This window comes from Hipposideros armiger, unplaced genomic scaffold (genome assembly GCF_001890085.2).
Source record: "Hipposideros armiger isolate ML-2016 unplaced genomic scaffold, ASM189008v1 scaffold_32, whole genome shotgun sequence".
NCBI lineage: Eukaryota > Metazoa > Chordata > Mammalia > Chiroptera > Hipposideridae > Hipposideros > Hipposideros armiger.
Window position 1 is genome coordinate 3,595,008 of NW_017731382.1, and position 69,485 is coordinate 3,664,492.

At 53.9% G+C, this 69,485-nt stretch overlaps 3 protein-coding genes across 9 annotated transcripts in view; 1 reads left to right on the forward strand and 2 right to left on the reverse strand.

Annotated features, from left to right (window-relative positions):
• The window catches only part of LOC109380071 (guanine nucleotide-binding protein G(s) subunit alpha), a 51,571-nt gene extending 41,711 nt beyond the window's left edge, over positions 1–9,860 (reverse strand). For 5 of the 6 annotated variants that reach the window (XM_019637263.1, XM_019637261.1, XM_019637264.1 and 2 more), the window contains exon 1: positions 8,036–9,860. In XM_019637263.1, the coding sequence (XP_019492808.1) occupies positions 8,036–9,860 (1,825 nt within the window). Of the gene's footprint in view, positions 1–7,694; positions 7,815–8,035 lie in introns of all 6 variants that reach the window. The other variant, XM_019637258.1, reaches the window with a different exon arrangement.
• A 2,380-nt stretch (positions 9,861–12,240) lies between these two features.
• LOC109380073 (uncharacterized) lies at positions 12,241–42,236 on the forward strand. Of its 2 annotated transcripts, XR_002123369.1 has the most exons (5): positions 12,241–12,581; positions 14,117–14,288; positions 20,570–20,661; positions 20,965–21,144; positions 40,179–42,236. XR_002123369.1 is itself a non-coding variant. In XM_019637275.1 (4 exons), exons 1-4 carry the CDS (start codon positions 20,057–20,059, stop codon positions 40,290–40,292), a joined length of 423 nt encoding a protein of 140 aa, XP_019492820.1. In that variant the 5' UTR covers positions 20,039–20,056; the 3' UTR covers positions 40,293–42,236. The 2 variants fall into 2 exon arrangements, 1 of the variants encoding a protein (XP_019492820.1); XM_019637275.1 differs by lacking the exons at positions 12,241–12,581; positions 14,117–14,288 and adding an exon at positions 20,039–20,093.
• LOC109380072 (neuroendocrine secretory protein 55) lies at positions 21,879–23,021 on the reverse strand. Its single transcript, XM_019637273.1, has one exon. It carries the CDS (start codon positions 22,613–22,615, stop codon positions 21,899–21,901), a length of 717 nt encoding a protein of 238 aa, XP_019492818.1. The 5' UTR covers positions 22,616–23,021; the 3' UTR covers positions 21,879–21,898.
• Positions 42,237–69,485: the final 27,249 nt, after the last annotated feature.

A 69,485-nucleotide genomic window follows, 5' to 3' on the forward strand; every position in this document is an offset into this window, starting at 1 on the left:
GTGGTTCTCAACTGGGGATGATTTTGTCCCCTGGGGACACTTGGGAATTAATAGAGACAGTTTTGGTTGTCACACTGTGTGTGTATGTGGTGGGGTGGGTTGCATGCATGTGTGTGTGTGTGTTACTGGCATCTAGTGGGTAGAGGCTGCTAAGTATCTTACAGTGCCCCCATGATAAAATAGCAATGGAGCCACTGTGGAGAACCCTGTTAGACAGAGCCCCCCAAAATGCTCCTAAAAATCCCAGCACGGAGACAGTAGGGAGAAGTCATAGCTTCAAAATAAAAGGCTGGGTTTGACTAAGCTTTAGGGCCTATGAAATCCGGGGTTTCTCCTTAGGGTGGTGATGGGTGAAAGTAAAGTGGAACCCCTCCCTACCTTTGCCGGCTCTCCCCTTCCCCTCTAATCCCTACCACTGATGTGACACCTTTCTTCTGCCTTACGCCGTCTCACCATCTAGTGGCCACCTGAATTATCAACTCACCTTCACCATTTCTGGGCCCTTCTAGAGTCAGTCATTAAAAAAATTCACATTTGGAGGGGCCGTGGGATGAAGGACCTCTGAATGATGCATACGATTTATGAAGAAGTTAATTAAGCATCTTGCAGGCCTAGGACCTACCTGCACAGAGAGTGGCTATCAAGAATTAAGATGGACACTTGCTAAGATTTCAGAAGCCCAGAAAGGCAAAACCTCAAGGTGCTGATGACAAAGAGAGTTGGCATTTTTATTCATGTGGACCCCATAAGGGTTCTGCCGAAGTCCTTTAGAATTACCAGGTACAGCCACAGAGAAGAAAATAGCACCTACTTAAAAAGGGGTATTCAAGGGGTCCCGGCAATTTAAGCACCTCCATGCTTCCTAAGTAATTCTGTCTATTCCTGTCAGGGTAGTTTTCCTCCCTTTCTTTTTCAATTGGACCAATCAGCTGCTTTTCCAGCGAAGGAAACTGAGGCCCAGCAAGCAGCCCTTCTTGACCCTGGGCTATATCTTGATGCCTGACTTGAGTTTTTGAGCATATCATCACATGCCTTATCCCTTCTTTTCAAAAGTCCCACAGCTGCAAACTTACCTGAGTGTAGGGTCCCTGTAAAAAAATTTCACTGTCAATTGCACATGAGCAATCAGCTTTATGAAAGAAAATTGTTCAAAGAGGAAAGAGGAGAGAGGTACTGTGGTCCCTGGACTGGCGGGGAGAACGAACAGAGACGCTCTCTGTTCAAGTTCATTATTCCCTTATGAGCATCGACACTCAGTGGTGATGCTGAGCTTGTGAAAGCTTGACTGTGGCACTCCTTAGAAAGTGGGTACAAGAGATTTCCTTCCCATTATCAACTCATTAAAGGAAGTTTAAGGTACTGACTCTGTCCCACACATGAAATGTGTGTGACAACGTCGGAAACACTGACTCATCATAAATTCGGGATCAGATAACAATCGGTACCTTTTTACCTCTCTCCTCGCCCCAAATTGAATCATTAAGAAACATTTAATAAGAGCTAATGTTCAAGCTGTGGGCAGAGCTCCGCGAGTCAAAATGCTCATGAATTCTCCTGAGGTTTAACAAATTACTCGGCAGTGCAATTTGGGATGTTCCTTCTAAGTGAGTACAACAGAGCCACACTCCCTTAATTTTCATTGCTCTGTCACAGATCAGTTACCTAACATTCTTCCCTCATTACAGCCCCCAGCAGCTGCCTGAGTACAGCTGCTCCAATAATCGTAATTGGAAAGGTGCGCATGTCAGGTGCTCACTGTCTGCCAGAGACCAGGGCACCCCCAGTCTCAACTGAGCACGTGGTGACCAATAATACTTCAAAGTCCCCCATCACTTTTCCGTGTTGTTCCCTACCTCGTTCTGGAGGCGTCTTCGTCTTCATTCATTCCCACGGGCTGGCCTGCTTCACCATCTGGCTGTTGGGAAGGAAACTAAAGACAATCTTTTTTTTCTTTTTTTCTTGCGCATGTGTAATAACCATAGAACGATCTGTGCCCAGGTCCCCCAGGCTCAACCACATTATTGAGTTGATTTATAGAGAGGGGCTAACAAAGGGGTGGGGTGGGGTGGGGGACAAGGGAAAGGTGACACTTTTTCAGAGCAAGTAAAAAAGCTCTCTCCTCATCCTCTCTCGCCATGTCACTCACCTGAGAGTGACTTCACGCAATCATCAATTTGCAAGGTGTCATTTGTCTACTGCTTCGGTTGACCTTTGTCTACAGAGTGTGCAAAAGAGTGTATTCTGAAATGGAGACACAGAAAGAGTGGGTGCCTAGTACTTTTAGCATTTGGGGGATACAGGAAACAGAAACCAAAAACCAAAACCTCACTTGGAGCAAGGACAGAAAAGTCTACGAGGAGAAGTCGACTTTTAACAATCATGGTTACAATTCACCGGGCACTTACATGTGCCAGGTGCTGGGCTGAGAAGACCCTTTGGAGGTTCCTCTCAGTTTCCAGAGGGTGATTTTTACTTTTAGTATCTGGCCTTCTTTTTAGAGAAATTAAGGAAAATGACATCTCTTCCTGATTCTTCTGGAAACGCCTCGCCCCTCCCTTGTTCAGAGGCTCGCTGGTCAGTTTGTAGCTGGGGCCTCTCAATTGCCTTCCTCACTATCATAAGGACCACTTAGGACTCACTGAGTCTTCTGCAGGACAGGACTCCCTTAGAGGGCCAGACTCAGGCCCATTTCTCTCACTCCCTGAAGAGATCAGTATCTTATGCCCAGGTGACCACAGGCCAGAATAGGACTCTGATGGGACCAAGGGCCTTTCAAGCTAATTCAACAAAATCTGTTAAGGTGGATGTTAGCAGGGCCAGGGTCTCAGAGTCCCTGTTACTGGGGGGCCACCAGGGTGAAGAGGGTTAATTAGACTGACCAATGCTTTTAGTTCCCTCCTCGGCTACCACTTTTCATTGGCGGTAGGGACCCTGTCATAGCAATTGGCCCTGCCCTTCCTATTCTGAAAAGTGCTACCCTTCCAGAGAAATCTGATTTTAAAATGGACAACTGGCATGTTAATTTCACATTCCCTTTGGGAAGAAGCCCACCTTTGCCACAGGTGAAAGAAACCAAGAAGCCTGGTGACCAATTTTCATTCCCTGTTTATGTGCCTCCTAAAAGTGACCTTATGTAGAGGCGTTTGAAGAGCCACAGTTAGCTGGGGTGAGAGGTATGCTTTATTTGGTGGGGAAATCGACTCTAAAAAGAAGAGACATGGCTGTTATGAGGAATTTCAAATCTAGTCAATTAGGTTATCTTCTCTGAAAATTTATTTTTGCTTTTGCTTAATTCTGACCTTCCCGCATAGAAGTCAAAGGTGATTTCTAAGATTAGGCACTGACTCTCACTAAGTAGGAATTAGCCCTGACTAAAAGTAAGACATACTTTTAAAAAAAAATATCACTATGAAGAATATTGAGCAAGTTCTTTTACTAGGGTCATTAGACCCAGGGCAGGCTTCTAAACAGTCCATTCCACTCAAACACTAAAAACGTAGGGAAGCTATGCATAAAAGCAACTGCATTTTGAAATGATTACTATTATTTTTAGTGGAAACCCAAGTCAGGAGGAAAGCTTTAGACGTGCTGAAGACAACCAAGGCAGGATTTAAAAAATACTTTAAAGGAAACCTGCATTTAAAAGAAAAAAGAGAAAACCCAACAAACAAGTTAACTGCAGTGTTGGCAGATGAGCTAAAGCAAATGGTGGAAACCAAATATCAGCACAGCAATGGCAGGTATCTCAGAAATGAGGAGGCTCACGTTTCATGTCCACTCAATGGACATTTATAACCGGGGATCTGTCAGGGTTTGGCTATAATTCAGACAGCAGAAGCCTGCTGGACACCTGTCACTGACAAGGGATTTTAAGAGGACACAGCACACTTACAATAATCATGCTTTGCATTTAAATAATGCGTTACAGCTGACTGCCACATTTTGGGATAAGCATGGATTCCTGCACTTACCTTGCAGTCTTTGAGCAAAAGTCCCTGACATTTAATCTCTGAGCTTTTGGTTTATTTGCCTATGAAATAGGGTCCTATCACGTTTTTATTGCCCAAGGCTGCTGTTTCAGAGGACAAATGGGACTCCATGAAAGGTTTTTAAAAATACAGTAAGAACGTGCCATCATTACGTGGCATCATTACTCTCACTGCTCACTAAGAACTCGGAGGAGAGTTCGCACACCCCCTGCTTCCAGGTCAGGAGGGGACATACACCATGGCGGCGAACCCCACTTCTCCTGGCTTGACACCAGTGTTTCATGGTATAGGTGACGTGGGCAAATTATAAAATTTAGCTTGCCTGGATAGAAAATGAGGGTGTTTTGTTTTGTTTTAAGAAATCTATGGGAAATTGGGGTTTATGAAAAGCTGGGAAGAATTTTGGCCTTTGAGAAGCATGAACTAACTACTACTGGGGACAGAGAAGGGAAAATAATAAAAGTCTCTCTTAATTTTAAAAATATTGTGGCCTTATAAGCCATAATCTTTCCACTCCACCAAACAGCTCAGTGGAAGCATTTTGAATCTGGAAAAAATGGCTGTATTGTGGAAAAAAAAAAAAAGGTGCTCCTGCAAGATGGGAGGCGATGCATCACTGTTACACCTGGTGGCATAAATAAATTATCATACAATTAATTGGGATTCACTGTATAAATAAAGTGTCATGGCGGAATGGCCATTATTATATATGGCATTTGCCTGCACAACTTCAATAAATGCAACAGCTACTAAGGAATTCTAACCTAGCAGCCCCAATTCTTAAAAAATGAGAGGGTCGCACCCAAATGAGGTTTACAAAAATAGGTGTAAGCCACAACAATTATTTAAAAGGGTGAGAAAAACATGGAAATAGTCTATTACTGGATAGTGTTGAGCAAGAAAAAAGCTCCCACTCTTTAGATATCCTAGAATTTTTAGTCACATTATTGATTATATCTTTTTCCCTTGTAAGGTTCTCTGAATACAGCATAGGGAATATAGTCCATAGGATCATAATAGCTATGCCTGGTGGAAGGTGGGCACTAGACTTATCGGGGGGATCACTTCTTAAGTGACATAAGTGACTAACCACTCTCTTGTACACCTGAAATTAATATAATATTGTATGTCAACTAGAATTAAAAAAAAATCCCTGTACTGTAGTTAAGCTGTCTGGGCAATAAAAACAGAGAGGGCATAAGCACAAATACACACACACACACGCATTTTTAAAGCAACAGATGAGTCTGCATGTCATAAATTAGGGAGCCACATCACAGGATGGTCGTTTGCTCTGCATTTTCAGTGGTAGGAAGACATGTTGGTTGTTTTATATGTCAGAATGTTAGTAAAGAGCTCTGTCCTAAATCTAAGTCTGCGTCCTCCTCCTCACCCCCTCCCCGGTTAGTAACTCAGCCCCAGATGGGACACCTCTCTTGTCACTCTGGCAAAATGAAACCTGGTCAATTGTAGCCTGGCTGTACACACTGCACTGCCACAGCAGGTGACACTGGCTCTCTGCCTTCAGGTCCATGCTAGACATGGCCCGAGGTTTGGTCTGGACCATGCTGCCTCCAAGCATGCTTGGCCCCCCGCCCTGCCACCCTGGGAGCTTAGCCAAGACAATGGCAGGGTGACCCTAGCAAGTTTCCTTTTGATTAAGGTTAAAACCCTCTCCCCCACAATACAAAACAAGGGAAACTTGTAATATTCTTAAGACTCAGCCTCAGACAGGCAGTTTGCTGCAGGGCTGATGTTTGCGTCATCTGTGGTATAAGCCTCCAGGGCTGATTTAGGTGGACTGTGGTCTCCTCCCCACCCCAAGCCCCAAGAACAGGACTTAAGACATGGAGCAAAGAGATCTGCTGGGAAAGCTACATGCTGCAAAGGAGGCAGCTGAGGCCCCAGCGTGCAAGGAACACCGCCACTGAGGGGCCAAGTGCACTGTCTCTGGCTCTCCTGTCTTCCACCCAGTTATGTCACAGGCTCGCTTCCCAGAGCTACACTTGGAATACTGCAATGGGACCATTATGGCAAAATCAGTTGTCTGCAGGGAAACAGCACGTTGTCATTTGAGGCTCTGTGGCTTTAGTGCACTTGGGACATCCGAAATTTAAAACTACCTTCCTTCTGTATGTGTTTGGGGAAACGATGATGTCATGCTCTCCCTGGGTGGGCATAAATGACCATCATATTTCAAACTGACTTGTGAAAGACGCACGTCACAACAGCATACAGTTATGCCCACAATGTCATTAATTAAAACCATCACACATTATAAAATACTTAACAAACAAATGCAGCAAAGCCTCAGAAATTGTGATCTTCAAATCCCTTGAAAGGTCTTAGAGAATAACATTAAGAAATTAAGATTGTAGAGCCTCACTTTGGAAATTTTCATTGAAGCCACACGTGCAGCCCATTGCTAGCTGCTGTTTTGATTAGCTGTGGCACAGGGGTCAACGCCCCAGATTTGAGCTACAGAGTCTGGGACGGGGGACATTGGGAGGGGCCAGGGAAGGACTTGGAGACAGGGGTGGGGGGAGGAAGGAAGCCCTGGAGAGCGGAGGGGACAAGCAGAGGGCCGCCAAATGTACCCTTCTAATATGATTATGAACATGACACCTTTACATTTTTTTCACCCAAGCCCATTTGCAGAGGATCTTACCTTTTAGCCTCTTTTTCCCCAGCTACAGCTGCTTGAAAAGATTCACATGCAAACATTTACATATTTCACAACTCATAGTCAACAGTGTTACCACATTGTGTCCACACACTTAAAATACACTGGAAGCATTTTTGAAAAAGTTTTATTTTAATTGCATTTCAAACACAAGACAGCAATCCACTCCCAACGCACAACCCCTCTTTTGAAGCAAAGCCCCTCCTACTGTACGAGTGTAAAAGCGTAAATGATTGGCTTACCTCGGGCTCTTCCCTAGGAAAAAAATGATTTCATATTTTCAAAACATAGCCACGCCCACCCCCTCGGCACCAGCCTGGTGTGGTTTGGGATCCAGACTCGCTTTATAGCAGGTTGTTTTCTCCCCCTCATCCCTCCGTCCCTCCCCACCCCCACCAGGTGAGCCGAACGTGTGCAGAATACCGAACTCATGTGTGCAGCCCCGGACGCCCCAGATACCTGAGTGTCTGGTTTTTCAACCGTGTAAAGGCGGGAGAGTTTGGCGAACGAATGAGAAGTGAGGAAACACTTAGCGCAAAGGGAAAAAAGAGAGAAAGACATACAGAAAAAAAGGTTATGGAGGCCAGCGGAAGGCGGCCCCCTCTCCCCCCAGCCAGTGGCCCAACCTATTTACCCAGACGTCCCACCACCTTTTCTCCGCATTTGTCGCGCCGCCCGCTGCAGAGCGCCAGCTCCCAGGAACCATCAGAGTATGCGAACACGGAAAGTTTTTGCCCGCGCCATGGCGCACAACACAAGACAGCCCATTCCCCAGTACAAGTACACAGTCGGCGGGTAATTTGGGGGCGCCAGGAATGGGAACTGGGGGACACTTGAGCATATCATGCACAGGCGAACACAATATAGACACCAACACACACCAACGACAAGCTGTCTGAGTCCAAGCAGCAGTGCCAGGCGAGGCGGGGCGCTCCTTTCCCAACGACCCCAGCCCACCACGGCCCCAACCAGCCTAGCCTGGGGGACCCCCCGAGACCCCACCCCAGCAGTTCCTGGCTCACCTGAAGCCCCCGCCTTCCTTGCCGGCCCCCACCCCAGGACTCGGGGGCGTCTTACGGTCGCTGGCGCTGGCTTGTCCAGCTGGAAACGACCCTCAGTGTTGTACGGCACCACTTTTCTCCCTGAAGGGCACATACTTCGGCCACCCAAGCCCACCCGAGCCCACCCCCCTCCCGGGGCAAAGTGAGGGGCCCCTCACTGGAACTTTCTAGCAGGCTATTCCCGCCTTAGCCCAGACCCCCTCCTCCCGCCGCCAGGCCCCGAGCCCCACCGGGCAGCCCTGCCACCCCCTCCCGGGTTCCCGAGCGGCCCTGCTGCCCGCAGGCAGAGTCCGCCACATTACCTAGAAGCAGCAGGCGGTGCGTACACATGTAACCCATCTTTTCGTCCTGTAGTTGCTTGTCGATGAGCTTGCTGCGTTTCTTCTCTGCGCGCTTCTGAGCGCGCTGCTCCAGGGCTTCCTTGCGCATCTGTCTGCGCTTCTCTGCCAGAGGAATCTTCTTGACCTTGGGGCTGCGCGGGGCTTTGGGCTCGGCGCTCTCAGATCGGCCGAAGCAGCCCCCGAAGGCTTGCATGAGGAAGTTGCGGAGCAAGTTGCGCCGGGGCTTTCGGCGGCGGCGATTTCTCCGGGGCTGCACGCAGCGATGGCATCCGAAGGTCCCATCGTCGGAGTCATCGCTGCTGCGGTCGTCGCTGCTGACCGACCCCTCGTCGTCGTCGCGGCCGCGGCTGCGCTCAGACCTGCCCCGCCAGGCATACGCGCGAGGAGGCTGCGGAGTAGGCGGATCGGCAGCCTGGATCTCGGGGCTGGGGGGTCTAAGGAAACGGAGCTTGGGGCGGGCTCCGGAGGCAGGGGCGGCAGAGGCTGCCCGGGCACCAGGAGCGGCAGGGGCGGCAGGGGCTGCCCCGGCGGCTGGAGCGTCAGGGGCGGCTGGAGCGGCTGGGGCAGCAGGGGCTGCCCCGGCGTCTGGAGCAGCAGGGGCGGCTGGAGCGGTCCCGGCGGCAGGAGCTCCGTCGCCCGGAGAGGGGACTTTGCCTCCTTCCGCGGCAGCAGTGCTTGAGCTTCCTTCCATCTCGGCTGCTTCTCCCTCAACTGGGGGTCTCTCTCCCTCTGCTCGCTCTCTCTTAACTGGGGCTCGGGAGACCTCGATGGGCGGGCCATCAAGCGCGATTGGGGGGCTGTCCATGTTGACGGGAGCGTCGTCGACCCCAACGGGGGCGCTACCAATCTCGAGCGGGGGTCCGGGGATCTCCATCGGGGGGCTGTCGCCAGCGAAGTATGGAGGAAGTCTGACAGCCTCTCGGGATGGGCTGCCGCTGGTGATGGCGCCTGGGACCCGGAGGGGGGGCTCGTTCGTGGCGGCAGCGAGGAGGACCGCACTCGGCACCGCAGCTGGCGTGAGCTGGCTGCTGCTATCACCGTCGATTTGTTGGCTAGCTCGGGGAAGCCCAGGGGCTGGGCTGTCATCCCCAAAGGCTGCTCCATCAAACTCAAATGGCATAGCCTCTTCAGGGGGAGGGCTGCAGCCTCCTCTGAAGCCTGCATTCGCAGGCCTGAGGACTTGGGGCTCCTCAGAAGGGGTGCTGTGGACCCCCGCACCTGGGCCTCCTGGAGCGAGGTCTGAGACCTGCAGGAGAGGTTGGCAGCAATCTCCCTGGGCAGGCTGCTCAATCTCAAAGGGCATGGCTTCTTCGGGTGGAGGGCTGTAGCTTCCCAGGCCTGGCCTGGCCTCACCGAAGGCTCTGGGCTCCACGAGGGCTGAGCTGAAAGCCTGGAGGCCTGCCTGGGCCCCACTGGTGTCTCCAGGCTGCTCCAGGGGAGGCCAGAAGCTTCCCAGGCTGGGCTGCTTGACCTCGAAGGGCATGGCTTCCTCAGGAGGTGGGTTGTAGCCTCCATGGGCTCCCGCTTCCTCGATGGCCTGGCCGAGGCCTTGGAGGTTGGGCCTGGAGACCTCTGGGGGTTCACGGGCCTCTCCTTCAACCTCGATGGAGATGGGCTCGCTGTTAGGCGGTTTGGTCTCCACCTCTTCGGCTGCGCTAGGCCCAGCACTGGGGGCAGCTGCCCCTGAGGCCTCCAAAGATGGTTGCTCGGACTGTTCCCCGAGTTCAAGGGGGATATCGCGTTGTCCTGACATATTATTGCCGTCGAGGCAGTTGCGCACGCCCATAACACGGTGGCGAACTCTTAAAATAAACTTGGGGCCCCGTAAGACGGAGCACCCAACCAAACTAGGGTGAAAAAAATATCTTCAGAAAAAAAAAAATCAAAGTACCAGCTAGAAAGTTCTCCAACCTCACTTTCCAACCCTCGTGAGGTCTGGGGGTTCAGGGCCTCAAACCTTAGACGGTGGCAGAAGCAACTCTATTGTTGCTGGTGGAGCCCTGGCTCCTTCTTGGCCACTTTTTATCCCCTCAGGCTGCCCCTGGCCCCCCTTTGGCCTGCCCTTGTCCCCTCCTCTCTCTCTTTCTCTCTTTGTGTTCCAGGCCAGCCCCGCCTGCTTGGATCCGAGGAGCGTGTCGATTCGGTCCGAAAATCGCTCGTAGTGCTCTCTCTCTGCCACCAGGGGACGCCGGCTCGGTGGCCAGGCGGCTTTGGGAGCCAGTTCCCGGCGCCGGGAGCCCCGGACTTTGGGTAAGGGGGCTGATGAGCTCAGGCCTCGCAGGGATGTTTGGGCTCTTTCCACTGCTCGCCCTGGCTGATTTGGAGTCTTTCTCCTCTCTTCTCCCCTGGCCAGAGAGAGCGCTCTCCTGCGTTGCCGGGACACGTGACGCAAGACGTGGGCCCCAGGCTGCATGAGCGCAGGAGCTGAAATCCTCCCTCCCAGACCCAACTGACTCTCCTTGGGGGGAGGGGGGAACAGCATGATGTTTTCATCACCCCAAATTACCCCTGAGCCCCTGAGCCGCGGCCCCCAGCTCTGGGCAGCCTTTGATCCTGAGCCCCAAGTCCAGAGCGCAAGGCTTCGGGCGCGGGCATGCGCAAGGATGCGACAGGTGGTCGTGAGCCCACTGGCAGAGCGGACTGGGGGCGAGGGGCGAGGTGATGCTAAATGTGCGCACACAATTTGTTTTTTAAATGCCTTAGGGTACTTTCCACCGCTTTTGCAGCTTCTGTTTTCCGGCTTGCCGAGGGTGGCTCCTGTAAAAGCACTTCAATGTCCCCCATCCCCACCACGCTCTGGGGGGGGGGTCTTCGCAGGAGATTTGGGTGGCGCAGGCTGGGTTCTCCCCGTTTACGTAAACGAAGATTCAGGGAAATAAAGGGTCTCGGGCACATACCTCGGAGACCCTCTAATTGGTAGTTACCACGACACCGAACGGGGGTCGCGGGACGTGCATGGGGACCCCACAGAGTGCAGGCCTCAGGGTTCCGGGGCTCCTGCTGCTCTGGGGAAGGGTAAAAGGTGATTTCAGTTGGGTTTTATGGCCGATTTAGGGTGGTCTCAGAGACTGGTCAACCCTTTGCACACTGAACCCAAAGACACACATCGTGCGGTGCAGCGCCGGCAACCGCGGCAGCGGTCCTCTGCTTCCTGACTCGGGCGCCGGCTGCAGGTCGATCAGTTCGTTCCTTCCTTTAGCTCCTCTCCAGCCCCCTTCCAGCCCCTCTTCTCTCGCTATGAGTCTCCTGGGGCAGCCGCTTTACTTTCCAACTGCTATAGCCCGCAGAGGCGGCACTAAGCTCGGCTAGAAACCCAGCGGCCGCCCGGCTGCGCTCCCGTCTCCGTAGCGCGCGGTGGGCTCGGAGCTGGTGGGGGTAAATACCCATACTACCTGGGTGGGCTTGGCGCCTGTGCGCGCACTGCTCTGGCTCTGGGGTCTGCAGCGGGATTTGAGCCCTAGGAAACATTTTCTGCTTGCGGATCACGTAAAACCCGGGACATGGGTATCAGGTCTGTCTCGCCAGCAGGTGACACAGACCTGAGAGCCACCTTTAGGTGCAAGGCAGCCGGGCAGGGGGCAAGCGGACACCTGGCCTGCGGGCGGGGAGGTACGGCGGGATGAGCGTCACAGTGGGTGGGCTGCGGCAAGCGAGGCACACCGCCTGGATCGCTGTATCTACGAGCCGCAGGCGGGTGAACCACGCACGATCCACTCTCATTAAGTCTAACGCATCTCTTCTAGAACGAGACCACATCCACGGCGCAGCACTGCCCCCGCATCTGTCAACCGCGTTGCCGCGCTGCGCAGAGAAAAGCTGATAAAGTCGGACCCGGGTAACGTTTGAGGTCCCTCAAAGGTGTATCACCTCAGCTCTGTGGATCTACACACTTCCAAATGCCAACACTGAACTTTGGTTCAAACTTTGGCCAACTATACCCACGCGCAATGGCTCAACCCTTTGGGCATCCGCTGAATGGGCCAACCGGGTCGCCTCAGTCAATTCACTCCCCTCGGACCCCTGCACTGGGTCAACCATTGGGCTGGGGTCATGCCAATCAAGGCTGCCTGGCGAATGAGCAGGGGGCGTCGAACCGGAAACCGGATACGAGTGGGAGGTCCAATAGGGGGCGCCGAGTTGGAACGCCCTAAGAGGTGGTGCTGCTGGGGTGGTTGGAAGCGGTTGGTGGGCCGGCGTATGGCGGCCAAGCCTGAGACGCCACGAGGCCGGCTGACGCCGTGGGGTCACTCTTCCTGACTCCCAAACTCACAGAGGCTGGAAGGGATGGTCGAGGGCTCTTAGGGGCCAACCCTTGGTCTCACTGATGGCGGTGGGCAAGCCACCCAGTACCGGGGACTGCCGCTGGGGCAAGGAGGACTTCCAGGGCCTGGCGAGAGAGGGCCGGGACCCTGAAGAAAGGGAGGGCTTACTGCTCCGATGCAGACGAGCAGCCCCAGATGGATAAGGAGTTGAGGCCCAGGGATGCTGAGCTCTGCCGAAGTGGAAGGTCAGTAGACGCTGGGGTTGGAGCCCCAGGGAGGCGTGATGGGCGCCAGCCTGGCCACGCGCTTGGCTCGCTTCACTTGGGCTCTTTCGCAAAGCACTCTTCATCCATGAATGGGTACCGGGTCTCTTTGTTTGACATCCTCGTGGGCCTGTGGGACCCCTCTGCCCAACACTGGTATCTTGGTTCTTTGCCAGGAGAACACATGCACTGAGGGGGGTAAAGATTGGGCAGAGAGAGAGCAACCCCCCATTCTCAAAGGGAAGCACCATAGAAATGAAAGGAAAGACCTCCAGTTGGGGGGGGACGACGACCTTGAAAGTCTTGACGGAGAAAATGGGATTTCACGTGGGCCTCCGTGGAGGGACAGTGGGCTTGGCTGTGAATAGAAGGTGTTGGCCTACCACGGAGAGAGGTGCTAGGAAACATGGCGCATCGCTGGGTGAAGAGAACAGGGAACCGCGCGGGGTCTTGGAGGAGCCGTGGGAGAGAAGGCATGAAAAACTGGATAGGATTTCTCCAAGGATACCAAGATGTCTCGGGACAACAGGTTTTGAGGCTACTTAGGTTGGAAATGGAGGTGTTGATGGTTTTTTCAGCAAGTGAGAATTTGAGGCTAGTTTTAGGAGAGTTAAGGCACTATGGAGGATAGTTGGCTGGTCATGACCTTTAAGGGAGGGAGACCCACACATGGTAAAGGAAGCAGGAAGGCTCAAGAGAGGGACTCGAGGGATCCCAAAGAACCCTCTAGCAACTTCTGTGCCAAAATGGCACAACAGATGGAGGAGACAAAATTTGGCACCTGGATGATGGGACACGTGTGGGAGGATCTGGGGAGGAATTGGCACGGTGGTGGCGCCAATTTGGTTTTAGACATGGCAGACGTGCAGGAAGGATGGGCAGTCTGGATGGAGATCTTTACCACCGATTTATTTAGGATGGGTCTGAAGTTTAGAAGAAAGGTTACAATCCCAAATTCAAAGTGACAGCCATCCTCATTAAGGTATGAGAAATCACTGGATGAGAAACACCCTCAAGGGGAGAAATAGATTTGGTGACAGAATCCTGAACACTTGGGAGTACTAGAGAGGACAAAGGGGGACATTACAGGAGGGAGCAGTGAGGCTAGGAAGAGACCCGTGGGCTTAGACCAGAGGGAAGAATTTAAGAACTGGTCAGCATATCTAATCTTGGTGCAGTGTTCTTAGCCTCTGCACTGTTGACATTTGGGGACAGGTAATTGTTTAGTGTGACTGTCCTGTGCATTGTAGGATGTTTAGCAGCATCCCTAGCTTCTACCCACTAGATGCCAGTAGCATCCCCTTAGTTGTAGCAACCAAAAATGTCGCTAGACTTTGTTATATGTCCTCTGGGGGGCAAAATTGCCCCCCAGTTGAAACCACTGCTATAGACTGAGAAAGGACCTTTAGACTTGAGTAGGAATCACCTTAATTTAAAGGTGAGTTAGGACCAGGAAGAAAAAATTCCAATATTTAATTCTGATGTTCCCTCTTTTGTCTACTTTTATTTTTCTGCAGTGACTGGCCACCCGAATCTGAAAATCCCAAATCACTTGGGTGAGTGAAACTCCACTGCAGATCAGCAGCGCAACTCGAGAGACCCCATAAGCGTGGCCAGATATTTGAGGAGCCGACTAACCAGAAAGGCAGCTGGGTGTCCTGGCCACAAGGACCCAAGGAATGTGGCATGGTAAGAGCTGGGGCTGATCAGCTGGTGCCTTGATGGGGGGCCACTCTGATTGGTGGGACTATCTGGTGAGTCCACTCAGGGTTGGTGATCTTGTTGGCTTAAGACAGAACGTGGCCTTGCCTGGGATGGAGATGGCTGGGGATGAGGGGCAGTGGGCAGCCTAGTCTGGGTCTAACCCCACCAGGGGCATCGTTTTTAGGATCTGCCATTGTAATTTTAAAATAGCAAAGTATGTGAAGCATCGATTTCCAATTCTGGGTGGTTTTCTATCGGGGAAAGAGGTAACTATCTGATAGGAATGAGAAGGAACAGGAAGGAAAGTCAGTTAATGGGTTGACGCAGTTCAGGAAGAGGATGGCAAGAAAGGCTAGTCAGGGTGCCTGCGAGGGGGCTGAGCTGGGTGGAGGTCAGGCTGCACGCCGGCGCCTGGGCCCTGGCCCTACACGGGGTGTGAGAGAGGGAAGGGCTGCAGTGAGATGCTGTGGTCATTAGAGAAGGGGACTGGCTGTCAAAATCCAGGTGAGGGTTTGCTGATTTCCAGCTACTGGAAAAGCAGCAGTTTGCTACACTTGATGAATTAAGACTGCAATGGGAAACGCTACCATGTGTCAGCTCAACTCTGCGTGTCTGAGGCAGGCTGCTCAGACCAAATGGCCCAGCTGCCACAGGCAGATCAGCTGGCTTTCTGTAAATAGGTAACCCCAAATGGAAAGAAGGTATTCCTTCACTGCTGACTCTGAACAGCAGCACCCCTGCCACCTGCAGAGATGTGGCCTCCTTCCTTGGTGGCCCCATGTGGCGCCCTGGGCTGCCCACTAATTGACGCCTCCATGCCAGCACACTTAATCAGCAAACAATGGTTAGTATACTTACATTTGGGAATTCTTACTGCCAGACACACAAGGCACATCTAGATTTTAAGTAGCTGCCTGTCAAACTTGTTCCTTAGTTCATCCCTGTATCCAAGAAAGACAAAGCAAAGTAGACTAGAAGAGGGTCCTTTGAGAGGGAGGTGGGGTGGGCAAGAGGGAGGGAGCAGTAACCAGGAAAAGTGAGTTTTGGGGGCGTTTCCTCCTAGCTGTGGCGCTGGGGAGAGGGAGGGTTTGCAGAAAAGCCTTTTCTGCAGCCCACTGGTGACACTAGTTGTCAGTGGGTGAAATGAGGAAAAGGAGAATCTTTTCACCAGTTGTGAGGAAAAGGCAAAAGGAGAGAACATAGGAGAGGCTTCAGATAACTGTCACGTTCCCCAGCCTCCTGGAGACAAATGTTTTCTGAGTGCTGACTGAGTAGCAATGAGACTTTGAAGCTGTGCAATTAATTACTGTTCAGCTGAGACTCGCTGTGCCCATCCTTTTGCCTTCCAGCATCGCCTCTGCCAGCCTTGGCCAGTGGAGGCAGCAGCAGCAGCACACTGCTGCCTGCAGAAGGGTCTGCGTGACCAGGCTGTTTCAGACAAATGCCCCTGAAGGGAAAATGCCTCGAATGGATGAGGGTTAGGAGCAGGTGCAGCGCGGCCATTCAAGAGGGTGGAATCCAGACTTAGGAAAATAGGTGATCTGTTCCAATTCAAAAGCCCCCTGCTGGAGGCCAGGGGCCCCCCACCGTGAATCAGACCCTTCACTGGGCTTGCTAGCTGTACTCAGCCCTCATCCTGGAAGGGCTACCCCCAGTTCTGCTGCAGCCAGGCCCGAGACTGTTATCTGACCACCCGAGCTTGTTTGGTGGGAGCAGACAGTGTCCACAGTCGCCAGAACTGGGCTGTGGAGTCCTTCTCCAGGCTCATTGGTGATGCAGCAGAGAATTTCAAGGGGAGAAGTGGCCATTCCAGAAAAGATGAACAGCTCCACAGGAAGGGGGGGCGACTAAGGGGCAAAAGTGGGGGCTGGGATGTGGGGGGAGGAAATCCGGGAAGATAGATTTGGCTTTAGTGGAAGCTCTGTTTAAAATTTTGGGAATTCACGGTGGAAATGCAGGCACCCTGGGGGCTTCTGAGCAACGCAATTTGCCTTTAAGGGGAATGGTATATTTCACCTTCTCGCACAACCTCAATTACCCAGAGTGAATTTTCCTAATGAAATCTAATTGTGACAGCTACATAAGCCAGGGCACTCAGAAACCGGCTCTTGCCTGAGGGCGGGGTGGGGGGGTCCTGTTTTCTTCAGCTGGCTGGCAATCTTTAGCCTCTACACCTCCGCCTCTCACACCCTGAACCCTAACCCAAGACTCAGGATTTGAACTAGAACACAAGATCGAGGTTTTAAATCTTTCTGTTTGGTTGAAGCAATTGAGGCACCTGTGTGACAATTCCACTGCACCTGTGAAACTGAAATTTCCGGGCCAGCCTGCAAGGGACTCGCAGAGGGAAGCAGTCCCCCACCAGTGGCCTCCCACAGTCAGCCTGGGCCATTAAAAATGCTGATACTGAGCTGACGTTGCCCCTGCCACCACCAGATATTTGAAGACTGCCACAGAGTCCCCCCAAACCCTTTTCTCTCAGAATCTGTATTTCTTCCAACTCCTCTTCATAGCCCTTGTGACTCCCGTCTCCAGCTCCGACCTTCGTTCCGTCCTCGTGTTCTCGTTTCCCTGTATTCTCTAGTTTTTTCTTGTGATGCCCCCAGGACCTTCTTTTCCTTTTATCATCCTCAAATCTTCCCCACATCGCAGCCACTGCCAGCCCTGTCCACACGGCCCAGTCTTCTTTGCCCACCGCTAACTTGTAACGTGTTCGCCCTAAAACACGCCTGTAGAATACAAACAGGCTGTGGCCACATACACAGCCAGGAAGGAGCCTCCTCAGTTCTACCCTGGAATAGGGAGCTGGGGGATGAGTGCGGGGTGCCGTGGCGCCTCTCCCATGCCCTGCTGCTACTGGCTGAGTGCTGTCAACAGGTGACAGTGGCCCTGCACTGTGGACTCTTGGCCGGGGGAGAACTAAGTCACTAGGCTGTTTCCTCTGGCTTTTCTGCCTTGTGAGTTAACTAAGCACTAGTGCCAGCATCCCTACTAGGGGCTGTGGGAAAAACAAACAAACAAACAACTGGGATTTCAAAAAGGGAAAACAATCATCAGTAAAATTCACCTTCTCCATAGCCTTGTGTATGTGGCCGAAAAAACAAGGGTAAATATAAAACAAAAATGAGATGTTAAATCACTTAATTGGACATAAACCAGATTTGTTTGTTTTCTTTTGGTAAACATTTGCTGTGCTAATCCATACATTTACAACAGGAGCACAATTGGTTTGAGGGAGTGCATGAAAATCTCAGACCTGCAGAACAGAAACAGATGATACAGTGGATGTATGTATCTGGTATTCACATTTCAGGGGAGAGGAGCAATTAAGAAAAAAATGTCTGAAAAGCTCCTGGGAGGGAGTGAGAGTGAAAACAAAAGGTGGAGGAAATTAGTTTATCCTAACTAGCTGCAGCTGCTGAGCCATTTTCTCAGGCCTACCCAAGTCAGGACACTTAAACGTATTACCGAATAGCATATTCAACACTTGTGGTGAGTTAACACTTGCTGGCAGCGGGTGGTCAGTGGCTGTCCTCCGGCTGCTGCCTCCCTCCCAGAGCCTCGGCATCTCCAGGCTGCAGACTCAGTGATTGCAATGCTGGCTGCGTGCCACCTGCCCCCACTCTGAAAAGCTGGGTCTCAGACACTCAGATCAGGGACAGCAGGTGGGGGGAGACAAAGCGCACTGAAGAGCAGCACTAAACGCCTGCTTTCAGGGGCGGCCCTGTGTTCTCTTAGGTTAGTAACAGGACACAGTGCAGTTGTGCATTTAACTTGCCTCTTTAAACCATTTGTTGCCACCAATTCAAAACCAGACTTGACAAAATCAAATTAGATCCAACACAAAGTAAGATTTCCCCACAACTGGTGCTTTTGATTTGATCAACCTTTGGAAATTCTTTTGGCTCCATTAGTGTTCAAATTATTGATAGAGTCAAACTGGGCAACGCTGGGCTTCTTAAACCAATCAAACTGCTTGCATTTGGAGCTGAAAGGGACGCTGGGAACATCTCATTCAGCTACAGCTACTTCATTTTCCATGTGAAGAAACTGAGGCAGAGGGGTGCTGTGTCTGATGGAAGGCCGCGACCTGCCTGTCTCTGGGGCATGAAGATTTAGGAAACAGTCATTAACGTCCAAATCTTGCAGAGTAGGACAAGGAATCTCGTTCTGGAACATGGGATTAAGTATGTAATTGGAGAATCGCATCCCCTTTTCCTAAGAGAAAGGGCAGCTCTTGAGCTGGCATGTGATGTCACTGGCCTCTGAAAGCTTCAGTTTATTTCAGTGACTTGTTTTTTGTAATAGATCACTTTTCTGTTAAAAGACATACTTTTCCCAGCACCATGGTTTCTGCTCAGTTTCCTCTTAATAGCGTCCCTTTGCGTGGAGAACAGTCATGATACAGATCAATTAAGTAAAATCCATGGAGATTATTTTAAAAAGGCCTAATTCTTACCAACACTTAAGTTTCAGCTTTCTTCCTCATTAAACCTGTCACAGCTGCTAAAATTGAGGGCTAAAGAGTAAAGGGCTGTAAGCAATTTGGGGGCAGGAAGCTTCTAGTACATTAAAGAAACAGTGTCTTAAAACAATGCCAAACTTTAAAATTCCCAATTCTTGAATTCTGATAAACATAGATTAAAAGTTTGTTAGCCAAAGTTTAGAAGTAAACCTACGCCAGACTGTTGACAGCACACCATATCTGAACATTGCTACATGATTTTCCAACTCAAAAAGTTCAGTAAGAGCACCTTTGTCCAAGAAAAAGCAAATTTCCATTAAGCAAATGATTAATGTAGTAAAGGAAAAAATCCTAAATATTGGAGCATACCATCACGTTCAACTAGCTTTCTCCCCCTCCTCCTCTCTCTCTCCATTTGAAATATTATGACTGGCAGGTAATTCACCCGTGTGGCCAACTACAACAAGGTTTGCTTTTTTGAGAATTTCCTCACCAGACGGACCCCACCTAAGTTGAAAGGACTAGTGAGCCCATTCAAATGCTAACTTCAGCTTAGCAGGGTGAGACAAAGGGCCGGTCGGGAGACCAGTGAGCTGGGAATGCATGGAGAACTTGCCAGAACCGGCTCTGGGAAAGAGAGGCAGCTGAACACCAGTGCCTCAGTTAGAAAGAGGGTTTGAAGCGTCTGTGTAGCAACCCCCCACCCCCCAGGTGGGCTCTGGACACTTTCCCAGGGGTTCGGTGTATCCCCGTTGTTCTGTATGGTCCTAATGGCTTTTCCACCCTGCAGCCAGGATGGAAGGAGGGAAGTTGGGGGAGGGGACCTGAGTGGGGGAGGGGTGGGGTGGGTAACAGGTTTTCACAATCAGTTTATGGAAGAGTCTGGAAGATGACTAACGTTTGTGTGCTTCTAGATGGGAGACCCCCTCCACCCCTGCCAGTAATGAACCTGTGGATTGCTCACAGCTAAGAAAGCCAGCCTCCTCATATGCAGCTTCTGTTTAAAAAGCAGACCAAGACTGGGGTGAGAGGTGTGGGCTAGGCACCGAGGACTTTTTTTCAAACTTGTTTATTCATCCTGCAACAAGGCAACATGCTAATTTCTCTAATAAAGACCCTAGCTCTGCAGGAAAACCGGGGGAAAGCACCCCCCCAAAAAGCCCTGAACCCCCACACTGAAAAGCACGCTCCCAAAAGCCTGGAACCGTGGTGGCTTCACCTGTTCCCAGGAGATGTTTTACTTGGTGAACTCAGGCGACTAAGACGTTGCCAGAGGAAAAACAACACGATGCCAAGGTCCGGGAGAGGACAGCAGCGCCTCTTGGGTAGGAATTTCAGCTTGGGGGCTTTGTTTCTTCCAAGCCAACGGCAGGGCACAAGGGCATCTCTGACCCTCCTGCAAGTCCTCAGCGCCTCCAGACTCCTGACCCTATTACACTGCCCGGGCCAGGCCCTTGCTAACAACCTGCCCATCGGTTTTGACCAGTGGAGACCACAAAGGCATGCAGCAGTCCTGCCCAAGCCAGCGGCGTGTAGCTAAGCTCCGGGGCGCTGCGACGCCTTCCCTGGGGAAGGGACCGTGAGGAAGACAATTTAAAGTGCCTTCCTTCTGGCCCCATCCTTTTCTTAGGAGTCTAAGAACCCGACTGCCTTTTCAAGCCTAGAAACACTTTTTCACCCAAATCATTCTCATCAGAATAGTTCAAACTGGCGCAAAAACGAGACGCACGCGCACTAAGATCAATTTCCAAATCGGAAGAGGTTTTGTAAATACATTTCACTTATCAATCTTTTCCCCCAGGATTGGCGAGAACCGCACACTTTCCGCACCCAACATGCGCTACCGGACTGCGGCCGGTTTTGTGCCCGGACACCAGGCAGTTTCATCTCCAGGTTAGAGATTCCAAACTTAGCTCCACCCGAGCTGAAAATGGCCGGTGCGCGCCACCTTCCCTACCCTCCCCGCCCCGAGGCTGCAGAAGCTGCCGGCCCCTGCCCCCTCTTGACCGACAGCCCAAAGACTTGCGTCGGATCCAAACCCTTTCCCAAGCACGGCGGGGACCGCGCTCTTTGGGGACGCATTGTAGGGTGTCCTGATGCTCAGCGCGGACCCCCTCTCCAGCACACGCCTTGCTCCGCTTTACCTTTCCGCTGGGGCACCTCACCGGCCTCTCAGTCCCTCTCTTCCACTCCCAGGGCCTTGCGCAAACAGCCCGGGACCTTGCCAGCCATGCTGCACCCAGCTCCGTCACCAGACCAGCTGCGCCAAGAGGTTGGCGATACCCCGACGTGACTAAGTCCGTGCTACCAACCGTGGTGGCCCGTAGAGGCGCCCCCGAGACTTTTATACCTCCTCTGCCAGCCCTCCAAGTACAGGTACTCCCGGGGAATTGCCTGCCGCCGCTCCGAGAGGTCGGCTCTAGGGCGCGCGGGCAGGTGCGCACGCTCTTTGCAGCGGTCTCCGGCCCCGCGAGCGCCCGGAACGGGCAGTGGCGGCCAGGGTTGGCACTCAGGATCCCGAGGCTCCAAATTGGCAGCGCCGGGACTTGGACTCCAGGCTCTAAGTGTTTTAAGCGCCCTGCGCGACTTTTCCCGGAGCCAGAGGTCTAGTCTGATTACTTTTCGCACATTGCAACAGTGCCGCTACAGCGCGGCTGCTCTGGCTTTGTGAAAGTTGGCGCGCGCACCTTGGAACCACGTTTCGGGCGCCCGCCAAAGCCCTCTGGTTTGAGACTAGCTTCTCTAAGAGGGGAAAAACCCCCGCAGAAAACAAGTGACTTACCCGTGCCTTTTGAGTGTGCAGCTCGAAACCTGGGGCGCGCCCCGGATTCAGTCGTGCGTCCTGGACACCAGCTCGGAGACCTCAGGCTGTCTCCAGCGGGGCGCGCGCGAGGAGCGCCCCGCCGTCCAACAAGCCTTTGGCCACCGGGGTGCCTCCGGCGCTGTGGGGAGGTTTTGGGAGTCCTTCCCAGCTCACCCTGGCCCCCATTTCGCGGTGGCTGAGCCCGCTCTCTTCCCGCCTTCTCCCTCCCTCCCACCGCTCCCACAACGACCCCAGGCCCCCCAGTTTCCGCTGTGGGCAACCAACCTGAATCAAAGAAAACAAGGAGAATCTGGACGGCGTCCTCCATTAGTGACGCCGGATGGGGATGGGCCCCCTTTTGGAAGGGGACTCCGGGGATGGGTCGCGGCGCGTGGGCTTCTTGGGCTTGCAGCGGCGCTTCTGCTTCTCTTTTGGCTCCTTGGACTCTTCGGGGTCCCTCGGATCCTTGTCCTCGGGCTGCTCCCCCTCTCTGGGGCTCTGGGGCTCCCGAGTGCTGGGTTGCGCGCGACTAGGAGAGGCGTCGGGGCTCCGCAGCCTCAGAGCTTGGAGGCGCTCGGTGAGAGACTGGCCCACGGCGCTGCGCTTGGGCACCACCGGGCCGCGCTCGTCCTCGGGTTCGGTCTCGGGCTCAGTGGTGGGGGCGGTCTCAGGCTCGGTCTCAAAGTCGGTCTCGGACTCGATTTCAGACTCGGTCTCAGATTCGTAGTCGAACTCTTCCTCGTACTCGAGGCACTCGGGGAGGGACAGGTCGAGGTCGGCCTCCTCCTGCTCCTGGTCAGACTCGGGGGGCTCGGGGAACACCTGGGCTGCGGAGCGGTGGTGGGCGTTAAGGAAGCTCCGGCGCTGCTGGGCAGCCGCGCGCTGCTGGGCGCGGGCGTTGGAGGTGGCAAGGGCGCGGAGGAGCGCAATGGAGCAGGAGAGCCAGAGGAGCGCGGTGGCCGCCCGGCGGCCAATGGGTGGGCACAGGTCGTTGTAGTTGTGGCGAGCTCGGCGCCACTGCTGAGCCCGGGACCTGCGATCCATTCTCTTAGGCACACACCGAGAAGTCGACCCGCCCCCTGGCTCTGCAGAGAGCGGCTCCGATGTGCATTGGCTACTAGAGCCGAAAAAGGTGCACCTTACGAGGTGAGAAACTGGGTCCGGAGGTCCCAGCCCCACCCCGGTGTAAGGGCAGAAATGGAAAAACCTACCTTCCTGACCACTCAACTTTCTAAAGCTCCGCGCCTCTGCTTGCCTCTCAGAGCCAAAAAGAAGGGATGGGGAAACGGGGGGGGAAAGTCTCTCTCCTCCCGGGCTCCTCTCTCCAAGCCTCAGACTGCAGCCTAAGACTCGGGAGAGGTGCCTCCGCTGGTCCTCTCGCCTGGGAGAGGAAGAGGAGACTGAGGCTAGGCGAGATGGGGTGGAGAGGTTCTGCAAAGTTGCGCGCCCGGACTTCTGCCGGGCATGTGCAGTACGGAGGCGGGGGCGCCTCCCGGCGAGCTCCGCGGCGGCGCCGAGGCCGTGGCGCAGACCCTAGTGGGCCGGCAGGTGGCAGGAGGGAACCTTGTTTGAAAGGTTTTGGGCGAAGCGAGAGGCGGGGGCCCTGGCGGGTGCCAAGGAGCGAGTGAACGAGCTACAGGTTAGAGGACTCGGGCAGCTGGGCATGGGTTCTCCTTGGGGTCTGTACCCCTCCCTAACTTCTGCAATGTGATCGATAAAATGAACAAAGCCGGAAGCGGCTCAAACCAGAACGAGAAATTGCAGACATTCGGGAAAATGAGGGTCTGTACACGAGTATTAATGATCCAGCCCTGGGCATTTTCCAAGGGCTTAATAATTTGAGGATGGTAACCTTAGGCAGTCATTAATCAGGGAATCACCTTTGGCAGATCTGTTAGAATGACGGTAATTTGAGAAGTTTTTAAAAAAAATACCCCAGCCCCCAGTCTTAATCGGCTAATTACCTCACTGACAAATAAGCTTCTTCCTTAAGACTGTCCCTGGCAGAACGGGTGATGGTTGGCGCGTCTGTAGGCCCATGGGTGAACTGCCAGGAGCTCTAGCCGACAACATGTGCTAGAAGACAGACTTTAATTAGCTGGAACCACCACCTAAGGGCAGTATTTCCTGCACTGATATGCAGTAGGTACAACCAGTTAGCTTTCTGCCCCTGGGGGGTGCTCCGGGTGGCCAGCCAGCAAGGGAACCTCATGGGTACCTCTTAAAGCTCTTTTATAGGTAGGTTTTCAACAAAATTAATTCCTTGAACAAATATTCATTGAGCGCCTAGCACATGCCAAGCTCTGTTCTAGGTGCTGAAGGTAGAGTGAAAAAAAAAAAAAAAAGAAAAAAAATCTATCTTCCAGTGAGGACGGGATGCTTAGGATTAATCTGTGAATCAGAGCGTGGAGCCATTCAGAACCCCGCTACCCACCACCATTGTTTATCCCAGCTTGAATTCTACATGAGAAAACTATTGGATCAACCAGAGCTTTGGGGCTAGGGGACAGCTGGGCACCCCAAGATCATGTTGAACCCCAAAGGCTAAGAAGTTGGAGGGAGACAGCCCTGGAAAATCACAGGGGCTCCATGTCCTCCTGGAGGGCACCCTGGAGTGACCCTTGCTCAGGAAAGCATGGGCCTTTGGACGCTCTGGAGTTCCATCTGTAACCTGCCTGCTGCTTTGGGGCTGTGCCTGCCCGCCCTGCTAAAAATACGGAGTGCCCCATTAGCCACAGTGACAAGTCCAAAGGTGGCATAACTCAAAGCAAAACCATCTTCCTAGAGTCCTTGGAAGAGTCAGCAAGGCCGCTTCACTTGGGACCGTGGTTTTTTTGTCTTTGAGTCACCATGGAGGACACTTGGAGAGGTGCACCTCCTCTATTTCTGTGTTCCCTTTGAGGTGGCCCACCTGGCAGTCCCTCCCAGGATTCCTTCCTGGTGGCTGAAGAGTCACACCCCCACAGCTGGTACCCAGTGTGGTGGGACTGTCCTCATAGCTTAACAGTGTGCCCACATGGAGGCTATCAAACCCAGCGTAAGGCCTCAGTAAGATTCTAGCAACCGCTTTTGAGGCGCGGAGGTTTTGTATCTGCAGCTTGCCCGTGTCTACCTTACGTCTTGCATTCTTCTAGTTTGTTGCATTAAAATACTGATTGGTCTAATAAAGTGGGGTTGGTTTGGCAAACCCCCGAAAAGGACAATGTTTGTATTGTGGCTGTGGCTTCCTCTAATACATTTCAGACAAACTGAAAGGGTTTTATGTTCACAAGTGCCGGGATGGCTCTAGTCCTCACGTGGGGATTATTATGGGACACTGGACAGGGGCGTTTGGAGCTGTGTATCTCAAATCCTGTTCACTCTGTCCGATGGGGGGCGTTGCTAAAGGTTCTGCTCACAGTGACCCACCTGCTTCCTTTCTTTCAATGAGCACAGCCCCATTGGCAGTGTATGGAGCAAAAAGACATCCTTCAGGGGGTTTTCAGGGCACACTGGGAAAAACCCAGGAACCTGTGGGTGCTGGTGAGTGCCCTTTGAATGGAGACAGGTGCCGGCTGTCAGCACGAGGGGGGCTGTGATTCTTCAGGGCACGTAAGGAAGCACTCCGTTTCCCAGGAGAGGTCGATGCCTATAATGGAGGTGGCAGCCCAAAGCCGACCCACTGATACAGATACACTGAGACTGCCTGTGCTATTAAAACTGTGCATGATATAATGCACACTTTTGAACTAGATTTTGCATTAGTAATGCATGTTCTCTGCATTCTAAGCAGATGAACATCTAATAAGACACTGCATTCTCGACCCCAGTCGTGCACACTTGCAGGTACATCCCAGTGTCCCTCTGACTCGGGCACCAGGAGGAGCAGGGGGACAGTGTTCAGGTACTGTTCATCTCGCGCTCAGAGCCGAGGTCGGGCGATGGATCTGTGCAGAAATGCTCTTTAAAATGCATTACGTGCACGAGTTTAAAAAGTGCTTGCTGCAGAGTGAATTTCAAAAAGGAGCAGACGGGTGATGAACGACCGGGTTGTTACCAGGCTGAGAACAAGGGGCTGTGTGTGTGTGTGTGTGTGTGTGTGTCTGCTGCTGCACAGTGTGGACGCAGATCACCTACAGGGCTGGGGGGAGGCTGGGAGGGGGCTGCAACCTGTTGGACAGGAAAGCGCAGATTCCAGTTCATTCCAGGGTCAGCAGTAAGGTTCTCGTTTGGATGGATCTGAAGTGCACTGTCTTTCTTCAGCCCCTCAAGGACTGTCCTGTGGCAGACACACTGAGATGTCCTTTATGTGGCTCCGGGGGGGCCACATCGGAACCTACGGGTGGTAGTTACAAACGGCAGATTTCGGCTCAGCCCAGGGAAGACGATGGTAACAATTAGAGCTCTGAAACGGATGGCTGTCAGGAGGTGGTTGGCTCCCGGTCAGAAGCGGTGTTAAATCAAAGGACAGATGACCACATATTGGAGATGTTTTCCACGGGACTCATGAGCCGGGAGAGTGGGGGTTTGGAACCCGATGCCTGCCAGGGCTCGTTTCAACTCCGATTTCGAACCCAGGGAGGGCGTGAGGAGGCCCTGGGAGAGGCCGGGGCGCTGCTCATGGACGTGTCCTTCCTACTCCGCTGCTATTTTCAAAGCATTTGAAAGTGCAGGTGGCTCGGTGACAGGAAGGAACGTTTGGGTGGCAGTTTCAGGACATGGGCAAGCAGGTGTGTGCGGGAGGGGGCGGCAGCCTGCCGTGGAGCCTTACTGACCGGGGAGGGCTCAGGGGCTCTGCGCTGCAACTCACTTGTTGAGGCAAGGGGATTAGTCAAGTCCATGTGTTCGTCATAGTGTCCTCCTCGCCTCCCCGCCTGGAGCGGTCTCGGAAATTGAAAATGATGTTGGCCATTTAGCAATCGTGCGTTGAGTCACTTCTGTGACCAAGACACTGTTCCGGGCATTGTGGGGAGAAGGAGATAATGGAGAGCGAACCACTCACGCCACCCAACCCCATAACACGCATATCAGTGTGAAATGCCCCCAAATGTCAGAAAGTGGATTGCCAGCAGGTGCCAAATAAGAAATCCTGCACCGGGTACATGAACCTGGGAGGGAAGCTGAGTGATGGTGGTTCCAGTCAGGGGCAGTTCACCTGGTGGTTTTCTGAAAGAGGGGGGTTCTGATCTGGTCTGGCTTGGAGAGTTTCTTTTCTTTTGAAAGCCCATGAGAGGATTGCGTTCAGTCCACCTGTTCCTGTCTTTTCCAACTTTCTGCTGGGTAGAAATGAATTCTGGGAGTCTGAAGTGCTCCCCACTCCTGACTGTGGCTATCAGCCAGAAAGGCCTCACCCCACTGAGCATTTGGCGTTGCCCCTCCTGTCACCCCCCGAAGAGGTCTGGGTGCGGGACGGAAGCATTCGGCTCAGTTCTCTGGGGCGCTGCTTTGCCATATTACTCAGGCTGCGCTGACATCAACGGCTCTTCCCAGTAGAAATGGTGACAACCCCGAGCACCTGGTTTTGTGATCTTTTCAGGAATGCCATCTAGAGCTAAAAGCAAACAATAGGGGGAAAGAATCATCTTTTTAGGCCATTGTTGGGATTACAATACTCTATCTGTGCCCTTCATTTTGAAAGGGAGACAGGATCATAAAGGAGGCGGTTCCTGTGTACAGAGCTGTTAGCATCTGTCTTCCCGGGAGTGGCCCTTCCTTTCCCGTCACTGCCCCATGGAGGCTCTGCCGTGATCCCTCACCTCCCTCCCTCACGCAGGCTGAGCGGAAGCTCGGGCACGCAGACCCTCCTTGGGCATGGGCCTCCTGCTTTCTGCTTTGGCCCCAGAGCTCAGCTTTCGTGTGACCCCTGCTTTACCCTCTGGACTCTGGCTATTGGTGTGGCACTGTCCTGTCCAGAAGTTCTTTCTGTCTGTCTGCCTAGCCCCAACTTACACTTTAGCTCATCTGGTTCATGCCTGGACCAGCTGAGACATCAGTGTCCACAGATGCCCACAGGCCAGTGATTCTAGCCCCAGATGTCCCCCTCTGCCCCACACACTGGCTTCCTCCTGCAGCTGGTGGGCGGCGGGTGAAAACACTGCCGACTGCAGAGGATGACTCAACTCAGGAGTGTCCTCCGGCGCCTGGCTGAGCTTTGTCCCACTCTCCTGGTCACCCCACTTTTTCCTCCAGCTACCAGCATTGACAGCCTCAAAGTTGTTTTTCTCTCATCTGCAGAGGCTCTGACTCACCCCTTCAGACTTGGGGGGGAGCAAGCCGCGAGCCAGGCGAGAGAGAATCTTCCGGGTGTCATGGTTCAGGCACACGCTCATAGAAATCCTTTCAACTCAAGCTCTTCAGGATATGATTAGACCAATTTTACGTGTCTAGTCACTGAGGCTCCGGTGGATTGGGACTATTTCTATATGTGCAAAGTGAAGTGGAGAATTGAGGCAATTATCTCCAGGCGAATGAGTCTGGGCTCTGTCATCAGTCCGTCCTGGTAGCAGCTTCATTTACCAGAGCATCGTTTTGAGTTAAAGGGGGTTCGAAGGTATTTGTTTGTTTTCTGTGCTTGGCTTTGTTTTTCCGAAAAGCTGTAGGGTGGAGATCTGTTCTGCCCACACAGGTGTGAGGGTGTGAGGCTCTGCCAGGTGGCAGGACACTGTCAGCTGGTCAGGGCTGTGGGGATTGAACTGGACCGGGTTCGCATCGGCGGTCCATAGCAGGGTACGTGCCAACCGACAGACCTCTGCTTCCGCTGCGGGCCCGCACTTGGCTTTACCGAGGTCTTTTCTTCCCACTCCTCCTCCCCTCGCCTCTGTGGATCCTGAGATGTTGAGCTGATGACTGACAAGGTCACCTTCAGTGCCAAAACAATACAGGCCCCAGTAGGTCCCACGGCTAGACACGTACCGCGTGTGTTAGGGAAAAACGTCATGAGACGGGGAGAAGAAAGAACAGGTCTCAAAATCAGAAATGAAAACTCATTATAGGCCGGAGATGACTTCTGGACCCTCCCTCCTCCATCCGTTGTTTTGGCTAGAAATCATTGTAAATTGGGAGTTTTCCGTTCGCTGGTCTACAAATTCCCTCGTAAAATAGCCATCCCCTCTCAGATCTTCGCTCGTGAGGGAAGAAGGCAGAGAAGCTTGTTGTTTTTCCAAATCATAATTGCCCTTGAGGACAATTGGGTAGTTAGGGAGCCAAAGGCCGGCCAGAGGTCTGTGAGGGGCCTCCGGGTGCCAGGCAGGCGGGCTGACGACGGAGCTGGGCGGGAGATTTCCGCCTGGCCCCTCACCCCCACACCCCCACACCCCCACACTCACACTGAGAGAATAAGAGGAATCGAATTAATTCTAAATTGTGCTTTTGACTATGAGCACCCTAAGAGTGAATGACGTGCTGGGGCTTGAGATGACCATAGAAAAATATACAGGAGTTACAAAGTTGTTGTTTTTTTCAGACTGTCAAAAAACTTCACCTGTCACTTTGAAATTTTCTGATATTGCTTGATTTGTTTTTATAAGAAGAAATGAAAAACTTCCTGTCCACAATTGAGATAAGAGGGTTTTGAAAAACATCTGTCTGTCCTTAGAATATCGTGGCATAATGTGGGTTAAGTGTGTTTTTATTGATAACTACTTTATTCCGGCTCTCTTTGTTAAATTACATCTTCCCCAGTGTTACCAGGTGGGCTTACAGCCTTGAGGATCATTGCTTTATACTGTATTGTAAGATCTGCTGGGGCAAGTGCCTTCTACGGCATATTATCTCCGAATCCTGATAGTTTTGCCTGTTTATTTTTCTATAGGATTAAAGAACGATTTTTATCAAGTTCTGTAATGACCTTGGCGATTTTGACTGGAACTGTGTTCAGTCTATAAATTAAGTAGGGAAATATTGTCGTTTTTTCTGCATTTAGCCTTAAGCCAGCAGTGTGGTCTCTCTCTTCATTTATTTGAGGTTCTGTTTCTCCCATTAAGGATTTGTGTTTTCTTTATGTAATTCTAATATATTGTGTGGAGTTCGATGTGTGACTATGCATCATAGTTCCCTAGTATTTGGTACTTTTGTTGGTATTGTGAATAGACTCTCTGTTTGCATATTTTCAGACTATTTATTACGTGTTTATAGGGATTGTATTGATTTTTGTGCATTTTTTCTCATATTCTGCCCCTTTTAGAATTGGCTGGTTTATGAGGCAACCAGAGGCCTGCTCAGGCAGACCCCCGTCGGAGGATTTTGTAGAAGATCCTGCAAGAGTGAACGAGTCAGGCTCAGTCAGTGGTTGCCAGAGGCCAGTCCACAGGGAAATGAGAAAAATAGAGGTGCTGTTGTGGGTTGTCCCGTTGGGCTACGTAATCTGTTCAGGAAAGGATTGATGTGGACATGGAGGCTAGGTAAGCTTCCTACCTTTCAGTATTTCAGTGTCATCTATTTTTGAGTGACAGTAAGTAGTAATTTGGGGGGGGGTTTGTTTGTTTGAAGCTTTTAGAGGGTTTTTAAAAGAGTTTTTAAACTTTTTGTTTCTATTACTTTTGTAAATAATTTTGCTTAGTATTAAAAACAAAAAACAACAGTTGGCAAACCCAGGTCAGCATCCCACATTTCTCTTGAAATTTTAGCACTGTCTGAAATTTCAAAATCAGGAACTTTCAACTCGTTTCCTCTTGGATGTCACAGTTTTGTGATATATGGACTTTTTTATTTTAAAATAATTTCTGGCTTCTTCTTTTGTATTCTTCGAGTTAGTCACATCACTTAGTTAGATCGATGTTTTTGTTTCTTCTTTCATCTTTGTCTAGTTTCTTCGCCGTTCCTTCGTGTCCCATCATGTTCTCTGAAAGTACGTGAGAGAAGATGCGATTCCTTTCCTAAACGAAGGGAACGGAACAGGCGCACCCTCACGGTGTTTCTAGTTGGAAGGGATTTCTCGAAATACCTTCTCTCTGACAATGTTTAGGTGGGTTTTAAAAAAAACCAACAGATGGCATCAGGAAGGCTGGGGTGAAAGGTGAGAAGCCAGCTTTGGGACCAGATGGGCCTGGGTCTGCATCTCAGTCCCCTCTGCTTCATAGCTGACCCCTGGCCTTACCTGTCTGGCTTTCAGTCTCCTTGGCTGCAAAGCGAGGTCCTTCGAGGGTCCAGAAAAACCCTGCCTCCAGGGCTGTGCAGATGATCAAACGAGCAAGGAACAGAAAGTGCCAAGCAATGGTCAACAACAAGCAAACACTGCCCTGGCAGCTCGGCTGATGACAGCTGTCACTGGTGGTGGTCCAGGCCAAGGTCAGGAGGCAGGAGCCTGCCGTGAGGATTGGGAGGGACCCAGCTAGGCAGAAAGAGCCTACTGGAAAGGCGGGGAGACCGCAGGTTGGGTTTTGTCCATGTGAATTTCCAGTCTGAGTGGCCTCTTGATGGAAGGTCTTAGAAGTCATAGTTTGATATCTAGAAAAATTCACGGAGTACCCACTATGGGCCCTGCACTGCTAGGCACCAGGAGTGTGCGTGGTGAGCTACATCAGACTCGTGTCTCCATCGCGTGCGTTTAGAGGGCGCTCTGAAGTCAGGCATCATCATGTCAAGTGGGGTCTCGTGACAGCCGACCTCAGGGCACTGGTAAAGAAACATGTTTTTTCAGAGTGGGCAGCGAAGGAAGCTGCCCCAGACGTGGGCACGTCAGGGGATAGGACGTGTGCACACTGTCGCTGGGAGCTGCAGGGTGAGCGGGTGGTGGCACCGTTCCAAGGGCGGGCGGGAACCGTGTGTCCGCAGGCCCTCTTGTGGAAGGGAGCGGATGTGGTAGGGGACCCGGCAGGTCAGCTGAACTGGAGTCGAGTCAGATGAGGCTGCAGGGCTGGCTGCAGGGCTGGCGGGGGCTGCCAGGGGGGGAAAAAACAACAGTCTTGTGTCCTAGACATTCTCAGAACAATAGTAGGCCTGTCCCGAGGGCCGGAGGGGCCATCCTCAAGTTGTCTGCTTCAGCAAATCTCTCTGGCCTCAGGCAAGGGGAGAGAATTTGAGGGGAAGCTAGAGATGATGGTAGCTGGGTCAAGGGAGAGGTTGGTTCTAGAAATACATAGAAATGGTGGTGGGGAGAGTGGCTTTGAGAGCTGTTTGGGAGGTCGACTCTCAAAGCGTGGTGCCGGTGTGGAGATGGGGAAGTGGCTGTGTGAACGATGCTGACGCCCAGCTGGAACTAGATGGAAGTCAGTGCCCTTCACTGAGCTGGAGCAGGGCGGGGAGAGGCCCAGGGATGCGGTGACCTTGAGTTTGCTGCGTTGAACAGGGTGAAAGGCCATGAGTTCTGTCTTTGCCTAGTTAGAAGTGCCTTTGGACCTCATGTGAGGAGGAGTCTGGATCTAGAGCTCAAAGGACGGGCTGTAGGGGAAGCAGAAGGAAATCTGGTGGTAAGGGGGTACAAGAGAGGGACACCCCAAGCCGAGTTTCTAGCCAGAGTCGTCCCAGAGCTGGAAGGGTCCCAGGGGATCAAGTCTTAGCCCCTTCGTTGTCCAAGTAAGGAAACTGAGGCTCAGAGACGGGCGTTCGGACGTGCTAATTAGTGGAATTTTTCGTAGTCCTAGCTCAGTCCCTTGTCACGACACCAAGTGGAGACTTGTTGTGTAGAAGGAACATGAGCCAAGGTCTCAGATGCCAACCCCTTGATATCAGAGCTATTTGTTGTCAGCATCCAAACGGACAGTTCACAGCTTCACATTCTCCTCTTGATCACTTTGGAACTGACATTCTGCCGCCTCCTTATTAGAGTGGAGCAGAGCGGGAGCTAGAGGTGGCCTGGGAGCTAGAAATAGAACGACACCAGGCCCTTAATAGTCAAGCTGGCAAGGCCACACGGCAGCCGGCAAGGACTGGGGCAAGGCTGAAGCGAAGATAATGTGGGGACTCTCTTTCTGCTGGTTATTCAAGAATCCAGTCAACTCCAGAAGCACTAGCCACCACTTAAAACTGGTCCCCCAAGTATGGGATGAGATATAAGAAAGGGAAGTCATATTTCTCAAGTTCCCTTTTCAAGGTGTCTATCTCTGAAACATGCGACCCAGCAGCAGCCTTTCCCAGCCACTACTACTAAAAATGTAACGTTGAATTCTGTGTGGAATAGATGAATTACTTCTAGAGGAAGTTAAAAATGCTAACCAGAGCTCAGACCAACGTCTACTTGAATGACCCTCCAGCAGCCACAGGCTCCATACTCAACCTCTGAAATGCTCCTGAGGTTGCCATCTTCATACAGAGCGACCAGTTTCCATAGGAAATGTCTTTTTACCAAAACACAGGTAGTGGTTCTGTCACTTTGTGGCCTTTTCACTCGGCAGGCATGTCTTGGAGACCCTACTGCACTGGTTCACATAAGACCTGCTCTCTTATTCTTTTGAGTTGTCACCCCATCGTCTGTGGTCTGAATAGAAGCCTGTCGATAGTTCGATAGTCACTTCCTGCTTGGCGCTGGGTCCCTGCCGGAAACGCCCCCGCAGGCCCTGTCCTGGCACATACTTCTGTGTACCCGGGTTTCTCGAGGGTTGATTTCAGGCAGCGGAACTGCTGGGTCACACGTAGACACAGAGCATCCGCTCAGTCGCCCTTCAACACAAAGCCACCAGCCTGTCTCCACCAGCAGTGTGAGTGTCTGTCCCCACCGTCCAACACCAGCCGTTCCTCTGGCCAAGCCAGCAGTAGCATATGAGCGTGCCCAGACCCCCACAAGTTGGGAGCAAGGGCTCGGAGCTGTTTTCCTGTGGGGCTTGGGCTGGAGGGCCATGACATTGGCCTCATCATTCTTGTCTCTCACCAATAAAGGAACAACTTCAATGAGATACGTTTCAGAGATTTGCCACAGAGAGGCAGAGGGTAGCCCCCGCTGGAAGGTGTTGGAGAAGAGAGGCCGAGTGTGCTGAGGTTGGGTCCAGCCTCTTCAGTCCTCCGCGAGGGCGGCCGAGCCCTCTTAGAATCAGTGTACCTCACACCACAGCTGCTCGTGCCCGTTTGAGAACGCTCGGCAGCGCTCCGGGGCAGCGCCCTCCTCATTGGCCATTTTGAACCTGAATGGGGGACCTCTTCTGGTCCCAGATCTAGACAGTTTAAATTGGGAATGGCCACAAGTTAAAGAGTGCTCCCCAGCCCTGGAAGTTGAGGTTCGTGTCCTCCCTGTCTGTTCCCCGCTTTCTCACTGCAGGCACAGACGGGTCAGGCACTGTGCAGAAGGAGGGTTACAGCAGGACTTGTCATCTTATCAGGACATGTTTGAGCATGAAAGGCAGTGCTAAAGGGAGGGGATGCTTGGATGCCGGGGGTAGACCAGGACTTTCCTGGCAAACCGGGTTGGATGGGCACCTCAATTTTTCCTTAATAGTGATACTGATATTCGTAATAATATAGTTGTGACACTATAATTAAATATATACATGAAATCATGTAATTATTATTATTAGCACATTTAAGAGGGAGCGTGTCCCATCTCCAACTAGCTTTAAGACAGATTTGCGTGTGAGGAGACAAGACGCTCCCATGGCGAGCCCCTGTCAGACTGGGTGCACGTCCTCACAGAAGGTGACGTGGCTCGTTTGTGCCGCTTCCAAAGTCCTTGTGGAAACGTAAGGACAGGAGCAAACTCAGGAGAAAGCAGACGGGAACTTTGTCAGAGACCATTGTTGGGGAGGTTCCTGAGCAGAGCGCGAGGTCAGTAGCTATGGTTGGTTGGTGGGGGGATACTGGGCTCCCCTTCTCCCCTGTCACCCATGCCCAGGGCAGCCCCGTCTGGCAGAGCCATCGAAACGCCCCACAGCACGGCTGTGAAAACAGAGGGCTCAGGCCAGGTTGGATATGGAGTGGCCATCGTTAGGCAGAGAATGTAGTCAGAACATTCTGAGGTCCAGAACACCTTAGAAATTGCAAAAGCGTGTTACAGTCCCTTAGAAGTATCAAGATCATTTTTGCTCCAACGTCAGTGATTCCATCCTACCTTCCCAACTTCTTGCCATATTCCCATACTATTACTGCACCTAAAAGTTTTCTTTAAATCAATTTGTTTTCTTTATGTAAATGAGTTTAGTGTTAGAGGAACATCATACCAATATCATTTAGCTTCTAGCTAAATATTTCTAAGTACACATGAGGGTCAGTTGTAGCTCTTCAAACGGACAGGGGTGGCCCTTGTCCCCTCAGAATCGTCATGGGCAGCACTGATCTAGCCTAGCACTCGCTTCTCCCTAGCTCACGATAAGGGGCCTGGGCTGTGCACCCGCCTGGGGACACTTGTCTGGACCCCAGGAGGGATGCGAGGACGGGGTCTCCCTGTACCGTGCAGCAAGTGCCAACAGATATCTACCATCGAAGGGGACACATTCAATTTTGACCCCCGAGTCCAGCATGGCCGCACAAGCTGGGGATTCTGGTCCCACCCAGCCGGAGCCTGCTGAGTCTCAACAGGACGAAATTCCTCGGGGCATATTTTCTTTCCATGACATTTGCCTTCTAATAATAAATCAACAGATGTCGTCGTCTGATCTGCCTTTACCATGACATTTGCCGTCACTTCACATGTTTTTGTTTGCAGGCGTAGCCAAGAAATGGGCTCATCGGTGGGGCTTTAACCCGCGCGCGCCCTTGGCCTCAGTAGAGCTGCGTCCCGGACCACGGGCCAGGGGCTCCGGCACCTTTACTTCCTGTTGGCGACACCCCCTGCCCAGGCCGACACCTTTCCTCTTACTCAGGGATTTGGGGTCATCCCGTTCTCTGTTCTGGCTTGGCTGCTTCAAAAGAGCCTGTGCCCAAAAATGTAACTTCAGATATGTGGAAGGACGCACTTTCCATCAAGTTCAAAAGCAAGCAAAGCTAAACACAGGCACACGCGATGACACTAAAGCGTGCACAACTAGCACGTGGTAGACCTGCGATTCTGTGTTAGCTCTGGTGGGAAAGGTGGGCGAGGGGAGGAGAGAAGGACGTTCTAGAGACAAAGTTCAGCGGCTCTGCTCCTTCCCGGGTCGGCTAGAGGGCTATGGGGCTTGTAGTATTTTTAAATACTGAATTTAAAAAGTAAGTGTTCAGACAGTCTCCATGGGTCAGTGGAATGGACATTTGAAGGAAACCCGCCATTTAGGGAGTGGACCTGTTGTACATGGCCAAAGGAGACCGTTTCAGGCCAGGCCCCCGCTCACTTGCCTCCTTTCGCACAAATCGAGCAGTGCCCAGACGGCTCCCAGCACATACTAGGCCCTCATCAAACGTTTGTTGAGTATTTTTTTCACATGTGTATTTTTAAACTTGTTGTTATGGAAGTTTCCAGGCACACTGAAGTGGAGATGAGGCCCAAGGGCCCCCAGCACAGCTGCGGCAGCCATCAGCCCTGTCACTCCTGTCCCCTCTGTCATCCCTACCTTTTCGCTAGGTGTCTTTCAAAGCAAATCCCAGAAATCACACCGTTTCACCCCCACTCTGAGTTCCTCTGGGGCCTGCCAGAGTTGCCCACTTGCCCCTTCTCTTCCCGCAAGGCCCGAGTCGCTCACAGATCCCGGGGCCCTCGCATGGGGAGAAGACCCTTGCTTCTGTGAACCCAAGGGTTCTGTGAGCCCTTGCTTCTGTGAACGTGCTCCTGGGGACCACCACCCATCTTTTGGGCCCCCTTTTAAAGGCCCCCAAATTGCTCCTTGGAGATTTCCTCAGTTCCCAAAGCAAAGCGGACACATTCTCCGCGACCAGGCAAACATCAGCTGTGCACTTTCTAAAGAACGCACTTTGGGAACAGACAGAGCCCGAGTCAGTGTGATGTCAGCTGTCACCGTCCGTGTGGAAAGATCCTGCCATAGCCAGCTGCTGGCCTCTTGGCGCTGTATTAATAGCAGGGCCATGGGGCCCAGTGGGATCGGAAGCCAGGGAGAGGAGAGGGACAGCTGTGGCGGACATCACACCATGCTCCAGGCATGTGCTCCCGTGTCACGGGCACACAGATGGCCCGCAGCTTGCCCTGATGCTTACAGGCCCGCAGGCCGCGCCTGCCTTCTCCTTGTAGGGTCAGGAATGGGCTCGAGCTGACAGTACACTTGATGAAGGAGCCAAATTAAGGCTGGCGTGATTGGAGTAGAGGGTTCGGGTGGCCCCGCGTTCTGGGTCAGCTTACGTTTTTACTGGAAACCAAGCGTGCGCGGGCCGAATGAGGCAGTGGTATGCCAACAGCTGGGGGGATTGGGTTCTATATGCCAAGTCTGGATAGATAGCTTTAAATGTCATGGGCAAATGGAAGGGCAGGTGGCAGCAGGACAGAGGGGCCCAGGGGCTGGAGGACACGGCCTCGCCGTGGCTCGATCCGGTCCAGGGGCTGGGTGGGATCAGCGCCGGGGAGAAGCCCAGCACGCGGAGTCCCAGGGAGCGGGGGAGGGGTCTGGGCACGTGTCGGGGGCAGGCGTGGATGGACCTGTGTGGACACGCCAAGGCCAGGTCTCGAGTTGAGAGGTCAGCGGGGCCCAGCCCCCAAGCCCAGAGGAACAGGTCAGGGACTAAAGCCTGTGGTTAAGGTCCCTGGTTTTGGTGTCAGACAGAGCTGAGCACCAGCCTCAGCCCTGCACTGTGCCCGCTGGGTAGCTCACCGATCTGCCCAGTTACAGGGAGAGGACCGAGGCAGGCTCCCGGAGGGCTAAGCCAGACAGGCAGGCAGCCTGGCGCTCAGAAAGGAGTCCCGAGATGATGGCCGCTGTCAAGATAGCAAGTGTTCATTTGAGGAAAAGCCGCCATCGTGGAATGGAGTTGGAAACGTCCCTCCAGGCCCGATCACACCCAGAGACACGGTGTTTCAACAGCATAAGATTTTTTAACAAGTCTGAATTATGACGCCGCTGACGTTTAGATATCAGAAGCTTTTACGAAAAGCTTTGGGGGTTTGACTTCTCTGGCCCTTGGGAGCCTCTGGTTGTCTGGGGCCTGCTGTCAGCCTGTCCCCAGGCAGCCATAGCCAAGGGGCGGCCGCCCCCTGTCGGGGAGCCACCAACCTGCCACCGTGCCGGCGGCCACCTGGCCTCGCCACTCATCTCTGAGCGGGGCCTGGACTCTGTAGGCATTTGCACTTCTCTCTCTGCAGTGCAGTCAAGTGGAGCTATTATTATCCCAGCAGGAACGCGGGCCATCAGGTTAGCCACGGAGCTGCTGGCTGGGGCCTCCTTGACTTTGCCGTGACTTTGGTCTGGGAGACTTGGGCTCATGGACGAGCCCTGGGGGCCTGGCCTGGGGAGAAAGGGGGCCACGAGCCTTCACGAGGGCCTGGGCCAGGCCCGTGGAGCTAGCGCAGCTGCCCTTTTCCTCCCTTTGGCCCCTTAGTAACCGGAACAGAAACGTAACAGGGTTCTGGCAATGACTGTGGCGACGCCAGCATCTCTGCGTCTCTGGGCCTCTCAGGCCCTGTTGGATGGGGGCTTAGGAAGGCTCCCCGGAGGCCAGGGTGGTCTGGAACCTGGGCATGACTTCTCAGCACGGGAAGGGAGGCAGGCGAGGGCTGGGGATGAGTGCTCTTGGGGCCCTTGGCTGGTGGCAGGCAGCCCTTGAGTTCCTTCCTATTCCTATGCAGAATGTCCTTGTCCTCTGCAGTTCAGACTTCCGTCTTGCTTGTCCAGGCCCCTGGGAAGAAACCGTGGCAGCAGTGACTGTGGTTGCGCCTCAGGGCCACCTGCACGGAGGCTTAGGCGAGCCCTCCTCTTTAAAGAGCCTGTGGAAAGCACTAGGTTTGGCCGTTGCCACGCAGCCTGACTCCTGCTTTGACATGTCTCGTGGTACCTGCCACGTCCTCAGCATTATGGGGTGCATCCATTCATTTACGCTTCACAGCAGCCTTGCCCAGAAACTGAGGCACAGAGAGCTCAAATAACTTGCCAAGGCCACAGAGGTGAAGAGTGGGAGCGTCTGGATTTGAACTCAGGTGATCAGTGAGGCTCCAGAACCCCCCTTCCCTCAGAAGCCACTGCCCTCGAATGCTGCTTGTGAGATGAGGGGCTGCAGGGAGGGTCCGAGACGGTGCTGGGCCTGAGTCGGGAACCTGCCATGTAGCAAGCTGCAGGAAGGCCCTGCGGTGGGGACGAGCTGGCCTGGGCTCTAGGGACCCCGGGAGGCCAGCCTGGCTGCGGGAAGTGAGGGGCAGAGCGGGAGTGGACGAGGAGGGCCGTGGAAGCACGGAGGCGACAGAGCTACCCTGAATCGTGTTTCCGCAAGTTCTTTCTGCTCTTGTGTGGAGGCGGGGCTGCCAAGCGGGGGAGCAGATGAGGCTGGTGCCCAGGAGCATGTCTGAGACGCGTCAGGAGGCCCTGGCATGTGCAGGGCCGTGTTAGGGGGCTCTGCTCCCGGAGGCAGTGCAGTCGGGGGGCTTTCCTTCGGAGGCCTCCTTCCTGACAGTGTACAAAAGGGTCCCTGGCACTTTTGGATGCGCCCTTGGCCCTTTGGGTCTCAGGTTGGTGCCGCGTGGCCTGAGGGCGAGGCCTCCTGAGCCGACTGGGTGGTGGGAGGGGTCACCGCTGGGACGATGGAGGAGCCTCGGGCAGAGTGGGGACACCAGTGCGTGTGCGGGGACCCCACCTCCAGCCCACTTGGCACTTCTGAGGGAAGCGGCTCGTCTCCATCCTCTAAACAGGAGTTACGGGGTTTTCGGCTTTGATTTCCTGACGGGTTAGGAAAGTGAACTTGAGAGACGTTCATGTCTGAAGCCACTTCTCCAGTCCCCTGATGCAAATGGCAGGCCAGCGGGGTCAGCCAGCTAGTGGGGTGGGTGGCCGGTGCTCGCTGTGGGTACACTGTGAAGGGGTGTCCTGGACGTCCCCAGGCCCTCACTGGAGGCAGCCCCCTCCGTGGTCTTACTCTGGCGGATACTCCTGGGTGCTGGAGCCGTGGCACCAAGTACCCCAACCCCTGACCACTAGATGGCGCAGCTGCGGGAACAACACTGCGGGCCTCCGAGGGCCCCTTTCTCAGGAGAATCCTTGGGGTGGGGGTTCCGAGGCTTCTTGGGCCTCAGACACCCGCTCTTGGACCTGGCCTTGTGGTCACAGGTAAGTGGTGTCATCTGTGTGGGTTTCCCGTCTGTTAGGCCAGTGGGTATGGAGATAACGGGTTTCCACCAGCTCTATCGTTTCATCATGAGCAAGGCCACCAATTCAGCTGGCTCGATTCTTCCTTTGCTCCCCACTTCCTGTCCGCGCTCTACAGGAGCGCCCGAGCTCTGTCGGGCCAACTGGAAGGGTTCCAGGAGGGGCTTCCCTGAGCCTGACTTCTTGCCCTCTGCCCTTGACCCGCTGAGGGCCCTGAAGAAGTGGACTTGGGCAGGTGATCTGCCTAAGATTGTGTAAGGAGGTCTGGAGACTGCGACTCCACCCATCCTATGAGCAACCCACTCCCCTTCATCAGAAAAGGGGCCAAATTTTCAAACCGTGACTGCTTCTCCCTTAAGTCAACAACAGACAACAGTCGAGAGACTGCCTATAAGTAGACTGTGTACTGACGGCTGTTTGGACCATTGAAGAAGCCAGTGGAGAGGCACCTGCATGTGACCTGGTGGGCGGGGGAGGGTGTGCATGTGTGTGTCTCTCGTGTGGTTTATCCTGTTAACTCTTTCCACCCTCCTTTCTTTTTCTCTCTGCCCCAGGTCTTTCTGCTTTCAAGTGTCCTTGGCACCGGCTGCAGCTGTGTCCCCTTTGAGGCTCAGGCACTGCTCTGCGTGGCACCTCTGAGGCCCGTTAACGCAGCCTCTTCCATTTAAAATCTTCATGCTTCAGCCTCTTGTCATTGGGAGCTTAACCTTTGCTCTCTGAAGGAAAGGCTTGCTAAGAAAGGTCTTGGGAGGTTAAGGACTGATTTTCACCGTCCACCAGCACCCACCTGTTCCTGAGGGTCCTCTGTTGCCTTGTCTGTAGATGCGAGCTAGAGCCGAATGGGCCTGGCTTTGAGTAAGGCCAGCGAGGTGGCCTGTTAGAACCACCTTGTCTGAGCTGCGTGCCTGGGCTGCTTGAAGATGGCTGACAGCTTCATAGCGGCCACTGCACCACCAAAGCCACGTGAAATGCGGGTTTACTGTGCCGCTGTACCGCCAGGCCGTGTCAGGTGCTGTGCAGGAAACTCAAGGCATCCCCAGAGCAGACACTTCGTCCTGCTGCCTAACAGATGAGCCCACTGACGGCAGTGACCTGGTGGAGTGAGCTGTGCTCATCCACCCCCTGGCTGTTTGTCCGGGGCCAGAGGCTGCTCAGCTGGGGGCCTTCTACCCCCGAGGAGAGCCCTGGAGGGTGCGCCGCCCGAGCCCTCCACACTTCCTGTCCTGGCCACACGCAGACTTCCTCTCCCGGCCCTGGCCACATTCATGCTGTTCCGTCTTCCCTAAGCCACAGCACACACTCGTGGGCAGAATGTCGAGGCTCACGCTGGGACTTCCATCAGCCTAGCGTCTCTGAAATCAGTGGAGAGGCCTGTCAGGGTTGGAGGGCATGGGGGGCACAGGCCTGTGACAGCGAGGTGGCGCTCCCAGGGGCTTTCTGTGACCATGAGGGACCAGCCTTCTGCTTTGCTTAGGAGTGAGCTGACGGCCCCTTTTTGATTTGCAGCTTTTGTTCCGAATTAGGTAGCAGTTTCCCATCATTGCAACACTTGTGTCTTCCGGCCCACACAGAACTGCGTCATTACATGCTCCTGCCACTCAGGTCAAGGTAGTGACAGGCCCTTCGAGAGAAGGTGGCACATTGAAACCAGCCATCGGTGCTGAGGCCGCGACAGAGCTGGGACAGAGTTCTTTTCCGTGGTGCCCCGAGCCTGCTGCCAAGGCCCCGACAAACGCCTGTTCAAAGGCCGTTGCTTCAGAGTAAACAGTGCTGCCTTTGAGTTGGCTAGGAGGCAGGCAGCTGGGAGGCAGGTTCCAACGTGATGTCTGAATGGGGGTCCTCGAGGAAGCTGCCATATGCATCTTTGGTTTATGATCATGTAAGATCTTGGGGTGCAGATCTTACATAATCTGCCTTTGTCCTGTGACACATGTCCATCTGGGACCACCATAGGGCTGGGAGGGGTAACATGGAGACCCTGCGTTAGACGCAGCCTGTGTGGGACATGACAGTGAAGGACTCTTCCGGAGGCACCCCCATCCTGTTGTGCTTGATTCAGAGGGTTGGGTGGAGGCTCTCCTGAAGGCTCTGAAGAGCACTACGCCCACGGCCTGTGCAGTCAGGAGGCAGGACATGGGATGTTGGACAAGAGCAAGGCCAGCCCCAGCCTGGCCACCGTCATCTGCCTGCTCCCCTGCAGAGGCCCCCTCCCACCCTGTCAGTCCCCCAACACGGCCCTGGGGCACTGAAATGAAAACCTGACCCTGAATTCCTCTGCGCCAAGCCTCCAGTGGTTCCCACGACCTGGAGTGCAACCCACCCCCAGCCTTGGCCTTGAGCACCTGCTTCTGCACGAAGGCCCGATACTCCAGCCCACAGCGGCCTGCGCCTGTGCCTCCCGTCCCGGGGCTTTCTCACTCGACCTGGCCGGCCCTCTCACCTGCGGGAAGCCCCCCGCCCATCCAGCCCTCCCTGGGCACCACAGCCCTGTCATCTTCCTCCTCGTGCCGGATGACTTGTTGGCCACCCTCCTCTAGACTGAGCCCCAAGGCCACGGGCTGGAGCTGCCTCGCCGGCTGTAGCTTCTCCAGCTTCTGTCTCCCTGTGTGGCGCGCAACAGGTGCCTAATAAATTTGTGTAGACATGGCAATGGTGTCTGTCCTTTCTGCATGGAGTCCGGCTCCACGCGTGCACGAGTCCCAGGAGCAAGTGGCTGTAATGCATCGCTGCCCTGGGGTCCTGTGCAAAGCCTGGCGCTCCCGCCTTCACCCCGGATCGAGTCAGGTCCCCACTGTCACTTCTCTCATCACAGCCTGCTCTTTTCCTTCGTGGCACCTATCACAGCACAGAATTATAGGCTGATTTTCGTAATGCCTGTCTTCCCCACCAGACTAACCCCCGAAGGTCAGGGCCTGTCTTTCTCGCACACTTAGTACAGAGTAGGCATTTAGGTAATTGCTGGGTGGATGCGCAGAGCAAAAGGATTTAGACACTGAAGGACATGGAAAAGGCCAGTGCCTGGGAAGTGTCCCAAGGGCACAGTGGCTTCCTGACATTCGTGGGATGCTCTGTGCATGAGCGGGAGAAGCAAGCGTAAGCCACCTTCCCATTAGAGCAAATGGATTTTTCTGAGATGCCGCAAACCTGTCCCATCACAAAACCTCTGTCTCCATTACAAAGTGACATAGAGGCAAAGAATTTGGGGCTGGAGGGTCCCTGGGGCCATTCACACACCCTCCCAGGGACTGGCCCAGCTCCACAGGGAAGGGGAGCCTCTGGTGCCCAGTGCTCTGCGGGAAAGGTGCCCGGTCCGCAGCGCCTTTGTGTGGGGGGCTTGTCACTGGGACACGCTTGGGAGCTGGGCTCTGACAGTTGGGTAGGAAGCCACTGGTTGCTCTACTCCACTGCCTGCCCCACAAGTGACACCAGCCAGGCTTGGGTAGCTCCCCCGCGACGAGGTACTGGGCAGAGGAGGCCAAGGGCGCTGAAAAGCAAGACATCGGAACAAAATGAGGCCCTCGCTACCAGATGACACTCGGAGCAGGAAGGTCTCCGAGCTCTTGGGAGCTGGCTTTGGAAACCAGCAGAGCGGTAACGAGCCTCCTGCTCAGGGGTGCAGCCAAGCGCCTGGCCTGACACCCCCAGCCCTCTCCCCTCGGAGCGCTCCCCAGAGCCCAGGACACGGCACAGAAGGTGACGGGGAGGCAGCTTCTGTGACACTGCCTGCCACCCATTTCTCATGCCCGTAGCTGTTGCTTCTGTCTTGGAAAAACAGTGTGGCCGCCCTTGCCCAGTCACCCTTCCTTCTGGTGGCTTCTGCCCCACTCACGCCTCCCCCTTCTGGCCACCTATTAGCCAACAGGCACACGGGCCCCGTCGCGAGAGGCAGGATCCCTCCTGCGTGGCGTTTCCCTTGGTGGTGGTGGTGGTGGGGGAGCTGTGAATAAGAAATGGGGATTACGGGGCACATTAGAAAGTGATCAACTCTGTGGAAAGGCGACGTGGGGTAGGAGAAACGGGAAAACGGGTTATTTTAAATAGGGCCACTCCCAAATGTTCCCTCCCAATTGTGTCTGTGTGTCCACTCTCCCCCACCCACAAGACACCCCCCCCCAGGTTTTAACAATCAAAACTGTCTCCAGACATTGCCTGATGGGTGTCCTCTGGGGGCAGTTCCCCCCCAGTTGAGAACTGCTGGCACAGCAGCAGCTTACACAGGTTTTCCCTTGACCTGCTCAGCAGGGAAGAGATTCAGCGTGTCACCCGTCACCCTCTCTAAACCTGACCCAGCCTCCACTGGCCCAGGGCAGCTGAGGTGTACAGAGAGTCTGTGCCCTCTGGTGACAGAAGCTGATGGACAGATGGAGAAGTCATTCTAGGTCAGTGTGCACACGAGCTGGGGTACATACTCCCGAGCTTTAGCCGCGGCTCTGAGAAGGCCTACAGCCATGACACCCCAGGAGCCACAGGCACCTCCACACTCACACCGGTCTCCAGTGAAAGGGACCAGGCTCCTTGTGAGACCAGGCATCTGCAGGGTGAGGCAGAAAGTGAGGCAGTGCTCCGAAGAACCAGACGGGCACGGCAGAGGTCACGGGATCCAGGGCTCCCAGTGGGCCAGATGGGAACAACGTGACGAAGTGGTACAGGCTTATCACCCAACGTGTAAAATAAATGTCCGCAAGGCCATCTTGCTGTCAGTCACTGAGTAAGTAGATAAATGGGGACAAGAGACAAGTCTCATACAGGCAGCACCAAGGAATTCATGTAGATGTCCCCTCAAGGAGGGGACACACCTCCCACCCCTTTATCCTGGGGAAAGTGGCATCCCAGTCGGGAACCGGGAGCCATGCCCCAGCCAGGGTCATTAGGCTGATGGTGAGGACCCTGGTTGAGTGCATGACCCTGATGGGACGTGATGAGTCTAACCAGGACACTCCTCAAAATAGCTACAAAAACCACGGAGACTCTGAGAAGCTCACAGCCAAGAGGAGACTAAGGAGACGTGACAGTGGCACGTGGTGTCCTGGATGGGATTCTGGCACAGGAAAGGGGCATTGGGGAAATCCAAACAATGCGTGGTTAGTTAATAATAATGTATCGATCGATACTGGCTCCTTTTGTGCCTGGATTCTCATTGCAGTGTCATGGGAGAAACAGGGCTGGGCACACAGAAGCTGCCACCTGGCAACGTTTCTGTAAATCTAGAACTAGTATAAAATAAAAAGTTTATTTAAAAGGTACGTGTACGTGGGCTGGAGGGGCAGTCGGGTCCGCGGAGGGCAGGTGGGTGGGAGTGAGGGTACCCCCTCAGCTTTCCTGAGAACCAGCTCCCTTCTGGGGAGAGCCCTGGAAAGGCCAGGGAAGAGGAAGAAAAGCAGGGGTGCCCAGCGCCATCCCCAGCTCTCTGGGGCCAGCTACCACCCATCACTCCCTGTGGAAAGTCTGAAAAGGCACCTGTGCATCTCCGATGAGCCAGGCCCTGTTGTGGGTGCCAGGAACTCAGGGGAGGACGAGATGGACATGGGCCTGTCCCCGTGGCGCTTAGAGCCCGGGCCTGAGAGAAACCCCAGCCATGTGACTAGCAAGGGCTTGGCTGGGAGAAGCAAGGGAGGCCTTCCTGGAGGCGGCGGCATGTACGTGGACTGAGAAGGAAGTGGCCAGGCGACTAAACAGAAGGGAATTGTGCCCATGGGGGAGAGGCGGTGCATGGAAAGGCCTTGACCCTGCTGAACACCCCCCACCCCAGCTTAGATTTTACCACGGGGGCAGGGACGAGCCATTGAAGCATTTCATAGACAAGTGACAATCCAGTGTGCATTTGGGACAGTTCCTTCTAGAATGCCATTTGAGGCCAGAGTGGCAGTGAGGAGACAAAAAGGGTGAGGAGGCTGCTGGAGCCTCTCCTCGAGAGGTGACAGCCCTGGGTCAGCCCAGGTGACAGCCCTGGGCCAGAGTAGGTGGCAGAGAGGGGAGAGCAGAGTGCCGGGGGCAGGTAGCCTGGGCACCCCAGTGCCGAGGGCTGTGCAGTGGGGGACACTGAAGACACGGGCTGGTCGGGGCGAGACCTGCCATGAGCTTGGTGTCTCCCGTGGCCTTCGAGGCCCCATTTGTAAAATAAGAGAGCTTGATGGGCCACTGGCCAAGTCCCCTCTGAGCTTGGTAGCCCCAAGATGGTGTGGACATGTGGCTGTGGCCACAGAGAAGGGCTTGGACCCCAACGCCCACCCCATCACCCCAAACTTCAGGAACCACAGCATGCAACGATATATACAGGATGTCAGGCATATGACTCCATCAGCTCAGTGGTTCTCAGTAGGGGCAGTTTTGTACTCCTGGGGGCATTCGGCAATATCTGGGGACATTTTTGGCTGTCACAGCTTAGGGGTGGGGAGATGCTACTGGCATCTAATGGGCAGAGGCCCAGGATGCTGCTAAACAACCTGCGATGCCCAGGACACCCCACCGCAGGCAAGGATCTGGATGGACCTCAGAGGCAATAGTGCGGGGCTGAGAAACCCTGACATGGGTCCACGCGGGAGTCCATGGGCGGAACACCGGGGAGACAAGAGTCAGAAAGTCAGACACGTCTGTTTCTCTCTTGGTGAAAGGATTTGGGTGACTTAAAACATTTTCTTCCTTATCTTTTTCTGTACTGTTTGAACTTTTTAAGGAACAATGTGCATGTATCATTTTTATAATAATAATATAAAAAGCTGTTTTCATTTTGTAAAAATAAAAAAGGGATTCAGGACTTAACGATTCTGATCTAGCTCCCTCTAACTAGCTGTCAGGAACAGCTCTCTGGAAAATGTGTCCGTCTGGAAAGAGAAGAGCAATCCTTCTTGCATTATAGTATAGGAATCGAAACTCACATTGCCCTGGAAAGCTCAGTGAGTCAGAGGAGAAAAATGGCTGACAATGGTGAGACATTGCTTCTGTCATATAGTTCCCCTCTGAGGTAATGCGTACATTTTTGCAGCATAGAAATTCAGGAGATGGGACTCAGTGAGGGTCTTCTACGTGCCAGGTAGGTAGGTCTGGCATGCCCCTGGCCTTAGGGTGGGTGGGCTGGGTGCTCCCACCTTTCAAAGATGGCATTTAGTCCCTAGACCATTTTTATTTTATCTCAAGGCCAGGCTAGGGCTGGTTTTCTCAACCAGGGCACTACTGACATTTTGGGTGGGACAATTCTCTTGGGGGAAGGGCATCCTGTGCGCGGTAGGATGTGTGGCAGCATCTCTGGGCTAATAACCCCTCTCTTCCCCCGAGTCGTGACAACCCGAAAGGTCTCTAGTCAATGCCAAATGCACCCGTGGGGGAGTGCCAAGGTCACGGCCGGCGAAGAGCCCCTGGGCAGGCAAGCTCGGTGTTTTAACAAGAGGGCCTCCTAGGTCAGGGCGCTGATGTGCTACATTGCTGAGTCACTGCCCATGTTTTCCACCTTCGAAAGTCTTCCCTTTGTGGCTACCCCACTCGAGACAGCCCCCCACACCTTTTTCCCTGTGTCCTGTAGACACGTCCCGCTAGGCTCTCCCACCAGTGACGACGCAAGGGCAGGAGCACAGGAGCCCACTGGCACTGAGGGCCGGCCCGGAGAGGGGCCGCTGCAGCCACTGCTCACCAGCCCTAAATCACAATCAGAAGATGAACTTCACATTGAGAAACATAAAGCCAGCCTGGAAATTCAATCTCTCACATCACTTCCCGTCTTGATAAAACAATCCATAATTCATGGATAACCCAGTCAGGGGGCGCAGCTCAAACTGGATTACCCTGTTTTCTAAAGACAAGGCTGGGAGAGGCCTTTTCTTGAAATGCAGAACATAAACAAGCAGCTCTTTAGAGCCCATGTCCCCTGATCCTGACCTCCATCCCATAGGGTCGGGAACATCACAAGCACGTTTGAGACAACGTCCCCCCCCACGTGGTGAGTCACCCAGCCGCTGTCTGCCCGCCATGATGGGCACACAGGGGAGTCACTGCAGAGGGGGCGGCAGGGGCGGCAGACTGGCGACGACATACACACCCGCCACGGAGAACTGGCTCAATAAACCCTATTCCTGCCCCGCAACGGAATTACCATGTGGCGCTAAAAACAGAACCAGGAGGCTCACTGTGACAGGAGAGCGTCATTGCATTGTCGGAGCACGGTGGGGGACAATGTTTATAGTGTGCTGCCATCTGTGTTTATCACAAAAGGAAAAAATATACACGTCTGCACTGGTTTGTATATACCTACCGTATCCCCAGGCTGGCTGCCGCCCAGGACGGGCAGGGGGGCCAGCGGGAGGGGGGGAGGCCACAGGACACCTCTGCATCGCCTTTCATATGTTTTGATTTTTGAACCAGAAATAAGTGCTCAGAAATAAATATATAAAATTAAATTCCCTTACCAAAAAAAAAAAAAACCCAAAACAAAACACCACGCACAGTGCTAATTTATTATGAAGAACACACCACGGGGAAGGGCTGTCCCATGAACTCCTGTGAAACAAACCCAAGTGTGTCGCCTTGGGGCGGGAGATCCAGGGGATCTCGAAATTTTCCATTATGCCTTGCTTTCTAAGGAATCTTTGCTGATACTCTGTGACAATTTGGCATCTGCCAAGTTACAGTGTGGCCCCGACAGCCTCTAGTTGTGGGCCGCAGCTTGCTCCACAGCGTGCGTCCCCCTCCCCCAATGCGCACGGCCCTTCATGAGGGGGTGAGGGTTTGGGTTGGCACACGGGTGGTTATGCTGATAAGCACGGACTTGTTTTCTGGGATATTTCCTATTTGTAGCAAGTGATACAGATTTTCCCACTCTCTATGGAAGCGTAAAAGTTCCTTTTCAAGTCATTTATGTAAGTAATGCAAAAGCAAAACAATGTTAAGTAAATAACAGCACAGCTAAGCCTGCAGACATGCCAAAAGCAGAGCTGGGGCCTGGTGGCTGAAATCTGGGGCACGCAGCTCTGCACAATGTCACCCCCGCGCCCCAGCAAATCTGCTTTACTCTCAGTCAGCTGGCCTCTTGGGCTCCGTGCCTCAACGCGATCAAGGGAAGGGAAACAAATGGGCATCTGTGGTGTGCAGCAGACCCAGGGGTCCTGTAGTTCGGTGGGCGGGGAGGCTTCCCAAAGCACCGTGCTGCTTTGCTGGCTCTGTCCACCTCTGTACGGAGATGATGGCCTTCACTTCCCGTTCCATTTTAGAATGTATTTTCCGTTCTGTTTTACAAGGTATTGTCCCTTCACTGATGTCAGTCGTGCCCTCAGTGCCACAGATCCTTCGCTGATAAGGAAGGCAGAGGAGCTTCAGGGTTTGGCTCGCCGGCGGCCCGTTCTCAGAGACGCTGCAGACAGACAGCGCCAGAGACGGGTCCTGGGGTAACGCACCCCACAGAAGGTCTATGGTCTAAAAATTGGGTAACAGATGAGGTGGCGATATTGCTTTACGGGGCGCTTACATACAGATGAGCCCCAAATGATGCTGTGGAAGCACATGGGAGAGGTTCCAGTGGACAAGGGGAGAGAGAATTCAGGCTGAGGACGACTGTGTGGTCACAGCCACACACACGTGGCACCTCCCAGTTCCAGCTTTCCAGTTTGCCGCCCCAGCACCCAAATGCTGGTGTTGGCTGCAGCCTGCTCTCCGTGCATGGGCTTGTGCACCCCTCCCAGTTCTCAGATATTTCCTTCTAGAAAGCCTAGTTAATCCTTCCGTCCAACTTTGACTTAGCCTTGAGCGTGGGAAAAGCAAGTTCCCGGGGAACCACAGTTTCTGGCTGGGCCGTGGAGATGTTTCTGGAGGGCCTCTTTGAGGTTTTAAGACACTCCTGAAAACGGCGCTGGAGGGTACTGGGCATGAAACGGACATGAGCTGTACTAGGGAGAACAAACAACCCAAACTCATCTGCACGGGCAGGTGCTGACTGTATATATACTACCCCACTGGATGTAGTCAGGAAGTGCTGGGGCCACTTGCCCACGGTGACACAGATGAGAAGGTTGGAGATGGGGCTCAAATCCAGGTCTGACAGAGGCATGCTGAGGGCAAGGGGCCAGACAGACCCTGCTGGGTTCGCCCTGAATGGGCACCCGGGATGGGCCCGGCCAGGCAGCCGTGGGGCTCGGTGCTGGTCTTGTAGGTCAGACAGCCAGATGTTGTTGGCAAGTTCACGTTGTCATCTAATAAGTTCTATGGGGACGGGCTTTCCTTGGTTCCCTGCTGAGCGAAGTCCAGTCACGGGAACAGGGCCTGGCACGAAGCAGGCATCAGGAATGAGTGGACACAGTGGCCAGGCTGAGGCTTGAAACGCTGACCCCCTGGCCGTAGGGAAGAACCTTGCAGACTCAACAGGCACTCTGACCCCCTCCCCCATTTTGAGTGGTCCCTCCCACGCATGCCCCAGGCACAGGCGGAGGCAATTCCTAACCCAGATCAATGCCCGCTAATGGGGGACTTTCAGGCAGCTGAGGAGGAGTTCCAGAGCGGGTGTAAGGCCACCCTCCCCGAGGCTCATGGGGACAGCAGACGTGGGTGGAGGGCTGGGAGGCAGACTCTGGCAGGGCTGTGGACCCAGTTGGCCGTGGGTACTGAGCGATGACCATTTTATACACCAGTGTCTAATGAAGGTTGCAGGTAAATGTGAATGGAAATGAGAAAATAATTGCCTGAGCCGGGAAGTGCCAAGGCTCTGGAGGCGGTGATTTTGGTGCTGATGGAAATGTGGCCAAGGGGAGGGTTGGCTGGAAGAAGCGGCCACTATTGTACTTTCCTGAACGTGAAGTTTCGGGTTCCTGACAGTTTTCAGGTGGGGGAGCTGAGGGGCCGGCCAGGGAAGTCCATTGCAGCCAGTCTCACAGCCAGGCCCCTGTCCTTTACTCCTAAGTGGGGGCAGAGTGGAAAGAAATGAACCTGGGGTCAGTGCTGGAACCTCCTGACTCCGCAGAGCAGGAGGGGCTGTATTCGAGGGGAGAAGGGCCCGGGAGGGATCGGTTTTTTTCACTGATCAAGGACTTGCGGTTCAGGTTAAACAGCCACCGCCCCTCCAGCTCCCCTCCTCTGGCTTTTAAAAAGTCTTGGTCAGGGTGTGTGTGTGTGTGAGTGTGTGTGTGTGTGTGTGTGTGTGTGTGGTGCCCAGGAGAAACAGGCAGAAGGAGGCCACAAAGACTCCAGTGCCATCCCTGAAACAGCCCGAGGGCTGTCAGTCGGGTGGGCTGGTGGCCGTGGCCACAGAGGTGACGTCCAGGCTCGATTGCTGCTGCGTGCTCTCAGGTAAGATGGCCTGCTTGTTTCTGAGAGAGGAAGGGGCATTCCACCACCGACACCTGCTGCCCAGAGCTTTCAACAGCTCCAGCCTTCTTGGCAGTCTCCACCTATTGTTTCTTGCAACCTGACCGTCTATTCTGATAAAGCTGCAAGGGAAGATAAGACTGACCTTGACATACTCTAGCCCTAGCCTGGGAATTCCACCACGAGCGCCCCAGCCCCTCCCCATTTCCTGGAGGCCAGGACAATTGCGGAGCCTAAGCGCTGGGTCCAGTGTGGTTAGGGACCGGTGGAGCAGCACAGACTGCAAACTCAGGCTGTTTACAGCCCCCGCACTTGCTTGAGGATCTAAGTCGCTATGCGTTTGTGCTCTGAGAGGAAAGTCCACCTTCTCACACACTGCTTGCACCAGCCACCTGAGTGGCTCACCTCTGGGCTACATACACATTGCCCTTGTCAAGCAGCACAGAAACCAAATTGCCTAACAGAGCATTTTCTTCTCACTGTGTGTGTGAGTGGGGAGAAGGGCGAGCCTGGCCACTCTGCTACATGGACCTTTACAAATACAGGTTCCCAGGCCCTGCCCACACCTGCTGCTTCTGAGGCTCCAGGAGTGGGATCCAGGGTCTGTGTTCTTCTTAAAGCCTCGCTCCGTCACACCAGCCTTGGAGATGCTGGCCTAAGGATAATGCCAAAATGGATTCTCCATTCAAAAGGATTCAGGCGGGACCTGAGGTTGAGTGGAGAGCAGCGCCCTGACTGGCATGAAGGTGGGAGGGTGAGGGAAGAGAAGTCTCGCTCTGCCTTGAGACTTGCTCTCCAAACAACTTGAGGCTGTGATTATACATGCAAAGTGAAGCTAAAATTTCAGAGAACTATCTGGAGAATTCAAGGCAGAATAAGCACGTTCGTCTGAAATACCTAGATAATTAAAGAAAAAAATATATTCATTGCATGAATTGCTCATTAATTCACTCCTCTGTGGGGGCACACGGCTTAAAAGCAGGCGCTTTGATTAATCCAAGCTCTAGGAAATCCTCAAGAGGCCTTTTCTTTCCCTGTGCCTGGGTCTTCATATTTCCTTCCCCGAAAAAAATCATAAATAAAGTTGTCCCTTTGCAAAAAAATGCGTTTCAGATTTGGCTTGGTAGAATCAAGTTGGGTGTGCTTTTTCTTTTTTAAGTATACATTTTGAAATCAGATGCATTCTTTCCAGTTCACTGGAAATGCTAATTTTTTTTCCATCACATTTCAAAGTTACATTGTGTGTGGCTAAGCGAATAACAGCCGGCACAATAGCACTTCAGAGTGACTGAGAGGGACATGATCCCAATCAGAGGGAAAGTCAGGGAAATGGTTAATTCCAAAGGCAGACCACTGACTGGGGAGAAGAATCTATAAAATTATTTATTTCCTTGGGGGGGAGAAAAACAACAACCCTGAAAATTCAAAATCCACTTGGAAACAACAGGCGTCTAATTCTGATGGGTTGATTTTTCCAGATCCTCCGTAATGACATTTAACACGTGTGTTCCCCCTCATCCTCTTGACTGTCTTCAATCCGATCTTGGGGTGACCTACGGTACTTTAGACCCAGCTTCCCTTTTCTTCTCCTTCAGCTGTCTTATTCAGGTACAATGACTACCTGAGCCTACCTGGCCTACCTGGGGCGTCTGCTCCTGGTTCCGCTCTGCCCCACACCTTCCGCCGGGCTCCACGAGACGTAGGCGGCCCCACGCCTGTAGCCTCTGCCTCTGACAAGTGGCGGGAAGTGAACAAAATCATACACCGAACCTGTAGACTCCACTGTCTAGACTTTTAAAAAACAGCCTTTTTACATCTGTCGGCTCGAGCCAGAGAGCGTGTCCTCAGTGTCTTGCGAGGATCAACAGGAAGTGCTTTGTACCATCTTGTCTGACAGAGATATGGGGGCCCACGAACACCCTGCGCGCGAGTGGGGAGGTGGCTCATAGGAACTATTTTCAGACGCGGAGGGACGCCTCTGTCCCGTTGGCTAACACACTGATGCGGTGGTTCTTCCTACGCGGTCAAGGACCCGACCCCAGGTTTGGGATTTTACAGACCAGTAAAAAAAATAAAAGTAATTAGGGGGCAGATTGCCATTTTTCACTTTATTAGGAAAGGGCAATTAAAAGCAACCACCTTCTAAGGCCGCTTCTCATAAAACGAAGAGCATGTGGGCGCCCGAAGGGCATCCAGAGCAAGGAGGAGCGCGTCTCAGGCGCGACTAAGGGGTCGCCGCTCCCCCAGACTTGGCCGGCGCCTCCTCTGGGCCGGTGGCAGCCCGGGCGCCGCGGCCGCTGCCTGCAGGGGCGGCCCTGGAACGAGCGGAGCAGGGCGCCTCCAGCCTGGGCAAAGCTCGCTCGCCCGCTGGCCCGCGTCCCCGGGGCGGGACCAGCCCCCACGGAGACCTCGCGGGCCCTGTGCGCGCCACGCCTGTGCGCCTCTCACCGGGAAGTCACACGTGCTCTCCAATGGCGATGCCCGCGTGCCACAGGCCCAGCATGGCCCCGCCTGGGCCTGGCATGGCCAGGCCGGACAGAGGATGGCTGGTGAGCTCTAGCAGAAAGCAGACCGGCCCCAAATGGCAAACGGTTCAAGGAGAGGCGAGTGACAGGAAAACAGGCAGAAAAGACGGCATGCTTCTTTTCTCCTCCTAGACACCCCCACGAAAGCCACCCAGTAGGGGACGCACCCCTCGTCACCCACTAGTGCTGAGGGCAAGGCCTAGCATCAGAAGAAGAGGGCCGGTGCCCTCCCACGCGTCGTGGGCCCCTCTTCCAGGAAGCACCAAGCCCTTCCTGCGAGCTGTGTGGGGCACCAGTGTCCCCTTCTTCCTGCTGCCAGGGGTCCTGTGGGTGTGTTTCTCTCCCGGCTGCCCAACGGTAAGGACCACTGTAACTGTCATCTCTGGCAGCTCTGATGCAGGGAGCCCCGAAAATGAGGGCCCACTGTGGGTGAATCATTAGAGAAAGACCACGCTGGTACTAGCCATTATTCCTTCCGTGACAAACGTCTTCTTAAAAAACGCCCACCCGCACCTTCTGAAAAGTTCACACTTCCTTTGGATAGCACACCCTGCCCCCTCCATTCTAAAGGAGGCACCTGGGCTGCTGCCAAAGCCGGAGGGGCAGTGCCTGGGGATCAGGAGGACCAGCTGGGGGTCCTGCTGGGGGCTCCTCTAGACCAGGGTTGGCAAACTACCCCCCGACCTGAGGGCCACATCCAGCCTCCCAGCTAAGAACGGTTTTCACATGTAGAAATGGTTGGATAAAAACATCAAAAGAAGATTTTTCTTGACACACGGAAGTTATTCGTGGGAACCGAATTTGAATTTCTCGTAATGTTTTACTGGCACAAGCCACGCCCATTTGTCTATGTCGTCTGTGGCTGCTTTCGCTGAAGATATTCCCTATCTGGCACTTTGCAGCAGAAGTTTGCTGAGCCCTGGTCTAAACCCGGGGATGGACTTTCAGAGGTCCATGAATTCCCTGCACCTGTTTGCGAAGTAGGGTCTGGGCACTTTTTCAGAAGAGGGCTCACAGTTTTTTTTCATCAAACTCTCAAAGGCCTCAGGTCCCCAAAACACAAGGCTGCCAGAGTTAGCGAATGCAAATACAGGACTCCCAGTTAGGCTGAAACTTCAGATAAACAGCAGAGTTGTACTAAAACATCCTGCACTGTTTATCTGAAATCCCAGCGTCAGTGGGTGTGCTGTATTTTATCTGCAGCCCCACCAGAAGGGTAAGACAGACCAGCTCCTGAGTGTCCCCTCTCATGGCCCACCCTTACTCCTGAGCTGACCCCATGGGGGAGGGGTGATGGACCCTCCCCTGCCCCCTGATTCCACTCAGGCCTCCCTCCCATGATCCCCGAGCCATGTGGTGGTCTAGCAAACATGCAGTTTCATTGATTTCCTCCAGATTGATTTTTATGTCTTTTTATGGCATAAGCCTTTTCCTGACTACAATAGAAATCCACGCTTATTATAAAAAATTAAATTCTGGATGAAATGCATAATAAATGAAGGGGATGTATCGTGATCTGGCCGCTGGATACCTACCACCTGCCTCTCATGGGCTGTTTGGGGCTGGGTCGCCTGTGTTTCCTCCATGCCTATACCAACCCGTGAGGTTGTCACAAGTACATCTGCAGTTACCTCATCTGTGCAGTGATAGATGGTGGACATCTTTCCACATCAGTACATTAGACTGGCCTCATTCTTCTTAAATGCTGCCTACTACTCAATTGATGGCCGCACCATCACTGAAGTCATGACCTACAGATGAACCTGAAGTCATCCACTCCCATATTACTGCATCTCAGAACCTCTTACTCTGATTACATGAATTAAGGAATCTGGTATTGCTCTAACTTTTTCTTTTTAAAGAAGTAATGCATGCACATTATCTACAAGCCAAAGAGCTCTGAATGCTTGTGATGAAAACCTCGGTCCTCTGCCTGCCCCTTGTCCCTGGTCTGGTCCTTCCGCCATTTCTTCCTCTGATACTATGACTCTTTCTGACTTACCCGTCTGAGCTCCTTCACTGGGGACGACACTTGGCGCCTCTTCACCCCAGGGGTTCTGCGCCCTCCTCCTCAGCCGCAGGATGCCTGAGGCTGCCGCCTGCCCCAGCCTCAGGGGCCACTGAGGTCCCTCTCGCCTCTCCCTGCTGGGCACGTCCTTGCCCTGGGCAGTGCCTGACTCTGGCCCAGAACTCCACAGTTCCTGGCCCTGGGTGAGCATCATAAAGGCGTGGATACTCCCCTACCTGCCTACCTGCCAGTGGCGCCAGGGAGAAGTGCGGGCGACAGAAGGAAGGTGGGAGAAGGCAAGTGACAAGAAAGCATATTTTTGTTGACTGTGTAAAAGAATTATAGCTGCTCTCTGATGGAGGCACAGGTCACTGAGCATCACCTTTGCAGACCCTGAGATAAACACTCTGGGTTGTTACCTTATGAGATGTCAGACACGTGTGGAGGTTCTCCCAGCTCTGATTTCACAGTGGGGCAGGAGCCCTGAGAAGTGAAGGGCTTGACTAAGAGGCAGGGCCAGGACCGGGGCTCACCAAGCTCCCGAGCCCTGCTCTGATACCCTATCCTGCTCTTTTGAGCTTCACCACTCTAAGCACTGCCCATGGACCTCAGCCTGGCCTGTGGACCTGTAGCCAGGCCCGTGGACCTCAGCCTGGCCCGTGGATCTGCAGCCTGGTCTGTGACCTCAGCCTGGCCCGTGGACCTCAGCTTGGCCTGTGGAGCTCAGCCTGGCCTGTGGACCTCAGCCTGGCCCTGACTGGGAGCGTGGCAGGACTAGTCCCTCACCCCCATGGCCCCCGTCTGCCAGTCAGGGCCCTGTTCTACAGCAGCAGTGCCCAGTAGGCAGCGCTTTCTGTAATAGGGGAGGAAATGCGCTCTATCAGCACCAGCCAGGGCACCGCCACTGGCCATGTGTGGCTTCTGAGCACTTGAAATGTGGCTCCTGCAACTGAGGTACAGATGTTTCATTTTCCTGAATTAAAATGAAATTTTAAAAACAAACACTTGACTTAGTCGTTGGAAAACATTACGGTTTGGAACAACGTGGGTGCGTGGATCTATGCTTTCCACTTCAAATTTTACGAAATTGAAATACACATCAAGTACTTTTGGTGAAAATTTAGCATCCAAATTACAATATGCTGTAAGAGCAAAACACCAGATTTTGAAAACTTGCTACAGCCAGAAGAACGTAAGATATCGCCATAGTTTCTCATGTGGCTGACCTGTTAAAATACCAATGTTTGGGTGTTTTAAATCATCACTCGTGGCCCGTGGCCTGACCCCTACAGCAGAAAGCAGCCCCCACCCCAAAGGCTTGAGGAGAGCAGTGACTTTGGGGAAGGGGTTTCTACTCGGTGGTCTAGGACCTTAGAGGCAGGATTTCCTGGGGGGCAGGTAGCCTCACTTTTAACCATTTCAGCCTGTGGTCTCTTCTTCCCATGGAAGGCCGCTTAGGTACTGAGCAGGCTCGTGAGTGGGTCTGTACATGGCTAGAGCTTAGAAAGCTGTGTTTTTCTCCAGAAATGGGGAGAGTTGGAGGCTCTCCCCAAGAGGTCCCCAAGAGCAGTGAGGACCCGGAGCTGCACTCTGTGCTGTGGGCCTTGGGCAGCGAGGAAAACCAAGTAAGACGTGGCAGGGGCGGGGAGGTGGGCGCAGCGGCACGCATCACGGCAACCATGCGCTTTCTTTTTGAAACGTCATCATGGTAATAGTAATAGCAACAATAAGAATCAAGTGCTTTACATGGTCATCAACCTCATTCGACAGGTGAGAAGGCTGAGGCTGAGGGCAGTGTCACCCATCAGGTTCCGCCTGCGTTCGGTGGTGAAACTGAAACTCCCACCCAGGCACCCGGCAGCACAGCCCGTGTTCTACAGGCAGGAGGAGCGGGGAAGCCTGCTGTCAAAATGGGCCCAAAGCTGAGTTAAAACAAACCACTGGGGAAAGCCCCAAGCTTAGAAAACCAGACGGCGCCAGTGGGCAGCACACACAGAGGTCTGCCCCATCGCCTGCCTGCGCGGCCCCCCACGAGTGCTCACTGACTGCGGCTCACCCAGGGCAGAGACAGGGGCCAGCCTCTCAGCACAGGGCGAAGTCAGGTGCCCACGTATCGTTCACTGCTTAGCTTAACAAACATGGGCTGGAATACTGAAGTGGCAGGTGCTGCTTGTCCTCACATGGGGGGTCAAGCCCCAATGAGAAGCTGTCCACCTTGGAAGAAGCAGTCTGTATGAATAATGGCCCACACCACTTTCTCCAGCGTGATTATACTCCCACTCACCTTGGCTGGACGAGCCCATCCTTTATCTTGTACCTGTTTCTGTGCATAGCCCCGTGACAACACCAGGCACTCAGGCCCAAAGCAACCCTGGCACGGATTTGCAATACATGAAAAGCAAAATCTTCAAACAGCCGACTCTGTCCCCTGAAGTGAGAGCCAGGCGCAGACGTGGCTCGCCCAGCAACCCCCAACTCAATCCCGTCACTCCTCGAACCAGTGCTTTGCTGGCTTCATCTGCTCAGAGTCCAGTCTGCACGTTGGACTGAGTGATGCATGGCTCCATGGCGGCTTTGGGGCTGCCCTGCATCTGTGTGCAGATCCAGCGGTGTCCTAACGGCCTCTGACCTGCCCCCTACGTGCCTACCACGGTACTCTGGACACAGGGTATATTGATAACGGCACGCCGAGAGCTCGTCCCAGTTTTAATTTCACCGAGAGCTCCAGGAGGAGAGGAAACCAAAGGATGTAATTAATATACTCTAGACGGACTCAACTAATTTCTTCCCCAACTCAGGCAGGCTAGCCCTGTCTCTTAGTGCCTCCCAGGACGGAAAAGTTCAAACACAGAATCTGCTGGATTCGTTAAAAAACCAAAACCAAAAACATAGTTGTGCCTCTCGTCCACGCCTTGAGGCGGCCTCCCAGAAGTTTCTTCTCTGCTTAGGAACCATGAACCTGAGACCCTACCCCCATGATGCACATGGGATCCCCTCCCCCGTGACTCCTTTCACGTTCCATCCTAACGAGACCCTCACTGCTGACCCTGGAATGAACTGGAATCTGCGCTTTCCTGTCCAACAGGTTGCTGCCCCCCCCCCCAGCCCTGTAGGTGATCTGCGTCCACACTGTGCAGCGGCAGACACACACACACACACACACACACACACACACACACACACACACACGCGCGCGCACAGCCCCTTGTTCTCAGCCTGGTAACAACCAGGTCGTTCATCACCCGTCTGCTCCTTTTTGAAATTCACCGAACAGCAGGCGTCTCTTTAAACTCATGCACGTAATGCATTTTAAAGAGCATTTGTGCACAGATCCATCGCCCGACCTCGGCTCTGAGCAGGAGGCGGAATGGCGTTTTAGCGAGCACCTCCCACAGCCTACTTAGAGTGCATATACTGAGATGTATATGTGGTCCTGTGCCACCAGGGCTCCGAAGGGAGAATGTCCGTAACACTTGGACTGAGTGACAGGGGGCTGTGGAGGCCAGCAAGCCTCTGGCTGGGTTTCTGTCCCCGCGAAGGCGACCTGGCACCTTCTAGTGAGGGGGGTGCTCCTTGCCGGCTTTGGTCTTGGAAGAGAGTAGCTGGGTGCCTTTGGGTCTCATGCCAGCGCTTCGATTAGGGGTGCTGGGTGATAGCTCGTTCATCAGGCAACACCTCTTCGAGGAAGCTTGGCTTGAAGGGTGGGTTGAGGTCTCTACAGAGTGGAGCTGGTGCGGAAATCTCGCAGGCAAAGTATTTATGTGTTGGTGTGAGATCAGTAGCTCTCTGCTTAGAAGGAGCCCTGGTTAAAGTGGGGACCTCACCTGCCCCCTCACTAGACTTGGGATGTCCCCTTCACTCGGATCTCCTTCCTGAACATCTTGCTTCCGTGGTTGTATCTCCCCGTCCAGCTAAATTTTGCAAGCAAGCTCTTTCCTTCACCCATTAGACGCGGGCATCGAATGCACCACGACAATGCTTTTCATTGTCTTAAATTTCTTTGAAATCGCCACTTCCTTCTTCAGCCCACCTCCTCACCCCAGGGCACGCTTCCCCCAGCTCTCCCTGGGCCTTTGCACTGCCCGCTGGTCTGCCCGTCTTGTCCCCTCTAGTATATTCTCTGCCCAGCAGTGACAGACCTTCTTTGCAGTGAACCTGACTTTGCCACCTCCCCGCCGCACAAAGCCTTCAATGGCTCTTAGTATAAAGACCAGTAAGCTCCATGTGGCCTCCAGGACCCCATGGGCCTCTCCTAGCACGCCACGCCCCTCCTGGCTTTCTGGGCTCCAGCACCCCCGGCTTCCTTCCTCAAACGCCCCTCACAGAGGGCTGTCCAGGCTCATTTTTTGCTCCCCCTTGCTCAGTTAGCCCTCACTAGTCTCCCTTCCTTCGGCTCAGTCCTCGCCCGCCCCCGGAAGCTGCCCTGGCCTCTCCAACCGCTGTGCACCTCTTGTCATGGCTCTGATCACAGCTGTAATTTTACATTTGTGTATAGAGGGTTCTCCAAGGTCTCTGCTACCAAACCGGCCACAGTGTGGCTGCAAGAACAGGGACTGTTTTTGTTCGTCTCTGTATGCATGGCACATCACAGGGTCTTGTATGGATGGATGGATGCATAAGACCTTGAAGTGGCCAGGGAGTTTACACACGGATGTGTAGACCATGGAGGGCCCTCCAGTGCTGCGGTGGCGGTGTTGGGGGCTATCGGTGGTGGGGACGGGTAACAGAGTGCAGAGAACCTAGGGCTCTTCTTCAGAAGCACAGAGAAGAACAGGTGAGACAGGAGACCAGGCTGGAGGCAGTGAGCGCAGCAAGGAGGCCGTTACCGTACTTCTGAGAAGATCAAGGTCAGGGGCCCGGGAGGAAGGAAAGCAGAAGACACGCGGAAAACACTCAGGATCTGAAACAGGTTTCAGAAACCACAGCTCTGACTGGAGGAAGACACCCATGTCCCCTGGAGTTTCACATGGCTTTTGTACAAGTTGTCACCAGAAAGTTAGCCCCAAACAGCATCCCCCGCCCCCCGCCCAGCCCTCCACCCAGCCGGCTTCCTCAGTCTCCTGGCCTCATCTCGGACGTCCTGGGGGTAGCATGAAGGCCTGACTTCAGGCCTCCCAGCCAGGCAGCACCCCCTCCTTTGCCAGGTGATGCCCCTCCCAGGTGGGGGCTGACAGGACCTCCCCTTCCACGTGGCAAGGGGCACCGGGGACAACGCTCAGACCTGGGACTGGCAGCTTGCTTCCTTCTGGAAAAGAGTGAGATGGTCTCAGGTAAGAGACCCACACACCCCAGTGAGGGCTCCCAGACCCAAACTGTCCCAACCCCTACGCTTGAAGCATGAAAACTGTTAAGCTGGGGGAGCCCTTACTGGTGGTGGGGCAGGAGGGGTGGGGCTGGAGGCCTTTTTAGGTAAAATGTGTCTTCTGCTTGTCCCTGTAGCTGGGAAGGCCTAGTGTCCATCACATGAGAAAGGAGAGGAAGCCCTCCTGCGGGGAGGCTCTCAGAGGAGGGGGCTGCTCACTGTCTTACGCTGGGACCCGACTCCCAGTGGCAGCTTTGTGATGGGGGAGCGGCCGAACCTCAAGTCCCCAGCTAACCTGCCCAAACGGAGCTTTGGCTGGTGACAAAATGCAGTTTATCCAGATTTTAATTCCAAAGTGGATTTGAGAGAGAATCAAGTGAGTGTGCGTCGTGTGTGGGAACGCCAGCATGGCTGCCCTTATACGGGGCATGGCTCCTGGCAGGGAAGGCTGGGTTTGGAAATGGAGTTCTTAGAAGGCTCTGGAAGTCCTGGCTCTGAGACGTGCCCGTGAGAGGAGCGTGGGCCTCTGTGCTGCTTTGTCCCCAGGCAGCTGGCTGGGCTTCTGGGCTGGGCTTCGTCTTGCTGCTCTGGGCCTGTGTCATCTGGGTGCCCGGGGACAGCCACTGCCTGGCCCGGTGACCTCGCCCTGCCTGGTCGGCTGTGTCAACCTCCTGGTCCCTGTCAACTTCTCTGTGGGGCTCCGCGTGTCCCAGGAGGGGCTGTTCCAAGGTGTCCCGGACTGGCTTCTCACCCACCTGGTCCTCAGGCCCTACCTACCTCAGCCATGTCTCCACCTGGGTGCAAGGTGGGGCCGTATCTTTTCCTGTGTGAGGGGCGGGGCCTGGGGTTTTTCCACTTTAGAAAAGGCCACAGGGCCCAGCCAGGTGCAGCAGGGTGTGGGGCAGTGGGGGAGGCCTGGAGCTCGGCCTCAGTGGAGCCCAGGCTCTGGGGGACCCTGTGTGCTTTCATTTACCCTCTGGGCTTCAACTTCCGCCTCTGCAAGATGGGGTGGGTGGTCAGACCCCTCCGTTCTGACACGCGTGCACTCCATGGGGCACGGCACGAGTGATGAGAACCCCAGGACACCGATGGACACGTGTGGCCATGCCCCCAGTGGCCCTTCCACTGGGCCACTGCGGCTCACGCACCTGAGATGACAGGGCCCCTGAAAGACACAGAAGCCTGTTTCTGCTCCTGGCCCCAGTGACAGGAAGGGAAACTCATGATTCATGTCCCGGGGAGGCTGCGGGTAAATAATAAAGTTACCGTTTGGTTCCCACTGCGGAGTCTCTATGCATTTTTATTTTGGCTGCTGCAGCAGGCCCTGGAGAGACCGACACTGGCAGAGGCTTGGAAGAGGCTTGGAAAGGGGAGTGTGGGGACGCACGTGGTGAGGACGCTGCCCGGCCTGCTTTGTGACCCGGTAGCTTCCAAGGGCATTTCTGTGCATGCTTTGAAGTTAACCATTCCTCCTGGGCAGCCCAGAATCTGAGGGTGAAGAAAATCCCAGGACCCAGCTGGCCCCGGATAGCTCTCAATGGACACACAGGTAGTGGTCCCAGGTGGCCTAGGTCCCTCCCAGGAGCTCAGGGCAGGGCTCAAGGATGGCCCATCAACTGGGAGGTGTGCAGGTCGGGTAAGGCCTCTCCTGGCACGGGGCTTTGTCCTCCAAGACTGGATGTAGAACTTCCTGGGCCTGGGTGGGGTCTGAGCCACAGCCTGCCTCCTGAAAAGTGCCATTCCTTCGGGGTGGGGATGAGCAGGGGGGTCTTTGGAGGAGGCCCTCTGACCCCTCGTGGTTCTAAGAGTCCAGTGTCCCATCCCCGGGAGCACTACGTCCTCAGCCGTTGGGCAGGCCAGGAAGGTGGCAGGGAGGTGTCCAGCTGGCCTCGGGTGCGTGGGCCCCGTTCTTTCCGTGTCTGAACCCCCCATAGCCCTCTCGTTCCTGTCTGTAAGAGAAGTCTGACCTGTAGGCCGGGCCAGCTCCATCGGGAGGGAACATGGTAGAAGCCCCGAAGAAGCGGACACGATGGCTGGCCACCCCAGGCACTGGCACCATCTCTAGGTGCCAGGGAGGGGTCAGGGAGAAGGCGGGGGCAGAGCCGGGCGGCCCCGACTGCTGCTCCTTTCCTCCCTCTGGCATGGGGCCTCCTGGGCAAGCACGGTCCACCCTGCGCTGTCACGTGTCCCGTCGTCGGCTCTGAAGGCAAGGGGGCCGTGGACGCGCTCACCTCGCCCGTCCTCCTGTCCTGCGTGGCCCTGGAGCCCCTCCATGCCCTGCGCCCTGGCCCCTTGGCCCCACCTCCCGCATTCCGACTTCTGCCCCGCCCAGCGGCTGTGCGACGTGGGGCTGCTGGTGCTCTGCCCCTGGAGGGGAGGCCGTGCTGCCCACATGCTTCACACCAAAGTCGCCCAGCTACGTGTCTGACCCCACAGGACACACGTCAGGCGGGCTTGGCTGACGGTTCCTGACCTGATGGCAGCAGCACAGGGGCGGGGCAGGGGAGAGAACGCAGTCTGCAGAGGGTGGGGACAAGCCCAGCGGCGGAGCCTTAGGTAATATGGAGCCGAGCCTGGGGTCTTGGCTCAGTTTCACACAGCAGCCCTGGGGACCAGGCAGAAGGCACGGTCCTGTGACTTCAGGTCCTCCCCACCCTGACATTCTGGCTGCCCGAGCACACTCTCTGTATCACATTTCAGGGTTCCCAGTGGGCAGGGCCTGGGAAAACGCGGGGCTCAGCAGGCCCAGGGCACCGGACTTCTGGGGCTGGCCCCACGCCTCCTCCGTGCCGTCTGCATCTTTCCGTGGCAAGCCCAGGGGTTCTCACAGTGAGACAGAGCTCTGGGGGCCTGGACAGCCACCGCTAGCGCCCACGGGCACATATCGATAAGGTCACACAGCCTGACACTTCAACGCATTGCTCCAGACAAGCCTGCAGTCTGACACACAGGTGGTAAGAGATGGCGCACGTACGAGAGACCCCGAGATCGGGAGAGCTGGATTCCACACCACCCAGACAGACAGGACCCCCAATCCAACAGCTTCGAGTCCCTCTGGCTGCACGTCCCAAGCTCTGAGCTTTGCTTCTCTGCAGGCAACTTAGCTAATGGCACAGACCCAACTTCACTTCGGTGTCTCATAAAAACTTGTTTAGACCCTCATATAAGATTGGCTTGGGCTCCGGCCACCAAATATTTCTGTTGGAAAAAATGATTCTGCACGAGGAGCCCTTACTTCCAAGCTCTCCCTGGACCCTTCCGGTTGCAGCTGGTCTCGTCCTGGCTGGCCTCTAATGCCTGTCCCCTTTCTCTAGTCACCCGCAGAGCAATTCATCAGGGAATGTGTCTGACTCGCAGATACACTATAATTCATGGAGAAGGACCCTGAAGTAATTTTGGATGGCCACAGTCTCTTAGCCAATGGTAGTCCTTATCACTATCTACACTTAGCAGTTTCAAATCATTGCTGGATTTTTCAGCCAAACCCTGGGGCTGTGTGCAGAGGTAAGAATGTGGTTTCTGAAGCTGGTGGGTGATAGCTCCCACAGTCGCCTTGCTAAAAGGCCCAGCTCTGCCAGAAGTCGTGCGTCTGGGACCAGGAGCAGGGAGCAGCCCCAAGGCTTCCTTCATGGAAACCTGCAGACGAGATAGAGCAGTGACTCATGGGGGCCCTTCGGGGAGCCTGAGAAGAGTGACGTCCTGAGCCTTGGGCACACAGGAGGAGGGGGGTTCTTCTAGTTGGTTTTGTGCTATGTGGGCACCTCTGTCAAGCTACCAGCTCCTTAGGTCTGCAGAGATGCCTCTGGCAGCCCAAGGCTTCAAGGTCAGAGCCCCAAGTCCAGGGAGGGGGAACCCATCAAGACTTTGTGCCAGACCACTCCTGCTCTGCTGGGACTCCGCGTCTATGGACTTGAAACCCCTGGGCACTCGCACCCATCCCTCGGGATTTCACCACACTCTCACAAACCCTGTCCACATCTCAAACCCTTGATTTCAGTTGCGAGTCTGAGTTATACCAAGAGCACGCATGTCCCAGAGGGTTCCCTGAAAGTGCTGGGTTCCCTTAGGTCACATGAGCCCACCTGCCAAAGAACCTGTGTGGGCCCAAAGCCACCCCACCTAAGCCCTAAGCCTGTTGGCTCCCAGATGCTACTCCTGGGTCCCTCACAATCAGATACCATTTGGTTATCTACGGCAAGGGCTGCGGGGCTTCTTGCGGATGGGGTCTTTGTCACGTGGGATGCAGGCTGGGGCCTGCCGGGTGGCCTTCAAGGCTTTTTCCCCCTTAGCCCGGTCCGGGTTAGCTGATCTACGCCTGGAACAATTTGACACGTTGCAGCTGTTTGCTAAGTTTCTGCTGGCATGCATCCTTGAACTTCATTACTTTAATGAAGACTTTCTGAAGACCCCCAGCCTGCATAATATTCGCCCTCAGTGGAAGGGCACATCTCACAGGTACTGCTGTCCCCAGGGGGAGCACGTGGAGATCCTGCTAATTGACTCAGAGATGGCCCAGCTCAGGGGATGGGAATTACATCTCCTTTCCATTTGCTGAGTCATCCGTTGTTGGTGTTCTTTGGAAGCTGGTGGGGAGAGAGAGACCCCGTGTCTTCGCCGGGCCAGTGGGCAGGACAGGCGCCTCCGGCTGCAGAAACACGCCATCTCTCTGTCCAGCGGGCACTCTGTTGTAGCTGGGACTCCTTTCACGAGAGCCAAGAGCCGTCCACGTGCAGAGGTGACCATCCGATGTTCCATGTGCCTTAGGGTTTGCTTGGTTTTAGCTTTTACCATTCTGTAGTCTCACTATTACGATGCTGGCTGTGAAACCTGGCTTTTAAAAGTTTCCCAATTTTTAGACTGAGTCACTAATATGTTAGACTATTTCGCAGAATTCTTATTTTAAAAGGCGGTACGTGGCCAAAGCAATTCATTTTCTGACTAAGAAAAATGAAGCAGGGGGCTGCTGTCCTCTGAAGGCCCAAATCTGTTTTTCAGATCAAACTCTGCAACACTCTGAACACGTTTCATGAAAATTTACACAAAATACCACAGCTTGATTCTTTTTTTCCCCAGGGGTCCTAAAATACTCTTTTTTGTCAACATCCTACGGTTTCTGGTTTTTACTCAGCTTTGTTCCTATCCCCAGTGGGATTTGAAAGCTATGAAGGCAGCGGGAAGGGTGCTGGTGAGCTCCCCGGGTCCCACGGGTGTTGGGAAGCCACACCTGTGAACAGGGCACATCTTCTCCCTGAAATCATGCCCTCAGAGATGCACATAAATTAGGTCTGATACCGAATGGAGGCCCCCTGTAGAGGACAAAACTTGGGAAGAAACGCTCCCTTTCGAGGCCTCCTGGGCCCCACTGAGTCAACTCATGGAACGGTGTGAAGGTTTTCAGAGGCAGCTGACCATGTTTGGGGACCGGGTTGCCATGGCAACATGAGCGCCAGCCCCCACTGTATTTCCAACATAAGCGCCCTGTGAGCTGTATCCCCAGCAACACGAAGGAAACCAACACACATCTCCTGTCAGACCTGTCTCTTCTCTTTAAAATTTCTCCTGCAGGCGGGGAGGGTCTCCCCGGAGGGCCTAAGCCCTGCATTTGGGGTACCAGCGAAGCCATGCCTTGTTTAGGCACCCAGTTCCTGTATGTTAACCTCATTCTTTAAAAAAATTTCAGCAGAGAGTGAATGCCCATCACTAGGGGGCTGGCTAAACAGATGACTGAAGATGTCCGCGGGTCTCAGGCGTAATACCTTATGGCCGTTAAAAAGAATGAGGCAGCTCCGCGTAGAGACGGATACAGAATAAGCTTTGAGACTGACTGCCCAGTGCAGAAAGCAAGGTACAGAGCTCGGAGTGGGAATGTGTCCCGTCTGTTAAGGAAAAGGGACACACACAAAGCACAGCTTTGGAAGAACACGGAACAGACCTGTGATGCTGCTTGTCTGGGGGGATGGGGACACAGAGGTGGGAAGAAGGGTTACTTTTCACTGTATATCTTTTGAATAATTTTTTAATCCTGCGCATGGACAGCCCAGTCAATATAATAAATGAATACACTATTAAAAATCTATTAGAGAGTTTGCTATTTAAATAAATTCAATGGAAAGGAATACTTTTATAAACAGGGAAGCTCACATGCTCCCCCCACCCCAGCTTAAAGTTACACCTCAGAAACTTCAGAAGAGCTAAGAACTAAGTAGTGAGGGGCAAGCTTCCAGCTTGGTTTCTGGAGTCAGCTGGGCCCTGAGAAGGTGTGAAAAGCATAAAGGTGATTCCCAAAGGTGTAGAACCAGCCAGGTCAGGCAGACGTTTTCCCAACAACCAAGTCCTTGGCTGTGCCTTACGCATATTTCTTCGTGGCTCGAGCCCGCTTCTTACTTGGATAAAGCAGGCTAGGAAGCTGGTCCTCAGTCCCCCATTTTAAATGTCTAAGTGTATTTTGCCTTTGGTTTTTAGCCTAGGACCCAGTGGGGCAAAGGGGGCAACTCAGAACTTGGCGGACAAAGCAAGTGGTGTTGTACAGGATGAACGGAGATCGGAGGAGGACGGAAGGCCGGGGTAGGATGCACCAGCAGGTGGGAGATGCCATGTCCCCCAGGAAGGCCTGTGTGATGCTGTCCGGGCTCGCTCTCTGCTGTTGCCAAGAACCCTGGACATTAAAAAAAAAAAAAAGAAAGAAAGAAAAAACCCCAGCAAGTTTGTTGACTTGATTCCCTGATTCAACACAACTCAGCATGCCCTCCTCACATTTTATTTGGGGGGACATGCAGATTGCCCCAGGATCGGGGTGGCCAGGGTGTCACTCCCCGGCCACCTGCCTGCTTGCTCTGGCCTCACCAGCCATTCTTTGTCTCCTCGCCAGATGGGGAGTCAGTAGTTAGTCAGACCCTCACATTCCGAATTCCGTGCGACAATGCTGGTAGCAGCTGGGCTGACAGTTGTCATTGCACTTGCAATTAAAGCATACTTTGCAAATGAAAGTGACAGAGGTTCCTGGAGTCTGTTTTGCTTACTTGCGAGGGTGGGAGGGGTGGGGGGCAGCTGCTTCCAGGTGACTCAGGACCCTGAGTGTGTTTGATTCAGCTTGTTGGGGTGGAAATAAGAAATGCCGGCACTTGGTACAGTGCCTGACACATTCTGAGGGCTTGGCACATGCTAGTTTCTTTCATTTTACCAAATCCGAGTCTTTCTCAAATAGTCAGACCCCCATGTAGAAAGACTCCCTCCTGGGCTGTGAGTTTTTATCCATTCACGCACCCGTCACTGAACATGTAGTGAACAACTTTTCCGTGCCGGGCACCATGCTAAGCACTGAAGACACAGAGAAGAATAGCTGGTGTCCCCGCCCTGAGGAACTCACAGTCTACAGCGGGGTCTGCAAACCGTGGCCCCTGCGCCCAGCCCAAGCCTCCGGTGTTTGTAGATGAAGCGAAGCCATGTAGGTGCTGCCTGTGGGGGCTTTGGTGACACTGGAGTTGAGCTATGTGACAGAGACCTTATGGCCAGCAAAGTCTAAATTATTTACGATGTGGTCCTTTATAGGACAGTCTGCCAACCCCTGGTCCGGAGGGGGAAACAGTAATGCTAGCAGGTAGTTGGAATATGGGAGAACGACGTGTCGACGGGCAACTCTGGGGGCAGAGAGGGAGGGAAGGTCAGGATGGGGATGGAGAGGTCTTGCTGAAAGTATTCAATATTACTGGAAAACAGCATTCTTTGAAACAAAAATCCAGCCGCTTCCTAGTTTTCTCTGCTTTGTTCTGGCTTCCTCTGAAACGCACAGGTCTTCATGTTGTTTTCCACAAGAACCTGGACCCCATGGAATCACCAGGGGCGGCCAGTTAGAGCCTTTCTCTTCCCCTCAGAGAAGGAAACGAGTGATTGGGACTCGGCAGTTGACAAGCTGACTGCTGGTTTTCTGAAGCGTCTAGAAATGGTTAATGGAACTCGAGTGTTTCTGTGGTGCAGTCTGGAAATACACATCGTTCTGCTGTGTCTCCCGTGGTCACCTGGTTCCGGCTGCAGAAGGCCAGGGGCTCATCAGGAGGTCCGTGTGCTGACATGTTTGGAGACTCAGGGTCAAGGTTGGAGAACTTTTTCTCTTTCTTCTGCAGGGCTGACCCCTTATCAAACGTCCAGTGGGTGTATTTTTAACCCCCCGGTCCCCCGAATTTGAAATGCTCCCATCAGACAGGGAGCAAAACCAGGCCAAGGCACCCATGACTTCAACACTTTCCTTTCTGAGCTGAAGCCCCTCCCAGCCAGATGGGGGCTCCGGGGGCAAAGGCAGGGGATACTTCCCAAGCTCCCCAGCACCTGCCTTCGTGGCGACTTCTCTGAAGAGAGTTATTGAATGGACCATTAAAATACAGCAATCAGGAAAAAAGCCGTCTAGGGCAATGTGCCATTTCAAAGGTGAGAACATGGAGGCCTGGGTGGAAGGGATGTGAAGGACTAGTCCAAGAGCCACTTCATCCATCAATTCATGCCACAAATACTGATGGAGGGCCAGTGTGGACCAGGCACTGTGCTGGGGGCAGGCGTGTGGGGAGACCCCACAAAGGAGATTGCAATGGGACAGGCACACACACGTGCAAGTGGGCAGAGGCCCCGTGACTGGAGGTGGTGAGAAGCTGGGAAGGCAGCTGCTGTTGGGTGAGGGGAGGGGCAGGGTCAGCACAGGCCGGGGACGGGGCGGGGAGGGAAGCCCAGGACCTCGGCCCCGTCCAGACTGCCCCCC

Bases quoted from the DNA above. Each gene is read 5' to 3' on its own strand.
- LOC109380073 (XM_019637275.1), top strand. From the start codon at position 20,057: ATGCCAAGGTCCGGGAGAGGACAGCAGCGCCTCTTGG. The intron at 20,094-20,569 runs GTAGGAATTTCA...CTTTTCCCCCAG, and splicing joins AGGACAGCAGCGCCTCTTGG to GATTGGCGAGAACCGCACAC. The intron at 20,662-20,964 runs GTTAGAGATTCC...TTCCACTCCCAG, and splicing joins CCAGGCAGTTTCATCTCCAG to GGCCTTGCGCAAACAGCCCG.
- LOC109380072 (XM_019637273.1), bottom strand. From the start codon at position 22,615: ATGGATCGCAGGTCCCGGGCTCAGCAGTGGCGCCGAGCTCGCCACAAC.